The sequence below is a fragment of the Pantherophis guttatus genome, chromosome 5 (genome assembly GCF_059756535.1).
Source record: "Pantherophis guttatus breed Tessera chromosome 5, ASM5975653v1, whole genome shotgun sequence".
Classification (NCBI taxonomy): domain Eukaryota; kingdom Metazoa; phylum Chordata; class Lepidosauria; order Squamata; family Colubridae; genus Pantherophis; species Pantherophis guttatus.
In genome coordinates, this window is record NC_142067.1 from 357,089 (window position 1) to 423,404 (window position 66,316).

At 56.0% G+C, this 66,316-nt stretch overlaps 6 protein-coding genes across 9 annotated transcripts in view; 1 reads left to right on the forward strand and 5 right to left on the reverse strand.

Annotated features, from left to right (window-relative positions):
• Positions 1–2,544: 2,544 nt before the first annotated feature.
• Positions 2,545–12,243, reverse strand: CNGA4 (cyclic nucleotide gated channel subunit alpha 4). Its single transcript, XM_034426371.3, has 5 exons — positions 11,664–12,243; positions 9,061–9,174; positions 8,530–8,636; positions 5,137–6,132; positions 2,545–3,858 (listed from the first exon to the last, which is right to left on the reverse strand). Exons 2-5 carry the CDS (start codon positions 9,102–9,104, stop codon positions 3,458–3,460), a joined length of 1,548 nt encoding a protein of 515 aa, XP_034282262.1. The 5' UTR covers positions 9,105–9,174; positions 11,664–12,243; the 3' UTR covers positions 2,545–3,457.
• Positions 12,244–13,480: 1,237 nt separating this feature from the next.
• Positions 13,481–29,052, forward strand: FHIP1B (FHF complex subunit HOOK interacting protein 1B). 4 transcript variants are annotated; one of them, XM_087894557.1, is made up of 12 exons: positions 13,481–13,552; positions 22,164–22,445; positions 22,624–23,235; positions 24,418–24,576; positions 25,123–25,209; positions 25,444–25,611; positions 25,936–26,015; positions 26,357–26,526; positions 26,700–27,617; positions 28,007–28,185; positions 28,274–28,436; positions 28,675–29,052. In XM_087894557.1, the coding sequence occupies exons 3-12, from the start codon at positions 22,711–22,713 to the stop codon at positions 28,968–28,970; spliced, it is 2,745 nt and encodes a 914-aa protein (XP_087750683.1). In that variant the 5' UTR covers positions 13,481–13,552; positions 22,164–22,445; positions 22,624–22,710; the 3' UTR covers positions 28,971–29,052. The 4 variants fall into 4 exon arrangements, with proteins under 4 accessions (XP_087750683.1, XP_034282247.2, XP_087750684.1 ...); XM_034426356.3 differs by having other exon boundaries at positions 22,164–22,432; XM_087894558.1 differs by lacking the exon at positions 13,481–13,552 and adding an exon at positions 13,610–13,762.
• Positions 29,053–29,589: 537 nt separating this feature from the next.
• Positions 29,590–33,492, reverse strand: C5H11orf42 (chromosome 5 C11orf42 homolog). The gene is made up of 3 exons (XM_034426384.3): positions 33,231–33,492; positions 30,337–31,042; positions 29,590–29,776 (listed from the first exon to the last, which is right to left on the reverse strand). The coding sequence occupies exons 1-3, from the start codon at positions 33,300–33,302 to the stop codon at positions 29,643–29,645; spliced, it is 912 nt and encodes a 303-aa protein (XP_034282275.1). The 5' UTR covers positions 33,303–33,492; the 3' UTR covers positions 29,590–29,642.
• A 2,793-nt stretch (positions 33,493–36,285) lies between these two features.
• LOC117670858 (uncharacterized) lies at positions 36,286–43,597 on the reverse strand. The gene is given in 4 exon segments (XM_034426344.3): positions 36,286–40,462; positions 41,740–41,987; positions 43,099–43,194; positions 43,196–43,597. Coding segments are annotated over 4 exon segments (3,615 nt in total). The 5' UTR covers positions 43,480–43,597; the 3' UTR covers positions 36,286–37,475.
• Positions 43,598–45,649: 2,052 nt separating this feature from the next.
• On the reverse strand, positions 45,650–47,101 carry LOC117670875 (leukocyte cysteine proteinase inhibitor 1-like). Its single transcript, XM_034426386.2, has 3 exons — positions 46,901–47,101; positions 46,626–46,727; positions 45,650–45,887 (listed from the first exon to the last, which is right to left on the reverse strand). The coding sequence occupies exons 1-3, from the start codon at positions 46,964–46,966 to the stop codon at positions 45,753–45,755; spliced, it is 303 nt and encodes a 100-aa protein (XP_034282277.2). The 5' UTR covers positions 46,967–47,101; the 3' UTR covers positions 45,650–45,752.
• Positions 47,102–63,458: 16,357 nt separating this feature from the next.
• The window catches only part of LOC117670859 (olfactory receptor 52E4-like), a 5,689-nt gene continuing 2,831 nt past the window's right edge, over positions 63,459–66,316 (reverse strand). The window contains exon 1 of the mRNA XM_087894567.1: positions 63,459–66,316. This exon is cut by the window's right edge and continues 2,831 nt beyond it. Within this exon, the coding sequence (XP_087750693.1) occupies positions 65,012–65,977 (966 nt within the window). The 5' untranslated portion in view covers positions 65,978–66,316 and the 3' untranslated portion in view covers positions 63,459–65,011.

Sequence of the window (66,316 nt, forward strand, 5' to 3'; positions counted from 1 at the left end):
AGCCCACCAGAGGGGCCCACCAGAGGGGCCCAGGCGCTCCACCTCCAGGAAGGGTCTCTGGCTGCAAAACAAAAGGGGTCTCTCTGTGTGTGTGTGTGTGTGTGTGTGTGCTTGGAGTCCACCAGGATTGTGGGTGATGGGATGGGTGAGGGTCTTCTCAAAGGGACTGAAAGGGAGGCAGGCATTGGGTGTTCCTGCCATTTTTATTCTATAGGGAAATGAGCCTCTGGTCTCCCCTACGTCTGTCCACTCCCCCTCAGCACAATCCATGCTTGCCCAACCCTCATTCTGGTGTGGACACTCGGCCAAACCTGCAGGGGTCCTCTGGACGGCCGGGGCCCGTCTCCCTTTGGCCCCGTAGGTGGGCACCCCGAGGGCTCTCAACCAAAGAGACACAAACTCTCAGCTCCTCAAGGGAGACCAGGCTGAGTGAGCAAAGCCTAAAGCTGCTTTGGCTGCAGGAATTGAATTTTGGAAACTGGGTTATGTTGTTCCTCCCGCTGCCCCCCCTCTTTCAAATTCAGTGGATTAAAGGGGGGGCGGGCGGGGGCGGGCAGGTGTGTGTGTGTGTCCATCAGAGCCACTTCAGAATGTTGTCTGCTTGTTCCGGACATTAAGAAGTGTTTCCCCCTGGTTGCCTTGGCAATGGCGCTTGCATATCACCACCCAGGTCACGGTCTGACTCTCTAAACAGACAGACAATGGAGAGAGCGGCCGAGGGGCTTCATCTGGACGTCATCTGCCGAAGCCTCAACTCCCAGAAGCCGTCAGTCGAAGGAGTTTTAGCTTCACCATTCAATTGGACTGCAGGCGGCCAATGCTGTCCCTGGCCAACATCAGGATTGACATTTGTGTTCGTTTATACAATTTGCGGCCAGCCAGGCAACTTGCCAAAGGCCAAGCCAAAGCGAGGGGAGCAGCCCAGGAGAGCACACAGAAGGGGGTCATCGCTCCCCCCCCCGGTGGCTGGACTGAGAAAGGGGCTGATTTTGATGGCCAAATGTGGCTCCAGGTTCTTGCCTCGATTTATTGGATCCCAGTTAAAATACCAGGACTTGTGCAGAGAACAGGAACAAAAATGATTAGGGGGCTGGAGGCTAAAACATATGAAGAACAGTTGTGGGAATTGGGGATGTCTGGTTTAGTGAAAAGAAGGTCATGGGGAGGCAGGAAATCGGTGTGCCAAATATTTGAGGGGCTTCTACAAAAATGAGGGGTCAAACTATTTTCCAAAGCACCAGAAGGCAGGACAAGAAGCAACAGATGGAAACTAACCAAGGAGAGAAGCAACACAGAACTAAGGAGAAACTTCCTAACAGTGAGGACAATTAACCAGTGGAACAGAAGTTGCCTCCAGAAGTTGTGAATGCTCCACACTGGAGGCTTTTAAGCAGAGATTGGACAGCCAATTTTCTGGAAAGGTCTAGAGCCGTGATGGCTAACCTTTTTGCCATCCTGTGCCAAAAGTGGGGGGGAGCACAGGAGGGTCGTGCGTGTGCATGCCCACACCCATAATTCAATGTGCCCTGCCCCCCCACATATGTGCGTGCAAACTCCCCCCACACTCCCCACGCTTTTGGCACGCGATGGCATGGTGGGCCCGGTACGCCTGTTTTTTGCCCTCCCCAGGCTTCAGAGGCTTGTTGGAGCCTGGGGAGGGTGAAAACGGCCTTCCCAATCCCCCTGGAGGCCCTTTGGAGGCCAGAAATGGCCTCTTTCCTGACTTCCGGTGGGCCCGGAAGGCCCAAAAATCAGCTGGCTTGTGTGCACATGCACACTGAAGCTGAGCTAGGGCAACACTCGTGTGCCCAGATATGGCTCCGCGTGCCACCTGTGGCACGTGTGCCATAGGTTCGCCATCACGGTCTAGGGTCTTCTTCTCAAGCAGGGGGTTGGACTAGAAGACCTCCAAGGTCCCTTTGAACTCTATTATTTTATGTTCTATGACTGGAAGACCATGATTTGTTTGGAACCTTCCGAGAAAAAGAATTCCCTTTTATAAGAGACAGAACCTGGAATATAGATTGCATTTCTTTTTCATAGTTTGGGTAACAAAAAAACTTCAAGGTAAAAGTTGATTGGATTAGGAAGAGTCATCTATCAAGTTATATTATGAAAAATTAGACATCTAATAATATGAAAGGATTAAAACGGAAAAGAACATTGTATTCTGAATAAAAGTAAAAGAACCATTTGCAAAGGAAAAAACACTGGAATAGGTCATTGGTAAAGATACATTCAACCCTGGCTGCTCTTGAGAAGGCCAGATCCTGAAGATGAAACTCAAACCCTTTGGCCACCTAAGGAGAAGGACGGACTCGCTGGAGAAGAGCCGAATGCTGGGAACGATTGAGGGCAAAGGAAGAAGGGGACGGCAGAGAACGAGGTGGCTGGATGGAGTCACCGAAGCCGTCGGCGTGAGCTTCAATGGACTCCAGGGGATGGTAGAGGACAGGAAGGCCTGGAGGAACGTTGTCCATGGGGTCGCGATGGGTCGGACACGACTTCCCGACCAACAACACAAAAAAGATACATTCACAGTGCTTTGTTTGTTGAAGCTTGGAGACAGCAGAAAACAAAAGTATTTTATTTACTACGTATCAAACACTTTGGCCAAAGAAAAGGCTTTTTTACATTCTTCTTGAAAGTTAAGGCTTATGGCAAGTTGCTAGCAAAACATATGAAAGGGAAAGAGAAATAAGGCCAATTAAAATACCAGAAAGCCGCCTGAGGTGGCCGAGGGCTGCTGAGGTGCAGGGCCCGCAGATGGCTCTCTGGACTTCTGACCTCCATCTTCCTCTGTCCAGAGCCCCCACAGGGGGGAGCAGGGAAAGTGACCAGGGCCCAGAAGGGCTGGAGACCTGGTGTGTGTGTGTGTGTGTGTGTGTGTGTGTGTGTGTATTTGAGGGCTGTCCTAGAGCGAATGGGAGGAATTCTTTGCGGTTGGTCCAGAAGAAAGACAAACAATGGCAGCCGATCACAGTCAGGACGGTGGACGAGGGCGGCTCTGGGGCTGGTGGACTCCCCTTTGAAGAGAGGCTGTCTATCGGGAATGTCACCCTCTAGCTGACCTCCAAGGCCCCTTGTGAGCCTTACATTACATGAGTCTACCAAGGCCCTGAGGCTGCAGGCACCTTCATTGGCTGCCCCTCTCCAAGACCCCATACAGGAGCCCTGGGGCGACTCTGTCCCCACCCCACACTCAGAAAAACAGGGAGGGAGGGAGGGAGGAAAGCAGGAAGGATGTGGTTGTTGGGTCAGGATCCCACCCCCCACCAACACAGCCTGCACCCAGGGAACGTTGCTCTGGGTTCCTTTTCCAGCTAGCCTCCCTTCCTGCCCCCTGCATCTGAAGTGGAAGACTCCAGATCCAGGAAGGCTCTTCCCTAAAAACGGCTCATCCCCCAGCAGAAGCTGCAGCCCCAAGGCCAGCTGGTGAAAGGGCGCAGGGGGACACCTAAGCCTCGGTCCCCTCCTCTGCGCCATCCCCGTTCCCCTCCCCTTCCCCCCAAACCTGCACCTGCCACTCCAGGCGCTCCAGGCGCAGGGCGATCTTGAAGGCGCTGGACTCCAGCCCTGCCAGGACACGGGCCAGTTTTGTCTGCAGGGCGTCCAGCCCGTCCTCCAGGGCTGCCGTCCGTCGCTCCTCCTCCTCCTGCTTGGCAATCTCGGCTGCCTCGGCATTGATGTCCAGCTTGTTCATCTTGAGCAGGATCTCCCGGCCCTTGGCCTCCATCACCGCCTTGGCATTGGGGAACTCGGCCAGCACCTCCTTGAGGTCCTCCTTGGAGAGGCAGAAGAGGTCCGAGTAGCCGATGCTTTTGATGTTGGCCGTACGGCGGTTCCCGGATTGGTTCCCTGAGGGGCGGGGAAGCAGGAAGATTCGGGAGAGGCTCCTGCACGTGCTAAGACTGCAGCTGATTGTACTGCATATACCTGACCAACCTGTATATGCGGTACAATGAAGTGAGCCATATGAGATCTGTACATTGGGGAAACAAAACAAACACTTCATAAACGCATGGCACAACATAGGAGAACAAACCCATCAGAACAAGATTCAGCAGTCCATTTGCATTTAAAGGCCAGTCTTTTGAAGACATCAAAGTCCGCATTTTAGATAGAGAGATTTACAGAAGGGTCAAAGAGGCCATCTATGTCAAAATTGAATTGACAGAGGGGGAGGGATACAAAATCATCTATCTTGATACAGATAAACCTCCAGGTGGCCTCAACAACTCTCTGAAAGAATGCAAATGACCAGCTGTCTGCTAGGAGTATAAATCCTTCCATTCCCAACCATCCAGTCAGAGTTGAAGAAGCTTCTTGGATGAGAAGTGAAACATCTTCAAAGAAAAACAAGGAAGACTATTTGCCTCTTGAAAAAAACACCTTTGGGACAACCAGGACCTGGATGACTGAGAATCTCCACCGACATGGGAAGACTCTAGAACTAGAGTTCGAGAGAGGCAGTGATAATTGAATCTTGCAGGCCTCTCTGTGCTTTACCTCCCCTTCCTCTTATGCCTGTGATGGACCACAGTAATGCAGGATGGTTTCCAGGCAGGAGGGGTGCATTTCAGGGAGGGAGGGAGGGGAGGCAGGCAAGAGACAGCACAGTCTGGAGCTGGAGGTGTGAAGAGGAAGAGATTTAGGGCAGCCTAGGATCGCCCAAGATAAGAAGCCGTTGAGAGTAGTAAGGGTTGAGTCTGCCAAGATTCTGTCTACATGCAAATAATGGACTGAACTTTGGCTGGATTGTTTTGCATCATTCTTGGGTTAAGTCTGACAATCCCCAGTCAATCGGGGAGGAGTCTTTCTGAGCCACTTCCAAATGTTATCTTGTCTCCCAAGACTTAAGGAAAGTTTCAGCTCCCTTTGCTTATGCGATGGCTCTTACAAACTTCCCTCCAGGTCATCTCCCCAATTCTCAACTGTGATGTCCTCAGTAGGCGCCTCCCCTTCTGGTCAGTGAAAAGCAGCACTGAACTGCTGGAGAACCCGAACAAAGAGATGCAACAGGCATGTTCTTCAACCCCCAAAGGAGGGGACCCTCACAGTTCTCAACTGGGGGATCTGCTCCTCTGCAGCTCAGGTGGTACCCTGCGGGGATCCCTCCCCTTCCCCTCCCCTCACCTTTGATGCTGATGATGCTGATCTCTCCAAAGTACAGCCCCTCCCCCAGCACAGCATACTGGGTCACACCATCGTCCGCCACCACGGCCAGCTGCCCTTCGCGGATGAAGTACATCTCCCGGCCGATGTCCCCCTTCCGGCACACATACTCCCCGGGGCTGTAGACCTGTGGCTTCAGCTTGAGCACCAGCTCCTCCAACAGGCTCTGCTCGCAGTTCTGGAAGATCTGGACCTTGCGAAGGGTGGGCAGGTGGACGCTGATGGCCACCTCGGCTCGCAGGCGCTCGGGCAGGTGCTGGAGGATCTGCAGCTCGTTGGTCATCTTCTTATTCATCTGCAGGTGCTGCTGCCAGTCAACCACCCGGTGCTGCAGCTGCCGGCTGATCTGCTGGGAGTGCAGGTAGTCCTTCACTAGGTCGTAATTGGGGTAGAAGGACTTGTCAGCGTGGTTCATGTTGGAGATGACGGACGACATGCTCCCCATGATGGTGGCAAAGCCCATGACGGCCAGGAGGAAGTCGATGGCCATGAAGAGGAACTCCTCCTCCCGCTGGGGCATGGGGGTATCGCCCACCGTGGTCAGGATGAGGGTGGAGAAGTAGAAGCTGTAGAGGTACTGGCGAAGGAGCCGGTCGAAGCCGGGCAGGCTGCTGTTGGGGTAGACCCACTCGTCCGTGCCAAAGCCGATGAAGTCGGAGAGCGCAAAGTAGACACAGCTGTTCCAGTGGATGGTGACGAAGATGTAGAGCATCAGCTTGGAGATGCGGAAGGAGTTGGGGTGCGCTGTACGTGTCTCGATGCGATCAAAGGCCTCAAACAAGCGGGGGCTCCGCAGAAAGCGGTTGGCTCGGACCGCTGGCCTGTCCAGCCCCACGTACAGGTAGAGGAGGTCAGTGGGCAGCACAGAAAGGAAGTCCCACAGGAAGGACGAGGAACACAGGTACCTTCGGGAGATCTGGGCACGGTCTTGAATCAGGGACCCTTCTTCCAGGAAGCCTGGCAGAGAAAGGGGGGAGGCATCAGCATGGGGGGGATAGGAGAGGTGCTTGGCAAAGGGCTGGAGGAGCCATTCTGCTGCCCCACTTAAACAGCTCCCCTCCACAGTCATGGCTGCTGCCGGTGTCTGCTACCCATGAGCAAGTCCCTCAGAAGAAAGTCCCCGAGCAACCTGTTGTGCCAGCAACCTCTGGCAAGATTGCTTGGAGAAGCCAAGGAGATGCACAGGGAATCCCCCAACTGGCTTTTCTGGGCATCTGTGTGTGCCCAGATAGGAGAAATGACCAGCCCTCTGAGGAAGGGAGTCACTCAGAGGTGGGTTTCAGCAAGTTCTGACCAGTTCTGGAGAACCGGTAGCGGAAATTTTGAGTAGTTCAGAGAACTGGTAGTAAAAATTCTGACTGGCCCCGCCCCCATCTATTCTCTGCCTCCCAAGTCCCAGCTGATCGGGAGGAAATGGGGATTTTGCAGTATCCTTCCCCTGCCATGCCCACCAAACCACGCCCACAGAACTGGTAGTAAAAAATTTTGAAACCCACCACTGAAGTCACTGCCTGCCTTGATCCAGCTGGACTGGAGGATTCTTCCCAACCCAATCTAAGCCTTTGGAGGGGGGAGGATTCTGGAGAAAGCGGTGGGGCTTCAGCTAAAGGAAGAGCTGGAGCTCTTGTGTGAAGTCACGGGACAGGAGCTGCCTTGGTCCCTGGCTAACTGCTCCCCACCACATTGGGGGTGCATCACTCCTGGCCCCTTGTAGGAGGGCAGAACCACGTGATCAGGGCAGCATCCTGGTGGGCCACCAGCACAGGTGGGACGGCGTCCTGCTCCTTCCATAACGGGCAGTGCCAGTCTGGGTCCTCCGGGGTTCTCTTGGTCTCATTGGCTGTGATCGAAGCTCGGCCTTGGCTGGTAGGGCAGCTGCGGGCCTTTGGGGATCAGGATGCCCTGGCGAAGTGTTCTGAGGGCAGCGCCCAGCAACTACCACCGGCTCACCCTTCAGGCCTTGGTGGCTGGCTGGGGCAGGGAAGTTCAGCGGCAGCAGGACCATATGAGGTCTCCTCGGGTAACCAGCTGGGATCTGGGCCCAATTCAGCCTGGACCCTTTGAACTGTGTTCAAAGACCGAGGAAGTGCAGCACCTCCTCTGTTGTGGCTCCTGTCCTGGGAACATCACCCCACCAGAGAGCCCACTGGCTCTCCCACTGTGGAAGTCCTTGAAGACCTAGATGGGGTTATTTTCCATGTTTTCTGGACATGCAGCCTTCCTGCTTCCTTTTTTTTTGCTGGCTTTGTATTTCTGGCCTGTTAAAGGGCGCCCTCTGCTGGCTGATTATTTGCAAAGCAGCTGGAATTTAAGTAGCTTTTTTTGGAGTGGGGGGTGGGGGGGATGACCTGGATGTCTTTGTAAGTGTGTGTTTGGTATTCCTTTTGGATGCAAATCTCCCAGAATCCCGAGGACTGTCAGCCTGGGCAGCCAAAAGGGCTCAGCGCTCCTGTGCAGGAGAAAGAGGCTGTAATGCACTACTCTAGGCAAAAATTCTGAAGCTGCCCAGGTTTCCTTGCAGATGTTTTGTTACCCAAACTAGGTAATGAAATGTCTGCAAGGAACCTCCCCCCAGGTCAGAGAACACACACCAAGGACCCTTCATTTCAACCCTGAGCTGCAAATATTCTCCTGTATCGGTTTGCAGACTCTGCGCCCCACTCTTCCTCTTGGGGGTCAGGAAGTCTGGCATGCATTGCTTCTCTCCCACCCCAGAGAAAAGTGGGGTGGGGGAGAGTGCTCTTCCAGAGTCCCTTTGGGTTGGCTTACACCCATTAGTGAGCAAACCCATGGACCGCCCATTACCAGCCCCCCAGTGCAGACTCCGCCTCCCTCCAAAGCCAGGGTCTCCTCCCAGAGGGATCACGCTGGGTCACGCTCCTCGGCCTGGCATCCCAAGGGCTCAGGACTGAGTTGGGGGGGCATCTGCAAACACTTCAGGGGCAGGAATCATAACCCAGCACTTCAGATCTGTGATCCCGAAGTTCAGCCGGCCCAGGAGCCTCGGATTCCCCCCAGGCCTGGGCTGAGCTTTGGGGGTTGCACCCCCTGGCAACTCTATCCTGAGTGAGTTCAGAGTCGCCAAACTAGGTGCAAGGTTTTGGGGAGGGGGCGGAGGAGGCCCAGCCCACTTGGTGGGAAGATCAGCGACAAGAGGCAGCCCTCCATGGGGGGAGCAGGAAGGTCACCCCACCCCCTCCTCAGGCCCTCCACTTTGACTGTGGGGCAGCAGCATGTGATGGAGCCCTCCAAATTCTCCTCCCTCCAGATGGGCTCCCTGCCCCCCCCCGCTTCTTCAGGGCTCCCAATTGGGCAGCTCTGGCCTCCTGAGGGATGTCTTTCTACCCCACTAACCTGTATGGAAATGCACCACAATGTCCAACAGGTAGAGCAGGTCGCAGAGGTAGTCCAAGGCCAGCCAGAGCAGCAGGTACCTCTGCTGCAGTTCAGGGAAGCAGAACCTGGGAAGGACAGGAGACGCATGAAGGCCTCTACACCCCCCCACCACCACTCCAGCTCTGCCCCATGGCAGCGGCCATGCTCCCTCCCTCCCTCCCTGGCTGAGCCGCCCTCTCCATTCTGCAACACACACCCCCGAGCCCCCACAAAGGCCTGTCCCCTGCTCTGCCTTTTTGGGCTGCCCCACACAAGGGTCCCCCTGCTCTGGGCCGGTCACCCCTTCCTTCCTCCTCCGCTGGAAGGGCTTTTGCACCTCTAGTTTTTCTGACTGCTCCTGGCTTGGCCGATAAAAATGTCCACCTTTGATGGGGAGGAATTGAGTTGGGGTTTTCTTGGCCCTCTGCTGATTTTGGACGCAGTTCAGGAGCTCCTTTGCGCATGGCAGCTTGTGGCGGGTCAGACCCCCCGCCCCCTCTAGCGCCCTACCTGCAGATGAGGATGACCCAGTTGTAAAGGATGGGGGGCACCATCAGGATCAGCCAGTAGTAGTATTTGTCTCCAGAAGGGTCCAGGATGCGAGTCCCACTGCCTGAGGCCGTGCTGCAGGGGGGAGAAAGCCGGGAGCGAGAGACTCTTTGCGAGTGCCATTAGGGGGCTCGTGATCACCTTTAAAGCCCTTCATGGCATGGGGCCAGGTTACTCGAGGGACCATCTCACCCCACAAGGATTGGCCCGTCCCACTCATGCTGGTGGAGGAGGCATTACTGTGGGTCCCGTCAGCCCGATTATTCCAGCTGGTGGAGTCCAGGAGGAGGGGGGGCTTCTCTCTTGTTGCCCTCTGTAACATCTTGCCCCCCCCCCTTGGTGTGAGGTTGGCCACAACCCTCCTACCTTTTTGGTAGGGCCTCAAGAAGTGAGCCCAGAGTGGGGGAACCGTGCAATGGAGGTGGTGGATCCAGTAACAAAAGATCTCCCCTCCCCCCAATCTGCCGCCCCCCCCCGCCCTCCCTCCCTGTGTGTCTTTGGTTTTAATGCTTGATCTTAAAATTCTATGTTTTAACTTAGGTGTAACTGTAAGTAAGTAAGTAAATATAAAACTCTTAGGATCCACAATGGAAGAAGCAGGGCTGGCAAAGGACTCTGGTGGGAACCACTCCAGCAGGGGGCGTCCCAGACAGACACCCCCAAAGGGCAGTTGTGGCTCTCTCGCACCCCCACCCCTCGGGATGTGGCCTCCTTTCTTGCCTGCATCCTAGGCTCCTTTTTATGCCAGGCTCTTGTGAAGTTATGTTGCTGCCATCAGACCCCACATCAAACCAGAGTCCGCCTTAACAGTGCCTGATTTAAAGAAGCCTTCCTGCTTAGCAGTAGCTGTCCTGCTTCCCCAGGCCTTCTGCTGGTGGCCCACTCTGGTGGTCCTGAGGCCCTGGGACCATCCCAGGCATGCCGGGTTCCGTCTGAGGGCCCCTCTGCTTGTCACCAAGAGAGTCCTGCTCTTTTCAGATTGGCTCTCTCTCTCCACCCTTGGCAGGCTCCTGAGGGGCTTCCTCTGTGGGGCTGGAGCAGCCTGAACTGCAACAGAGCCCCCTGGAGAATCAGGGGGACGAGAGGGGTCCTACAGCTGCCTCTTCACGACTTCCTGCTTTGGCCCTGCCGGCTGCTGCTCCTCCCTTCCCTCTGAAGGCCCAACGGTTGCTGTGGGAAGGTGGGGGTCAGGTCCAGCCATCTCCACTCGGAGCCCCCGGCCTACTTGGGGATGCTTTCCTGAGAGCTGGGGGTTTGATAGAAGGGGAGGAAACAAGGCTGGGGAAGCCCCCATTCCTTGCCTTTAACACATGCCGTAAATTGGGTCAGCACCAGCTGCTCACTTGGCATTGGGGGTGAGGCCCCCCCGAAACTTCTGGGGGATGTCACATTTTAAGGGGGGACCCTGTGGCATTGCTCTGTGTGCCAGACTGCCCAGAGGTGTTGCAGGAGAAGGTCAGGCTTAGGCCACCTTCTCCTTGGCCTTGCCATCTTCCGCAGAGGAAAGGCCTTGAGAGGGCTGGCAGGGTCTGAACTCCTCTTCCTGGGGAGTAACAGATGCCAGTCTGCATGCCACCCGCACCCCAAAATGACCCAAGTTGCCCATTCCGCAGGTCAGGCAATCGGCACAAGCTACCTAAAAGTTAACCGCCAACCCGAAGAAAAAACAGCCGGGTGAAAACCGGGCACGGGGAGAAGGGAGAATGCTCGGTGCCACAGATGTTGTGGGAATGCACCGTTCGGGAAAGAGCCGGGCTCCCGCCGAGGACGGCAGAGATCGCCGGTGGTGGCCCGCTCTAGGCACGCAGGTCGGAGGGTCTCGTTGCGCGCCTTCCCTGGGGAAGCCCCCGGTCCCGCCAGAGACCCCGCGCTCCCCTCTGCGGAGGCTCCCGAGGGCTTTCTCCAGCTCGCCCTCAGCCCCCTCCGCGCCCTCCCTTCCCAGGCGCACGCCCAACACCGGCGGAATCCCCCGCGCCCCTCCCGCGCCCCCTTTACCGCGGGGCCTTGGGGTCGGCGGTCTCGGCCTTAGCCCCCTTCCGGGCTCCCTGAACCACCCCGTTCATGGCGCGATGCGGGCGGCTTCTGCGCCAGCGCCCCCCCCCCCAGTCCCTTGCGCGCCAGGCAGCCCGTGGCAACGCGGCTCCCCCGGGTCTCCGCCGGCAGGTGCGACTCTAAACGGCCCAATCAGGGACGTGGCGCGCCGGGATCCGGGGAGACCGGGAACGCGCAGGCCGGAGCACGAGACCAAAGGGGCAGCCTTCCGCGGAGAGCCCGGGGCCCGGCGCCCTGCAGTCCGAGCCGGGTTCCGCGCAGTGGAGCCCGCGCGCGATCCCTGCTCCGTCCCAAAGGCTGTTCCTCGAGTTAAATCGTGCTGTGGGTTTGCGCTTCGCACGTGCGGACGCACAATCGGACAGACAAAACCTGTTTTTGTGTTCTCAGCACGATCAGGGAACTTCGGCTACTACTCACATAGTGAGATGGGCGGATGAGTAAATACATCTATAAACGCATAAATACATGTATAATACATATATATTACACACACACACACATACAATACATACCTATATGGAAACACAGTCGGGCATCCTGTTTGCTGCCTCCCCTTTCAGTTGGGATCCAGTGAGGAGTCCTAGAATGAAGAGGTGGGTTCCTCAGTTCCTGCCCGCAGAGCATGTCCTGGAAGAGGCTCAAGGATGGCCTGGCAGAGAAACTGTGTTGTCTTCTTGGCAGCATGTAGTAAAAAAACTGCCCTCTCCAACCAACAACCACATTATGTGATGGGGGTTTTCTGCAACACTCTTCTCTACCAAAAGCCCCCCACCCCAGTATAAATTTAGCAGAAGAGAGAAGGGTGTGAATCCTCTTCTGGATCTGTTTTAAGAACAGAGGCACTGCCTCCCCACCCCTCCCGAAACCCCTCAGTGGTGCCTGCCAGGCCCCAGCCCCGCCTTGACCAGGAGAAAGATCAAGGGGCACTTCGGACCTTTGGCTGCTTCTTGGGAGTTCCTGCTCCGTTGATCAGGATCAGACTGAGCCCTTTCTCTTAGGCCAGCCCCCTCCCCCCTTTTGAAGACCCCCTGGGTCTTCCCTCAAGTCTTTCGCTGTGTCCAATCTGCCTCCAGTCTCCCAGGGAGCAGCCCCTCCCCCTTGCCTCCCCCTCCACAAGGGTCTTCAGACCCAGATGCTGATCCTTCCTGGTCACTCTTCAGACCACCCACCTTTTCTGAGTGATGGCTGGGAAGACCATGGCCATTGTTGGCCACATGGGTGGGGATCTCTGCCCTTAAATGTTTACCCTCCCCTCCATCAGAGCCCAGGGCGGTGGCATCCCACAGTGGGGGCTGTCCCATGGATTCTACCTCAGGGCCTGGAGGTTGGGGAGGGGGTTCCTTTTTTCTCTCTCTCTTCAGGAAGCCTGTAGATGCATCCCATGTGGCAGCTGGTTTTTTTGGGGGGGTGGGGGGTGTTTTCATGGGGCTATAACAAGAAATGAAAGCAAGGAAAACTCAAGGGTGCAAGGTAGCCCCCAAAACTCCCCGTTAAGCAAAGCTGGAAGTCAACAGGCCAAAAGAGCAGTGGAGGCTGCGTCTGTTATTTGGAGGAGGTGGGGGCTTCTTTTTGCCTGAGCAGAGCAGCTTTCCCAGATGTCAGTACAAGCCCCCCCCATTGACCATGGACATCTTGGCCCAGGTATGGGGGGGCGGCGCTTGCATCAAAGGCCTGAGGCTGCTGTCATTTGGGGAGGGTGGAGAAGTGGGTGTGATTCAGCCTTGAGGGCCGCTTCCTTAGACCACAGGATGTGATGCCATCTCCCGGTTGGGGCTGGGCACTATTTCCACAGCCTCAGGAGGGCCGTTCTGCAGAAAAGGGTTGCGCAATCAGGGCAGCTGCTCAAGGCAACACCTGGGTTGGCAAAGCACCAGGCAAACCGCTGTCTGTTGACCCCTGGGATAAGAACTACACCCACCCCGCGCGTGGAACCCCGTGAACACGCAGTTAAGAACGACCCCCGCCCCAGGCTGTGTAGATCCAGCCCCCTTGCCTTGCTCAAAAAGCTGGGTTCCCTCGAGGGTCGTGTCAGACGGGGCTCTGCCAATCTCCAGAGCAACGGACTGCAGTAATTGGTGGAGCCCCCCCGACTCCAAACGAGGCACACAATCCACGCGGCGCCCACAAAACCAGGCAACGGGGCTTTCCTGTTCGAAGGGGAGGCCGAGCGCCACCTTCGGGTCCCGTAAGGCCACCGCATGGGCGGCTGAGTCGCTCGGAGGGGCGCCCGGCACGGCTCCGGGGCGCGTGCAGAGAGCCTCCGGCGCTGAGGGGGCGGGGCCTGCAGGTGGGGGCGGACCGAGGCGGAGACTGCGGCGGGAGGGCTCCTCCCGGCGGGCGGGGCTTGGCCGGGCGGCGGCGCGGGGAAAATGGCGGCGGCGGCGGCGGCGGCGGCAGCCAGGTAAGGCCGCCCCCTGCGGCCGGGGAGGGGCTTGGGGACCCCCGGCCGCCCCCCTCCGCTCCCCCTCCGGGCCGGGCCTGCGAGCAGCGCACCCGGGCAGCCTCGGCGCGGGCGAGGTGGGTTGCAAGCGGGAGCCCAGCTGAGCAGCCTCCTCCTGCCCCCAGTTGCAGCGCGTGCGGGACAGGAGCTCCGCCGGCCGCCCCCCGATGGGTAAGCGGGCCCTGGGCCGGGGCGCTGCTGTTCCTGGGGGACCCCGCCGAGAGTCTGGCACGGCTTCGCCCCTCCCGTCGCCGCCGTGTGTAACCGGGCGCCCGCGGGCGGCGGCGGGCTCTCTTCCCCTGGGGCTCCGCGCTTGCCGCGGCGATGGCAGCTCCCTCCGCCCTGCCGTAAAGGGGCCGCCCGGTGCTTTTGGGGTTCGCCCGCGGCCTGCTCGCCGCCCGATCGTGGCGGGCCAGGGAGGCCGAGGGGTGGGGGGACACCGCGCAGGGGGCGCTGATCGGCGGCTGCGGGAGGGGCGGTGCGGGGCCGTCGGCGTTGGGGCCCGGAGCTGCGAGGCAGGCGGCTGCTGCGGGTCCCCGGGGGAGCTCCGGTTTGGGGTGTGGGGCTTCCGCGATGGGCCCTTCTGGGCGAGGGTCCCCTGTCCCCGCGGGTCCCTGCGGCTCTCGCTCCTCGGGGCGGCTGAGGCTGGCCTGGGGCGCTCGGCAGGACGGCATCTCTCTGCCGACGGGGCTCCCGAGGGACTGCGCTCCTCGGGCTGAGGTCAGGCGCCCGCTGCCAGGCAACCGCCGCTGCCCGGGTATCGCCCCTCTTGGGTGCGCCCATCTGGCCGCAGAGCCTTCCGCAGTCGGCCGGCCATCGTCTGGGCGGGCAGCCGGCCGTCCTCCTCCCTTCCGAGGGAGCTTTCCTCCTGGGGAGGCCTCTGGGGGGCTGCCCTGCTTCCGCAAGGGGGGGAGGAGGCTCCGGCCAGCGCCGGGGTTGCTGCGGCCAGCCTGCCTGGCCTCTCAGGTGAGAGGGGGAGACCTCCCCTCCCTCCCTCCCTGGGTAGCTGTGCTTGGGGAGGGGTCGAGAACAGGCTCCGGGGAGTTATGCCTTGCCCTCTTTTGGGAGGGGCTGAGGTCATGGGGGAAAACCCCCAAAGTGAAGGCCACCATCCCTGGACAGAAGGCTTCCTTTGGAGAAGGGCTCTCTTCCCCCCTTTTCCTGGGGGGGATTGTCTGCTCCTGCCCCCCCAGCCCCTCCAGCACTGCCGGTGCCTCTGTTCCCCTGGCTGTTGCTGCTTCCAAGGTCGGCGGCCCCTCCGGCAAGTGCCTTGCAAAAACAGCTAAATTTAGCCCAGAGGCTGTGAAAATGCAGCTCCTCCTTGGCTCAGCCGGTGGGTGGATCCAGGAGGGGAGCTGCTGTGCCCCCCTCCCCCCCACGGGAAGAGGCTGGAGGTCAAGTTGCTCTCCCTGCCCTCCTTGGAGGCCCCTCCAGGCTGTGCGGAGGGAGGGAGGGCCCAGGCAGGGCCCTGCCCCTCCCCCCAAGCCCTCCTTGGGATCTGTGGCTGTCTGCTCTGCTCTGCCCATCAGGTGCAAAGGAAGCCCAGGAGGGGAAGGGGGACCTGGAAGCCCCTGTCTGAGAGGAGCAGTGTGTGTGTGTGTGTGTGTGTGTGTGTGTGTGTGTGTGTGCACGCGCATGTGTGTGTGTGTGTGCGTACGCGTGCGCTTGTGGGGTTCCTCTTTCTTGGAGTCCTTGTATCACTAGGTGACCTGTGGGTCCCTTGCCCTCTGAGTGGAGCCTTGGCAGACTTTCCCCTCTGCTCTCCTCCCCACAAAGTCTATTTCTGGCTGAGGAGAAGGTTCTTGAGGGGGGAGGCTCCTCCTGCCCCCCTCACCAGCAGAATGGCTGCAGGCTCTGACTTTCCTCAGCCCCAACTTCACCAAGGGCTGTGGGGCAGGAGCTGCTCCACTCCTAGGGACGCCTACAAGTTTGGCACCACTTGTGGGGCTGCTGGTTTGCAGGGAGGAAGTGTGGGGGCAGATGGCCTCTAGGCTGTCCCCTCCCCCCTAAATATGGGGAAGTGGGGATCCCCTCTGCCTGTGCCTTCAGTTGGGAGCCTTCATGCTGCAGTGAGGGGTGGGCTTACCAGGGTGGGGGCTGGGCTGCTCCTGCAACCCACACACAGATAGGGGTCCTCTGAGCATCCTGACAAGGGCATTCTACTTGGAGGGAGGGCAGCGGTTGCTGGAGGGGCACCCCAGCTCCCTGCTGAATGATAAGGGTGGGGGGTGGTCTTGTAGAAAGCTCCTCCTCTTCCTACCCCACAATCCTCAATTTCTGCCTGGGGGAATCTAAGGTGACTTGCACCAAAGGGGGAACCCAACGATTTTGGGAGAAGAGCTGCATCTGGTAGGAAGTGCCCCACATGTGTGGCAGGGAGGGGGCTATCCTGGGGAGAGGGACATGGGACAGCCAGGCTGGATCTGGGGGGGAGGAGAGCCCATTTGGCCATGGGGGTGGGGGTCTGCACCCAGCGTTTGCCTGGAGGAGAGCTTGTTCCCCCCCCCGGGGAGTCTCTCTGACACCCCTCCCCATTCACCCAGCCTTACGCATCTTGGCCAAGGGAGACTCTGCTGCCCCTTCCAAAAATAAAAAGCCCCGGTCATGCCATCTTTTGTGTGCATGTATGTGTGTATGTGCCTGCGTGTTGCTGCAGCCTCCAGCTGGGTCTGCCAGTCAGTCAGTGGGCCCTGGTGGGCAGCACCTACTGGCAGAAGCCTGGGATCAGCCCCAGAGAGGGCCGGGGCTGCCCTGGGGAACAGCTGCCCACCAGTGAGGCCAAGCTGACCTGGGGGATAGGTGGGGAGGAGGCGGGGGGGGGTGCATCTTTTGTGCCCCAGAATTTGGCTGCTTCCAACAGAGGAATTAATCTGGGGAAGTAACAGGAAGCCCACAAACACAAACCTGGCATAGTTCTGCGTGGCACATCCTGATCGGTGCCAGCCTCATCCAGCAAAGTCCCGTTTGAGAGACAGGAGTCGCCTGATGGGGGGCACAATTCCGTCACCCAAGTCCCCAAGGAGGGATATTGGGGTGCTTTCAAGCACTCCTTCCTTTCCCTGCTTTGCTTTGCATGGGGAAGTTCTCTTGGCCTTGAAGGTATCTTGGAGATCATCTAGTCTGGCCCCCATCAAACAGCACCTCCAAATGATGCCCATCCAGGCTCGGTTCAGATGCTGACAGGGCAAGGCAGGCCATCTCCCTCGTGTGAAATGGGCCTGCTGGGGCCCTTGGTCATCCTTTGGCAGTCCTTTGGAAGAGCAGCTGGGCCTCCCCCTCTGCCCCCTCTGCCCCCAGCTGACCTCCCACCTCTTCCTGACTCCCTCCCTGAGGGGACCTCGGATGGCCAGGGTCGCTCCCCACATTCTAGGCGTGGTCTGAGCAGCAGAAGAGAGAAAGGAAGAAGGCTGCTCTTGGGGCGCTGTCGGATTGTGTTGGCTTTGTTTGCAGCTGCATCACGCGGTCGGCTTAGCTCAGCTGGTGAGTCACCAAAATGCCCAAGTCCTTTCCAGAGGAGCAGCTGCCAGTCCTGTATCCCTGCTTCCTGGAAACATAATTCACACCCCTGTTCCTTCCCACATAAACCCCGGGCTTCGTTGAGAATCGTCCAGATCCTTTATCAATACGTTGAGCAGCTCAGACACCGGAGGCGTCCTTCAAAGTCCAAGCGGTTGGCTGAGAGCTGGGCATTCTGGAAAAGCAGCCACCATTGATCGGCTCGTTTCAGATTTCCTTTTCCACTGGGGCAAGGCCCCTTGCGTAGCGTTTCCTCTTCCGGAGCCCCCCTACACAATAGCCCTGTGGAGTAGGCTGGGCAGAGGGAGAGTGATCGGATCAAGGTCACCCTGAAGCCCGACTGCCAGGAGCTGCTTCCGTAGCCAGGTCAAGGGATGGGCGCCTTGAGTGAATTCCAGCCCCCAAACTAGTTTAGCTTCCTTCCACCCTGTGAGGTATTTCTTTGGCACCCCCCCTCCCCCTTTGCTCTGATGCCTGGGATCAAGGAAGGTCTAGGGAGCCCCTGTGAATTTTGGTTTCTCCGGACATCATTATAAACCACCCCCATGGGAAGAACTGCAGCCCCCAGCCCCATCTGTGGCGCTGCAGACTCAGGTGTGGGTTTTCCTTGCCTTGTAGTGCTGGGGGTGGGGGTGGGGAAGAAGATGGCTGTGGGGGGGGGGTCTTTCTGCTGATTCTAGCTGGTCTCTGGAGCGGCTCCAAAGAAGGCAGGAGCTGTGGTGGCCTTTGGTCTTTTCTGCCACCCAGGACAGCTGGCCCAGGCGGGGACTTCCTGACCAGCAGGAATGTGGGAATCGCTTTGCATGGGGAGCAGGGGGGAAGCCTCATCTAAGGGGGCGGGGGCGGGAAGGTGCCCGCCAAGACAAGTGAGGCCTCCGTGGGCTCAGAGATGCCCGTCTTGGGATGGATGGCTTTTAGGTGCCAGGGAACCCGGCCTCTGCACCGTTTAACCTTCACCTCGTGTGCAGGTGAACATCACTAACCAGCCTTCCCAGAAGCCACAACCGAGGCAGGGGGTGATGGGGCTCAGCGAAAGGAAGTGGGCACCACCAGGTACATTTTCCCATCCATTGAAACAAGGCTTCGCTTGAAAGCCCCACGGTTGACTTGCCTTTCTGGCTGGGGGCCGATGCCGGGCAGAGTAGCCCTTCCCCCTCTCCACCTGGGTTGGGCCCCCCTGCCTGCCCTTGGCAAGAGCCCCCCCCCCCGGCTGGTTCGGACCAAGACTCGGCTGGAGGGCTTCGATGGCCGGTCTGGGAAGGCCCTGGGCTTGGCTTCTTTTGGGCTTTCCTTGGACCGGACACTGTGGCCAGCTCAGCTGCAGTTTGCTGGGGCATCTCTTCATGGCTGGAAAGCAGGTGCCCCCCCCCCTGCTTTCTGGGTCCTGGCTAGGGACTCTCTGCACCTTCATGTCCAGCCAGATGGGGGGGGGCCTTTGAGGAAGGCCATTCTCCTGCCCCGGCCTGCACCTGCCTCCTCAGGGCTCCTGGCAGTGCCCGCCTGGCTCCCGGAAGGGGCAAAGTCCAAAGAGACGGCCAAGCAGCTGCTTCCGCCTTCTTGTCCTGGCAGCGGGTGAGTGTGCGTAGGGGACGCCTGCCCCATGTTGGGGATGGGGAGGTGGTCTTAGTAGGGGTTCCAGTCAGCCCCTTCTACAAGCCCCTGCCGGGGTGGGAAAGCCGGTGACCCTGGAAGGAGGTGGGCAGGGGCAGGGCTGGCAGGAGGGCTGGGCATGTTGTGGCACCTTAAGGCAGAGCCCAGCTGTCGGGGGCTGGGGCGTCTCTCACGGGCTGGTGGCCCTGGGGTGCTGCTGCTGCCCCCACTCGGCACCCTTTGGTAGGACTTGGCCCAGCCCCTGTTTCTTGTGGCCTGGGAAATTCTGGGATGGCTTTGTCCCTCAGTGCCCCACAGAGTGGAGGAGTGCTTCTCCCTGGCTCTCCAGGTGGCCTTGGCCGAGTGGCTGCTGTGGGTGAGCTCTGGGCCTGGCATCGCAGCCCTTTCCTGGGCCACCCTGCCCTTGCCCAGCAGAGAAGGTGTCTGGCTCCCACTGGCTATTGGATGTCTTGCTGTGAGCAACCCCCCACCCCCACCCCCCTTCAGTCCTCTGATTGCAGTAGAAACTGACTTTGGTGTTAATGTTGGGAAGGCTTGTAAATCCAGAGGTCTCACCAGTCCTCCCTCCCTCCCGTTGTGGTGGGGTGTGGTTTGGATCTGGCTCCTTGGGATAATGGAGGGAGGTTTTCAAAACAAGGGAGGGTCTTTAAGGGAGGGGGTGGGGGGGGTCTTTGGTGTTCTCAGCTTGAGCTTAGTTGAACCTCATATTTGTGGCCGTTTTGGTGCCTGTGAGAAGCTTTCGTGATCCAGCGACCGAAGGCCAAGGACCGCTTTCAGCCTCCTTTGGGGGAGGGGGGGGATGTTCTGTGTGTGTGTGTGTGGGGGGGCTCTGCTTAAGGATTACCGTAGATGCTGGAACGTGACTCCCAGGAGCAGTGTTTGCATCCCTCCTCCATTTCAAACTTGTGTTTCTACAGGTGTCCTTGAATGTTGCACCCTGTGTAAAAATACATCTTTGTGGCTTTAAAATTTATAATATCTACTTAGACATTTCAGGAGTTATGTTTTGCAACAGGACCTTTTTTGAAAGTCACACTCCTGGGTCAGCTGAAATCATGCAGCTTTCTGGGTCTTACCCAGAGTTGAGAGGGGCAGCCGGTTGGTCTTGGCTCAAAGGGCATCTCCTTGCCGGCATCCTCATGCCAACTGCTCCCCTCGCCCAATTGCTGGAGCCGGGATCCTGAGCTGCTCCCTATGCCTGGGCAGGCCAAAGAATTGAGATGTAAACGGGATTGGGGCCTGCAAGTTGGGGGTCAGCTTCTCCCATAACTGGAACACTTGGACCGGGGATGGCTGGGTGCAACGGGAGGACCTTTCGACGGGGCCTTGCAAGAAGCCTATCCCTGGGGTGGGTGAGGGGAACTCAGGGAATCCCAAGCTGAATGGAAGGTCCCAGCCTAAACCCCCTGTTTTGAAGCCCCCTGCCTCTCCTCTTTTGGCATACTTGAAGGCAGCCCACATGCTGAGTGTCAGTTCTGCCTCAGCTTGAGCATCTAAGTAACATCATCGGCTGGAAAAAAAGCATGGTTTACTAGAAGCCAAGTGAAACACAGGAGTGCAAAGCCAGAACTGAAATTTGCGTGCCAAAACCCCAGTGAAAATGTTTCCCCACTTAGGCTCTTCCCATCGCTGTTCCCCCACCATCCAATCAATTTCAAAGAAGGTGCTTTGGAAACTGCTGCCCTAACTGTCAGCTGGCTTGCATCTGCATTCCTCTCATCCCGGATTGGCTTTGAAATGCCGTGTGGGGCAGGCAGCTCCGCTTTCTAAACATTCACTTTCCCCCCCCAAGTGCTCCCCCTCCCCCGAGGGTTCTTGGCAGACTGGTACCGAGACGATTGCAGAGTCAGGGGTGAGGTGGCAGTTCTGACGCAGATCTACAACCAGATGCTGCATTTTTGCCATCCTTCTTGGCCTGTTGAGTGTGCCCTTGCCCCGTGGCCTAGGCTGGCGGATGTGGGTCATGCCTCTTACGGTGCTCTCGTGGTGGCACCACTGAAGGCTGCTAGGAGGCTGGTCCTGGTTTTTGGTGGTGGCAGAGCCAGCCAGTTCCTCTTGCCGCACTCGCAGCTGGTGGTGCCTTTCTGTCCTAGGACGCACAGCCAGGCCTTCTCCCCATGCCCTCTGGCTGCCCACAACCTTGTGGGGAGAAGAGCTGAACTGGAGCCACGGCCATCCTGCTTGCTTCCCTGCTGCAGCAGCTCAGGGCCCATGGGGCTGAGCCCACATTGGTCCTCTGCTGGCGGTGGCTGCTGGAGCTTGCAAACGGGCCATGCTTGACTTCAAAGGAGCCGAGACCGTCTTCCTGGCAGGTCCAGCTGGCAGTAGATGAAGCAGCCGAGATCTCTGTCAGAGCAGCCACGGAGCTGCTGTTGGCTGGCAGACGAGGAGGTCCTCTCGGCTCAGGAAGCCCAGCTGCCCCTGAGCTTGGAGGCCTTCTGCCTCCTGGACATGGGGAGATTGGTCCCGGTACCTCTTTGTGTACAGGCTCCATTTCAGGTCTTGGGAGCAAATCACCCCTGCTTCTCTGGGTGGTTTTGTGGGCATTGAGGGCATCTGCCTTGTCGGGAGGGACCAGCTTGTGGTGCGCCCTGAGCGAGGGAAGGAGCCCTTCCAGCTGGGCTTAGAGGCCATTTCAAAGCTTGGTACTAACTGTCAGTAAACCCTGGCACTGCCCATTGGCAGAATGATGTTCAGGAAGTGGTTTCTGAGCCTCAGTTCATCTTGTGATAACGGAACATGCAGAAGCATTGAAGGGGCCCTTCTTGTGCTAGGGGCACCCAGATGGCAGCTGCCCATCATGCGGCTTTTGCCGCCTCCTCTCCTTGGAGCCAGTCCTCCCCCCTTTCCTTGGCACCTGAGGAGACCCCCAGCCTTCCCTGGGTTATGTGCCCCAGCAGTTCCTTGCTGGCAGTTGGCAAGGGAATTCCCTGGCACGGACCCGGCGTCTCCTCTTTGCTTGGTAGCTGCGGTTCCTGTTCCGGGGCTAGGATGCCGGATGCCCTGCTCCTTAAGAACAGGCAGCCTTGGGCAGGCCAAACGGCTTGGGGAGGGGGGGATGCTGCTTGTTGTATACATGATGTACAATGACAATAAAGGCTATATTATCCTCTTCTGCCTGAGAAGGAGGCAGGGAGGAGAGTCGTAGCCTAGGAAGGCTGGGCTGTGGCCGTCTGTCCCCTCCCCCCCCACCCCGCTCGGCGGCCTCTTCTATTCTCCTGAAGGGTTAGGGGCAGCAAAGACACTCTCGGGGTTGGAAGCAGCTGGTGCCCACTTGCAAAGGCGCCCAGATCATTTGCCTGCCAGCTGTGTCTGCCCCCTTCCTTGCCTGGTGGGTCTGCTTTCTGGAGTTCTCATTCTCCAGCCCTGGAAGGTCTTCTGCATGGGCAGTTGGGGGTCCCCCTCCGCCCCCTCACAGCCCACTTTCTGTCTCTCGTGTCTGCAGCTTGGCACCACGTTTGTAGCGACATGGATGCCTCAGCCGGGAGACTGGCGGCTTGCCCTCGCCTGCTCTGCCTCACGTGAGGCCACCTTTAACCTGCCTGCAGCCCCCCCCTTCTGTTGCCCCTCCCCATGGAGAAGATGAGCTGGCTGAGCAAACTGAACCCCCGAGCAGCAGCTGGGCCGAGGACGAGCCGGGGTGCCAGTCTGCAGGGCCCGGTGATGGCGGACCCCGAAACCTGCCTGATGGTCTTCAAGAACCACTGGGCTCAGGTGAGTGACTCAGGTGAGTGGCCCAGGTGAGCAGCTTTGGGCAGTCGGGCAGCGTGAAGGGGCAGCGGAGCACAGGAAACCACAGCCGGTGTGTGTGTGGAGCAGACTGGACGGGTGTGCAAGAGACCCTCCTCAAGTCAGGGGACCCAGCAGGGGAGGGACCCAGCCTGACACATTTCCTCTCCTGGTAGGTGCTGAGAATCCTGGAGAAGCGTGGGCCCCATGTGGCCCCGGGGGCTGCGGATGACCTGAGTGCCGTGCGCAACAACACCTACCAGATGGTGACCCTGCTGGCGGAGGAGCGCCCACGTGCTGAGCTGGCGATGGGGCCCATCCTGCAGTTTGCAGTCTCGGAGAACGTCCTGGAGCACCTGCTGGGCTGGCACCTGCAGCGGGAGGTGCCCGAGGAGCGCAAGGTGGAGCTGCTGAAGCTGTTCGAGATGCTGATCAGCCAGGCCCACCAGCCATTGCTGCACCAGAAGGGGGTGGTGGCCCCCCTGCTGCGGCTGCTGGCCCTGTGCGCCGAGCCGACCTCGCCCCTGCTGGAGACCAATCTGGTGCTACTGCTGAACCAGCTGTGCGTCTCTGTGGCCCGGGACCCCCCACTGCTGGAGCTCTTCTTCCACAGCCCCTCCGAGCAGGGACCCCCCCACCTGCTGCTCTTCTCCCTCCTCATCCCCTTCATCCACCACGAGGGGGTCGTCGGCCAGCAGGCGCGGGATGCGCTGCTCCTGCTCATGGCTGTGTCGTCCGGCAGCCGGACCGTTGCACGCTACATCACCGAACACTCCTACTTCTGCCCGGTAAGGCCGCAGGAATCACCTTCCGGGGATACTTTCCCTGCCAGCCCAGGGGAGGCGTCAGCACCCGTCGCTCTGCTGATCTGGTTGGCCCCCGGCTGCCTTTTGGAGCCTCTCTTGGCTCTTGCAAAGTAGCCTACAGCTCTCATTCCAACTTCCTCGTGGCGTTATGTTTTAATGATTATTTTTAACAGCTGTCCTAAAGTGGTTATGTTAATCCCGTTCTGCATTATTTTGAGCTGAGGTTTTGGTTATATTTGTTACCCTGTTGCTATAGAGTGGTGAACCAGTTTTAGAAGCGAATGTGGGCACCCAGAACTGCAGGCTGTGGAGGGAGGAGAAGAGACTTGAAATGTCAGGCCAGAAATAGCAAAGACGCTGCTGGTGGTCTCTGGGCTGCGCTTCCTCCATGGGCTCATTTGGCAGACCCTCGACTAGGCCAGGAGCGGCAGGTCGGCCAGCCAACTTGGCGTGCTGGCTCTGCACTTGCCGGGCTGTGCCTGCCTGTCAGATGCTGCTCAGACTGTGGAGGTGCTTCCCGCAAGGGGGCCCAGGGGCTCCAGCAGTCAGCCCACACGGGCGTTGGAGGGGGGGGCATTGACTGCCCGTTTGCCCACCCCCCACTGGGGAAGGCCGTCTGCCCCTCCCCCTCTTCCAGATGCGTGTGAAGGAGGAGGCTTGGCATGGTCTGCAGGGCCTTGGGCAGCTTCTTGTCCCTGGGCGGGCACCAGGACACTGGCACGCTTGAGCTGTGTGTGTGTGTGTGTGTGTGTGTGTGTGGGCGGGGGGGGCAGCTCCCACCAGCATCCTGGATGGAAGAAGAGAGACTCCCTTTGGCGCCTGGGGAGTTTTAGGAGCCGGAAGTCCAGGCATCTTCCTCAGGTGGCAGAGGGTGAGAAACGCCTCATGGCAGGGCAGGTGTCAGTGAAGCCAAAGCTGCTCCACAGAGCGATGGGGCAGCTGTCTGCACTGGGGGGGGGGGGTGTTCTGTCTCCCCACCGCCAGAGGGGCACAGCGGGCAGGCAGGCAGGCAGGCAGGCAGCTGGTCCCACTCTGTCCGTCATCACGCAGCCATGCGGACACTCTTTGCAGCGTTCTTCCCTGTCCTGGGAATGAAAGATCCGCTACCGTGTCAGAAGCCTTGCCCCCACCGCCATTCTGACAGCATCTTCAATCCCCACCCAGGTCCTGGCTACGGGACTGAGCGCCCTCTACTCCTCGCTGCCCCGCAAACTTGAAGTCCGTGGGGACGACTGGCACTTCCTGCGCCGGGAGGACTGGATCGGGGTCCCGTCGCTGGTCCTCTTCATGAACTCCCTGGAGTTTTGCAATGCGGTCATCCAGGTAAGGCTGCTGTCCAGCAGGGAGACCTGAGGTGGGTGGGGGGAGAGAAGGACATCCAGAAGCCGCCTCAAACCCTGAGCAGATCTCGCCTAGAAGGTCTCGCCTGGAGAGCTGAGCAGAGTCCTGGGGTTCAGCTCTTGCGGAATTTGGAGGAATGTGGGAGCAGTAACATCCCCCCCACAGAGCAGGTCAGAAGGGTGCGGGGTGGGGTCTCTTGCTGTCCATGTGCAAACAGGGCTAGGCAGCCCCTCTGTTGAGGTGGCCTTCACTCATATGCTGGTCTCTGTGGATCCTGCCCCTCCCACATTTTCCATAGGGACCCTGTCCAGCTTCCTTGCTTCTCCCCCCCACAGGTAGAACCTCAAGCCGTTCTTCTGATGAGTCCCCCTCCTTGGTGTATTTTGGGGGGGTGGGTGAGCTTGTGGAAGAGGCAGCTGCCCTTCCTGAGGTATTTTGTGGGTCTTCTCCAGCAGTTCTGACCTGCTTCTCCTCCTCTTGGTGGTCCTGGCTGGGCACCTTTCTGACTCCTGCCCCTTTTCCTTGCAGGTGGCCCACCCGCTGGTCCAGAAGCAGTTGGTGGATTATATCCACAATGGATTCCTGGTGCCAGTTATGGGCCCAGCTTTGCACAAGGTGAGGATGAGCCTCCTCTCCCTTTCGAAAGAGGGCTGGTGCCACCTGGACAAATTGCCTCGCACGGTCTTTGATTCCTGGCGGCAGGAGGGCAGGGCTGCCTTTGGCCGGGCACCTAAGGGGTGTGATGAGGCACCCAGAGATTCTGCCACAGACGAGCCATCGTAGGGTGGTGGTGCCAGCGCCCAAGCTCCAGGGGGGCGGTGCCTTTGCTGAGGTCCCTCTGTCTGCCAGACGTCCATAGAAGAGATGATTGCCAGCACAGCCTACCTGGACCTCTTCCTGCGCAGCATCAGTGAGACGGCCCTGCTGAAGACCTTCCTGTGCTTCCTGCTGCTCCACCACCATGACAGCAGCACCATCCTGGACACACTGGTGGCACGGATCGCCAGCAATTCCCGGGTGAGGTGACCAGCCTGGCATGGGCACCGGGGGGGGGGCACACGAGGGAGGCCGGGAGGAACACGGGAAGGCTGAAAACAGACATTCCTCACCCCCTAGTCAGTCTCCAGAAGAGAGAGACCCCCTTCACCTCCCCTACACCCCTCGAGGAGCAGCAGTTTGGCTTGCCAGGACGGCTTCCTAGCTCAGGGTTGCAGGAAGGCCCACCCTGACTGGGGTGGTAGTGGCTTGGGGCCTTTACCTAGTTCAGTGGGGGGGGGGGGAGGAACTCATGGGGGGGGGAGGCGCTTCCTCTAATTCTGCCCCTTCCTCTTGTTCCACCAGCTCTGCATGGTCTCCCTTAGCCTCTTCCGGACGCTGATCGGCCTGCACTGTGAGGATGTCCTGCTGCAGCTGGTGCTGAGGTACTGGGGATTCCTTGCAGGGGAGAATCCCCCTCCAGGGGACACCTCCCTCCCCCCCCCCCATGAAGGGCTTGCTTTGCCCAGGAGGCCAGACCTGTTGCCCAGCAAGGGTGGGCCAGAGAGGTCTTCTTTGGGTGGAAGGGGAAGTGAATGGCTCCCCAGCAGTGCTGAAGCCAGACGAGGAAGGTCTGCCGGAGGTGGGGGGGGGAATCACCCCCTTTAGAACAGCTGCCCAGGCACCCCTTCCTTTGCTTGGCATCTCTGGAAGAGGAGCTCCCCCTAGTGGGTCCCTAAGCACCCTGCAGATTCTTCACTCACCAGCCGCTGTCCCCCCTCCCCAGGTACCTGATCCCCTGCAGCCACGTCATGCTAAGCCAGAAGAGAGCGGTCAAGGAGCTGGACCTGTATGGCAAGGCTGCTGCCAAGTTCCTCTCGCTGATCCCTCGCTGCTGCTGCCCAGAGAGCCTGCCCACCCCTGAACAGGAGGAGGAACGGGCAGCCTGGTCCAAGGGTGAGGCTGGGGTGTGTCCCAGAGAAGGCTGCGGGTGGCAGGGACAGCCTACCTGAAAGGGCTTCCTTCTCCTGGGACTCTTCCTGTGCACGCAGAGCACCTCCTGTTGAGGACGGGGCACTGTCTGGAGCACCTCTGGGATCTTGGTTGACCCTCCTCCTCCATGTCCCCAGGCCAAGGCAGCCCCAGCGTGGACTCTTCCTCCGTGGTGACCGTCCCCAGGCCCTCCACGCCGTCTCGCATCTCCTTCTTCACTCGCCAGTCTAGCTTTAGCATGGAGGCCCCAAGTGCTACCCCTCACTCTCCAGGGACGCCCACGGGCAGCCCTGGTCACCGTCCCGGCAGGTGGGAGGAGGTCTCGGAGCTGGAAGGGAACTACCTGGAATACCTGCGGGATGCACGGCTCAACATTGACCTCTGCGTCCGTGCCTGTCGCGTCTGGTCAGCCCCCTACGATGGGGAGGAGCCCAATGCGGTCAGCTTAGCTCCTCCTCCAGGTGCCTCCTCGGCAGCCAACGCGTCCGTCCATCCCAGGGGGCCCCCGCCAGACCCTGCACCTGCCTCCCCTCGGACTAAAAAGCGGGGGGCGAGCCTAGAAGGGGCCCTTGCTGGTCTGCCACCCAGCACTGCCCCACCTGCGGACACCAAAGACAAGCACTCTCTGCTTAATGGGGCCCATGTGGACGCTGGCATCAAGAAGGTCCGCTGGTGCCCCCCGGAGGGCCTCTTGGAGAACGGGTCAGCCCCGTCACCCAACCTTTGGGAAGGTGCCTCCTGCCTGGACTTGCTTGCGGACGAGGGGCTGAGCCAGGCCCCTCTGGAGAACGGGGGGCCGGTGACGGTTGAGGACTTCCACCGGGAACTGTGTCAGCTGCAGGACGAGATGGCCAATGGGGGCCGAACTGAGGAAGACCCCGGCTCGGCCCCCCCACCCGGGCCTGAACCACTTTCCCGGGAGGAAGAGGAAGCTTACCACCGCTTTTCCTCCTGCCCCGAGGGCTTGGCCCCCACCCCACCCGCTGACCCCCTGTCCCAGATCATCAGCAGCCCCCCCCGGGCCTCGGGGCAGCCTCCTAGCCAGCCATTCACAGGTGAGTTTCTTACCCCAGGACCCCCGGGTGCGGTTTTCCCGCCTTGTACTGTCCGTTGGCATCCCAAGAAAGAATCTTGCAAATCTTTGGGAAGTTCATTTCTTAAATGGCCCTTGTAATGGAAGCTGCTGCCTGGTTATTTGGGCAGACAACGGGGGTTTTCTGGGTTGCCAGCAATGGGCAGCAGGATCACGGTGGTTCTAGGCCCGTGTGGGAGGGGGAAGGGGAGGGGTCCTTCCCATTTCAGGCTGGCTCTCGGGTCCAGTATAGGCCAGCCAAGAGGCAGGATGGGTCCCCTTCCTACCCCTGGGACAGCCTGCGCAGCAGCCCAGGGCCTGGGGTGGGCCCATGCCTCAGTCCACCCACCTGATGGCCACCCGTGTCCGCAGGCCCCTTCCTGGCCATCCTGCTGGCCAAGCTGGAGAATATGCTGCAGAACTCACTCTACGTGAACTTCCTGCTGACGGGGCTGCTGGCTCAGCTCGCCTGCTACCCGCAGCCCCTCCTGCGCTCCTTCCTGCTCAACACCAACATGGTCTTCCAGCCCAGCGTCAAGTCCCTCCTCCAGGTAGCCCTGTGGCCAGTGGGGAGGGGCGCCCCCCCGGCCCTCCCTGCAGAAGGTGGCTGAGGGCTGGCTTCTTCTCCCCCTCCGGCAGGTCCTGGGCTCCGTGAAGAACAAAATCGAGGGCTTTGCGGCCAGCCAGGAGGACTTCCCCTCGCTGCTCTTCAAGGCCAGGAAGTACCTGATTGCCCGGGCCAGGCCGGACGCCCCCGACGCCACCAACCCCCTGCCCCCATTGCGCCGCCCCGAGGCCCTCGGTGAGCAACGCTGGGCATGGTCGGGGATCTGCCCATGGGAGCTAGGCAAGGGGGAGAAAGGGCACCTGGGGATCGTTGGGTGTGGGTGGGAGGGGCTCCCCTGGGTTAGCTGTCGTTTGCTGTGTGTGTGTGTGTGTGTGTGTGTGTGTGTCGGGCCCGCGGGCCTTGGGGAAGCTCAGCCTTTGTCCACTGGCCATAAGGCTGCTGCCTGTCTTGACCCCTGCTCATTCTCCGCCAGTGAAAAGCCGGAAGCCCACCATCGGGGAGCTGATCATGCGCCACACCAACAGCCCCACGCGGGCCCGTCAGGCTGCCCAGCTGGCCCTGCAGCACGTGCGTGAAGGCCAGGTGATGCAGGCGCTCTCGGGCAGCTCCCTCTTCCGCAGCTCTGCCGAGAAGCAGAGCGAAGCGCTGCGGGTGAAGAACGCCGTCTACTGCGCAGTCATCTTCAGCGAGTTCCTCAAGGAGCTGGCGGCCATCGCCCAGGCCCACGCTGTCACCTCGCCCTTCCTGCTGGAGCCCCCCCCGGAGTGACACCCCCACCGACTCTCCTGCCCGGTTGGGGTGGGACATCCACAGGGAGGCCCCTCCCTTTTTAAAACTCCATACCAGGAAATGGACCTTTTTAATTTATTGGGAATGAATGTTTTTTCTGGAAAAAATTGTTTGTTGCAATATATATATATATATATATATATATGTATATACATGAAGCTGCCTCTGCCCTCTGCGGTGTGTCTGAGGAGGAGCTGCCCCTTGCCCATCCAGATGTGGGCCTTGGGCGAGGAGGTTTCCATGGCCAGCACTTTCTCCGGCCCTTCTCCCTCTCTCTGCTCCCTGACCTCTGGGAGGGGCAGCTTAAGCCAAGACAGGGACCCTCTTGCTCCTTTGGGGGGACTCTTCATTTCCTACTGGTGGGCACCTCAAGTTCCCAACAAGGCTTTGGGCAGCCGTGCTGTGGAAGCCCCCCCTCCCCCACTTCAGTGCCAGGTCGCCAAGGATCCATGACGGGGGCCCATCACAGGGCTGGGTTTCCTTGTCCTCTGGGGGCTGGAGGGGCCCTGGTGTCCGCCTTTGAAGAAAAAGCCCCTGCCTGTCTGGAAAACAGCCCCCCTTCTCCCCCACCCCACCCAGGTCAGGGTCTGGGCATTGCTACATGCGAAAAAAGGTGATTTATTACTGGGTGGGGAGGAGCTGCCATCCAGGTCACTCTTCCGTGTCGCTCTCGGCGGCCGCGATGCTCTGCAGAAGGGGCAGGGACATGCAGTGCCTCTCGGGGTCGGCCAGGCTGCCACAGGAGAACCCCAGCTTGGGCCGTCGCTGCTTGAAGGGCCATTTCCCTGTGGGGATGCAGAACAAGGAGGGGGGCGGGGTCATGGTAGGAGTTCCCCAGGGAAAAACTGCCCTGAGTTTCCCCCCTCCTGAGAATCCCAAATCCTCTGCCAATCTGAGTCTGGAGGTTATTCTCCCAAGCTTCCTCCTCCTCATTTCTCCTCTTTGTCCTCCCCTCTGCAAACCTCACACTGCCTTCTAGCACTGAAATGTTTGCAAGAAAACGAGATCACCTACAATCCACAATCCTCCTCCTCCTCTACTTCTACTGCTACATGCAGATGGGTGGGGATGGGCATCTCTCCAGGGAAGGCAGGGAGTGAGCCAGGAGGCCTTGCTCTCTGGTGGGGCTAGAAGAGGCCCTTTGGGCTCCAGAGAGACCCCCCCAGTGGGAGGGAAGGGGAGGTGCAGCCCTTTGCCTGGCACCCCAGAGGAGGAGAGCCTGCCGTGAAAGCTGGTTGAAGCCCTCCTTGGTTCTAGGGAAAAACAGGAGCGGGAGAGGGAAGCCCAGTGACTCCATCCCTGCTTTGGGGGAGAAGGCAACGTTTCCCCCCCCCCATTTCCTCACCTGTCATTGTCCGCAGAGGCCTGCCCAGGGCCCTCCATCGCTTGCGCAGGGCAATGCTCTCTCTGGGCAGGGGGGCCTCCAGAGCCCTGGCTGGGGGGGAGGCCTCCAGCATGGCCATCCTCACCCAGGCCGCCCTGGCAGGCAGGCTATGGCCCATGGGCTTCTGGGAGCCCAGCACGCCTTTGTGGCTGAGGGCGAACTTGAGGCAGGAGAAGGCCACGGGGAGGGGCTGCTCCTGGACGAAGTGCCGGTGCTCAGCCTCCTGGGTGACAGCCAGGGAGAGGCTGCCGGCGTAGAAGACCTCGTGCACCACGTAGAGGCTGCTCTGGGAGCGCAGCCAGGGCAGGTCGGGGCGCAGGGCCACCATCCCGGGACGCAGGGCCAAGAAGGCCACCTTCTTATGGACACCGACCATGCAGAGGCGGATGTGGCGCAGGGCCCCATCCACCAGCCGTGTCTCCTCATAGCGGGACTCGCCCCTCACCCGGGCACTGTACTCGCGGGTGCAGTGGGTCAGCTCCCTCGGGGCGGGCCCCCCAGGCAGCAGGCTTTCCAGGGGCCCAATGGGCACCAGGCAGCTCTGCCTGCGCAGGAGGGTCTGCCCCAGTTGTGCTTTCTTGATAAGCACCGTCAGGAGGTCATAGGAGGTGGCATCTTCCAGGAAGGGCACCGGCACCACGGTGGGCCCGAAGCGCTCCTCGATGACCTGTGGGGAGACAGAGGGGGAGGGCGTCACAGGGAGCGTGGCCCTCCCTGCCTTTGGGGAGGAGAAGCGTTGCTCCACCTCTTCCGTGTGCGCGCTGGAAGAGAAGGCCAAGGTACAGGCCCTGGACCCAGATGGGGAGGGAGGGGGCCACAGGTTAGGGGGTGTGAGGGGCAGTGGGAAAGATATCACCGCTCTGTCCATTTCAAGAGAATCTGAAACCTCTCGGGGAGCTGGTGGGCCCCCTCCCCTGTTTTTCAGCAGGAACAGGGATGCTGGGATTCTGCTTCTTCCTCTCTAGCTTGCTGGAGGCAGTTGTGGCCTGTCCTCTGCGGAGTTTTTGAACCTCACGGACTGGCCAAGTGGATTTTCCAACAGATGTTTGGGCTGTTGAGAGCTCCCATGATTTCCCGAGAGAAAGCTCTGTCATCTGCTCCAGCCGGGGCGGCACTTTCCAGATCTTCTCAACCACCTCTAGAAAGATCCCTCTGCATTTTCCTCTCTTGCATCCTTATCCCGGTGCCCTTGCCTGGACGCATGTGCCAGAGGCCGACATACATGCTAGCCTTTCTGTGCCCTTTAGAGAGAGTTTGGCATCCCTGGGACACGCAACTGGACTCTTCTCGTCCTGTATTTACATGCCTGTCTCTGGGAGCCTCCAGCCCTGCCCCACCTCTCAAAGCGCAGCCCCAGACTTGGTTTCCTGCTCTTCTCCAGGCACCCTTCTCCCTCTCTACAGGATTCAGCTCAGAGCCTTCCCGGTTCCCACCATGCCCAACCCTTCTTTGCCAGGTGCTGGGTCACATCCTTTGTAAACCCTCCCCCCCCCGTGTATTTCCAGTCCTCCCACCTTCTGCCAGCCCTTCATCGCCCCTCGCAGGGTCCCCAAGGCATGTTTCTTCCTGGGAGGATCAGCAGGAAAGGGTCTCCGTCTTCTTCAAAGGCCTCCAAGAAGGCTCACATCTCACCTGATAGACCAGTGTTTCTCACCCTTGGAGATGTGTGGACTTCAATTCCCAGAATTCTACAGCCAGCAGGAATTCTGGAAGTCAAAGTCCCCTCTTCTTAACAAACACCTTGATAGGCTGTCTGGGTGATGGGCTACCGGGAGGAGACTCCAGCCCCCCAGCCCCTCTCCTCCCTGCCTGCTTAGTGCCTGTGCAGAATCCTGGTTTTGTCTTCAGAATGGAAAAGAGCCCATCGGCTGCAGGAGCCAAGAGCCGTTCCCTCCCTCGGTCCCCACCTCCTCCTTGGCGGCAGCGGCAGCAGCAGCCATGGGTGCACTTCGGAGCCCTGCCAAGTCTCTCCGGTTTGCTCTTGCAGATCAATTGCTCATGCTACTTGTGGAGAGTCCCTTCTCCAGTAAGGGACCTGTGTGTGTGTGTGTGTGTGTGCACGTGTGTCAGCATCTCTTATCCAATCTGGCTTTAATGGTACAAACACATCTACCCAGTTTTCTTGGCAACAATTCCAGTCTGGAGGCAGCTTCCAATTGTCTTATTCCAGGCAGGATTTGGAATTTTCCCTCTTGGGTGGATCATCGTTCCTCACCTCTGCAGAATCCACCCAGGTTAAGGTTGAGCTATGGGCTACTTCCCGCTGGTCGGGCTTGAAAGTCATCCGCTGTTGATCCGGGCCCCCGACTGGTGATCAGGCAGGAGCAGCAGCCAGATCAGCTTGGCCTGGAGAAATGATCTTCCTGCGGGATCCAATCCGGGTCGGTCACCAGGACCAGAGGTTCAGTCTTCTGAGCTTTTGGACTCATGCTGGAGCCCCTCCTCAGGGAACTCGTCTCTAGCAGAGGCTGAGCTCTGGGCTGTTCCATGCACTTATGTGGTACCTAGTTGTGTGTGGCTTTTTAGATGTTGATTGAAAAGCCACACACAACAGGCACCATGTAAATACCACAGAGAATAGCCCAAAGCACACCCTCTGCTAGAGAGAAGTTCCCTGAGGAGGGGCTCCAGCATGAGCATTATCCTGGGTCACGTAGATTCAGTTTCATGAATGATCTCTTCCTCCCAGGCTGCCCTGGAACTGCCACCTGCAGCTGCTGAGCCCCTACCCATCCAGGCCAAGGGGATGCAGGGGTCCTGCTCTGCCCCAGCTGCTGCTGCTCCTGACTCACATCCAGGCCGGACCCAAAGCCCTCCAGGGCAATCCCTCCAGAGTGCCAGCTCTGCCCTCTCACCTTGTCCCGGATCAGTTCCCAGTTGGCATCGGCCTCGCTGATCTTGAGACTTGGGGTCCCTCCGCTGTCCATCTTGCCTGCTGCAGAGCTGGCCTGTAAGGGGTCTGGGGTGTTTGTGGGGGGTGGGCCATAAGGGAAGCCAGGAGAGACGGGGGGGGGGACCCAGTTGGGGGGCTCCGGAGGAGAGTTTTCCCCCAGGGTCCTGGAGGCAGCAGGGCCAGGGCACCAGCACAGAAGCCCACCTGGCCTGTGAAGTCACAAAGGCTGCTCTGCTTGCATCATCTAGGCGGGAGGGGGAGGGGGAGGAAGCAGCACCCTTCCTCTGCCACGTGGGTGGGTGTGTCTGCGGCCACAAAGTCTGGGAAATGATGCAGAGGGAGAGCCAGCCCTGCAAGGTAGGACGAATGAGAAAACCGACTCCCCAAGACCAGGTGAAACTCTATTGATTGACATCGGCTTCAGTAACAGAATCTCGAATGCCTGACTGCATCAGCCCTTCCCTGCCTCTTGGGGGGAGGGGGGGAAGGTTTCCTTGCAGGGCTGCCACGCTGCGGCAAGCTCACTTGACCTCAAACAAGCATTATTTGACAATCCCCAGGAGGTAGCCGGCCAGTTCATCTCAGCTGGGAGTTCTGATCCCCTTCCTAAATCCCAGCAAATTCAGGGAAGCTCCCCCAGGCTCTCCGGCTCCCTTTCCCCTCCCCTGTCCTGTCCTGTCTGCATGTGTGTGTCTGAAAGAGAGAGAGAGGGGGGGGGAAGGCTGCAATCTGCTCAGCAAGCCTCCAAGATGCGTGTGGATGGTTCTCTTTAGGATGAGGGATCCCCTCTTCCGAATGGCTAGGAAGAAACTTTTGGGAGCAGCCCCTTCTATAGGTATGGAGGTGCCAACCACGAGGCTTTAAATGTGACATCAAGAGCCAACAGAGCATCATTGCTCTGGTGGAGCAGTGGACTAAACTACTGTTAAAATAATATTTAGCTGCCAGCTGCCTGCAATTACTGCGAGTTCAAATCTCACCAGACTCAAGGTTGACTCAGCCTTCCATCTTTCTGAGGTAGGTAAAATGAGGACCGGATTGTGGGGGCAATAAACTGACTTTGTATAAAAAAGAACACTGCTTAGGGGGGCCCAAAAGCCCTACTAAGCAGATATATACAAAAGTATGAAGGCTATTGCTTAAAAGCATTGTAAGCCACCCTGAGTCTCCGGAGAAGGGCGGCATATATAAATCAAACTAATAAATAATAAATAAATTGCCAGTGGCACCTCTGGAAAGTGAGCTGCTACCATCTGGACCAGCTGCCCCTCCAGAATGGTCTTCAAGGGCAGCCCCACCTAGAGTGCTAGTCTAGGCCGGAGAGGAGTAAGGCACTGGTGTGTTTGACCTGGTCAGATTGACCAGCTGAATTGCGCCCATGCATGCCCAGCTGAGCTGCCTATCCTCTCCTCAGGCAGAGGCACTCCCCTGGTCCTTCCTCCCTGGCACACCAGGGGCCGCTCTGTGGTTCTGGCATTCAGCCGTGCCGGGATTAACTGGCGCAGCCGCTGTAGGGCTTGTGGGAGGCCAGCCTGCCCCACTGCTGCAGAAGAGGAGCAGTTGGGCACAGCTGCATTGAGAGCTGGCTGCCTTCCAGCAGGCTGCGTGGGTGGCATAAGGGACGCTGCTGCCACTCTTCTCTGGTTGCACCCACTGGCAGCCTTCAAAGCGCCTGTTGGCAGCCTCAGAGCCCCTCTGCTGACAGGGCTGGCTCTGGAAACGGCTCCCTTGCTTGCCCCCAGATGGCCTGGGCTCCCCCCCCCCCCGACCCTCAGTAACCGTAGCCTGGGAGGCTTTGGCTGAAGGAAGGGCTCCCCACCCTCCTGCCCAAGGCCCAGAAGGAGGGAGGGACCTGGACGCCACCCTGGCAAGGCTGTTCCTTACTCGGCCCTTGAGGATGGCCTGTGTGCTGGCTTTGCCCACCCCTGCGGTGCACGGTTATCCCTGGGCGCCTGTGGAGATTCTCCATCGTGTATGGTTGGCCCGAAGGTGCTTTTCCCAGAGGTGATTTCCTTGGTTTTTCCTGGAAGACGTTTCGCTTCTCATCCACGTTCAGTTCTTCTGAAGCAGCTTCTTGGACGAGAGGTGAAAACAAAGAAAATTGCCTCTGGAAAAAGCACCTCTGGGATCTCCCCGTTTGGTTGCTGAGAGTCGGCAAGGACCGAGGCAGGCTAAGAACTGGCCACATTCAGCCTGCAATCACCAAAATCGCCCCCCGTCCACTGAAGCACGCATCCTGGGGGGCTGAAGCAGTTTAGGGGGTCCCAGGCAAAAGGCAAATGTGGGGTGGGGGAAAGGGGTTCCCCTGGGCGGACTCAGTCCCACTGTGTAAACAGCAGCCGAGCTTCTAGACCCCACAAAGTTGTTTGCTCAACTGTTGTGTAACAAAACAGCGCAAAGCATGGCTTACTCTTCCCTTGCGGCCAAACTTCTCCCTGATAGAATTACAGCACAGGACACCAGGAAGCTTTCAAAGGCAGCACTCGATGTTCTGGCAGGGCATGGACAATTCGGTGGGAGACGGGCCTGCCAGGAAACAGAATTCTACAATCCTAGAGCTGGAAGGGATCTTGGAGATCATCTGGCCTAACCCCATGTGTCAAGTGCTTGATCCATCGTGGCCTTTCCGGCAGAGGACCGTTCGGCCTCAGTCCAGTGGCCTTTGGCAAGGAAGCAGCCAGGCAAAGCTTTCATGGAGCTGCTGGTTGCATTGTCTGACCAGGTTGGCCTGCCTGACCCCTAGCCTGGAGCAGCTTCTTTGCACCTTTCAGCCCCTGGCTGGACCCTGGCCTGGCCCGGGACAGGGCACCTGCTCCCCAGGCTCCCTTAACTGAGCCCCTGGAATGCACTGGCCTTTGCAGCACCTTCCGAAGGCTCCTGGGTGCTCGGTGGGTCTTTGCGTTGGGCGGATGCTGTGTGTGCGCAGAGGGGGCGTGTCTGCCCACCTTCCCCACCCCATTCGGGTTCTCCTTTCCCCCAAGGACCCCCCCCCACAGACAACATGACAGGAACACCAGTCGGCTGAAACCTTTATTGAGGTCTGCTCCTCCACATCTCTGAGTAGTAAAATGGCCCCCTTCCCCGCTGCTCCCCCCCCCACAGCCAGGTCAGCAGGCGGGGTGATCGAGAGCACCCAAGGGCAGGGTCCTCCCTGGCAGTGCTGGTGCCAGGCTCTTCCGAAGACATTCAGGCGCTGTTCTCCCAAAAGGCAAAGTGCGAATAGCACCCAGCCCAAGGAGGGGGCAGGCGGGCCTCCCCCAGAGCAGCAGCTGCCGTGGGGACGTCCTGGTTGTCTTATGAGCCGCCAAGCACGAAGGCTCTGCTGCTGCCACAGAACCAGGCATGGGCATGGACATAGGCAGGTTTAGGCACCCAGCATTTTCTTCCCCTTGGGGCACCCCATAATTTCCACCCAGCAGCGCTCCAAGTGGTCGCCTGGGCTGTGATGGGAGCTGCTTCCCCACATCTGGAGATTGCTTGGGCAGAAAGCATCAGCAGGAGGAGCTTCACCCCCCCCATCCCTTTCAGAACTCCCCCCCCCGGAGGTAGTCAAGTTTAAGGGCCTCGTGGTCAGAGACCCCAGGGACACAGCAGGTCTCTGGCTGGCTGGCTTTCCACCCGCTGGAGAAGGAAAGCATCAGGGGCCTTCCTCACTCCCTCCCTCCCTCTCCTTCCTTCCTTCCTTCCCAGCAGATGTTCAAAGACACTCCGGGCCAGAGTCAGCAGCTGAATTCACACGAGGCCACAGATCAGTGTAAAAGGCCTGGGTGATGTGTGATCCAGCACACTGTGCGAACAACGGCATCATCTTAACCCGTAATGGTGGTTCTTTTGTGCATAGAGGTTGTGTGCACGTAGGCACTGTGTGGTGTGCCAGCTTTATGGTTAGCCTATGTGCAGAAAGCCAGCCAGGGCCAGCTGGGGGTCACTGGCCCCTTTTCCCAGGGGGAGGCTCTCAGCTGCCCAGAGGAAAATGACCCCCACATGGCCATGGAGCAGGGGATGCCTCTGACACCACTGCGGCACTTCTGCCCCCCCTTCTTGGATGGGGCCCCCCTTTCCAAAGCTGGAGCAGGTCTTGGGGTGGGCACCGGAGGTCCTAAAGTGGACCCCCCGCAGCATTCCGAGCCTTGTACGTCAAAGCCCTCCGCACCGAGGACTGCACCTCTTGCCGACCAGCCCCACCGGCCTTGCCTCCCTCTCCAGATCAAAGGGGAGTTTCCTGCTTGTAGTGATAGCCGCAAGTGGGGCCCTCGAACTGCAGCTTGATGGCTGCCTTCCGGTGCAGGTGGGGAGACAGCGTGTCAGTGGAGATCAGACCCCCCCTGGGTTCCTTGCTAGGCTTGTCCTGAGCTGGATATGGCAGAAGGGCTAAGGGGCCTGGCTGGGGCCGATAGGGTGGGGAGTACTGGGGCATCTGTTGTGCCCCAGAGAGTGAGTCCAATGGAACTATTTGGGGGGTGGCAGCAAGGGAGTGAAAAATGGACATTGTGGCTGAAGAGCCACGGGAGGCCTGTGCATCATCGGTGGAGCCCAGCCAGGCCGCAGGAGATTTGCCTCCCCTGCCTTGGGGGACAAGGCTGCTGGCCGAGCTGCTGGGAGAGCCCAGCTGGGGAGAAGCCGGCCCCGGCCAGGCCCCGTAACCTTCCATCAGCCTCAGCACAACCTGCTGGCCCCGCTTGGCTGCCAGCCATCTCGGGGAGCGGCCTGCCTTGTCCCGGACATCAGGGCTGGCCCCGTGCTCCAGCAAAACCCTCACCACATCAGCCCAGCCTTCCTGTGCAGCCACGCCCAGAGCAGTGGCCCCTTGGCTGCAACTGTGGTTGGGCCGTGCCCCCCTCTCCAGCAACAGGTGCGCGATGCTCCCGTGGCCCTGCCAGGCAGCCAGGTGCAAGGCCGAGCGGCATTCCTTGTCGAGGGCATCCACGTCTGCTCCGTAGCTCAGCAGCAGCTGGGTGGCCTCAACCTGCCCCTGCCAGCAGGTGACGTGCAATGCAGTGCGGCCTTGGGCATCCCGCCCCTCCAGCCTAGCCCCATGCTCCAGTAACAATTCGGCCATCTCCACACAGCCCTCCAGCATCAGCAGGTACAGCATGGGCCGACCCTCAGAGTCAGACAAGTTCACCTCTGCCCCCTTGCGCAGAAGCAGTTCAGCGGTGCTGTGGTGTCCGGCCAGCATAGCCAGAGACAAGGCCGAGAGCCCATCGTAACCCTGGTGGTCGATGGGGGAGCGGTGCTCGAGCAGGAGCTGCACAGCATCCATGTGTCCTTCCTGTGCTGCCAGCATTAGTGGGACGTGGCCGTCCCGGTTCGGCTCACCTACACAGGCTCCAGCCTCCAAAAGAGCTGCACATGTCCTGTGGTGGCCCTGCCAAGCTGCCAAGTGCAGTGGGGCCCAGCCCAGCCCATCTGGGTGGTTTTCATCCAAGCCCCGCTTGAGCAGAGCCTGGACAACGGCTTCGCTGCCTTGTCCAGCTGCAACACCCAGAGCAGTCCGGCCTTCACTGTCTAGGATGTCAATGGCTGCCCCCCAAAGCATCAAAGTCTCTACCGCCGCCCGATGGCCCATGGAGGAAGCAGCCAAGAGTGGGGTGCAGCCTCTGGAATCAGCCTGGTCCACTTCTGCCCCTGCTTCCAGCAAGAGCTCCACGACATCCACGTGGCCTTCGTAGGCAGCTACCAGCAAGGGAGTCACATTGTCCCGGTCGGCATGTCCTGGAGAAGCACCGTGATCTAAGAGAAGCTCTACGACTTTGGCACAGCCATGGCTCACTGGAATGCACAAAGCGGCCACAGAAAGGGCCGTCCGCCCATCCATATCAGCGTGGTCGACATGAGCCCCATGGCTCAGCAACAGAGCCACAATCCCTCTGTGCCCCATGTAGGCAGCAGCAATCAGTGGCGTGCGCCCCTCAGAGTCAGCCTGGTTGACATCTGCTCCATGCGCCAACAGAGTGGCCACAATGTCCTCATGGCCACTCCAGGCAGCGGCCCTCAGTGCTGTTCTCCCCTCTGTATCGGCGCAATCAACACTGGCGCCAGCTTGCAGCAGAATGCCAATGGCCTCGCTGTGACCACCCCAGGCAGCCGCACGCAGCGCTGTCCAACCTTTGTGATCCGCACAATCGACCTTGGCGCCGTGGGCCAGCAGGCAAAGCAGGGCCTTTGTGTGTCCTTGGCGAGCAGCCAAGGTCATGGGGGTCTGTCCGTGGTGATCAGGGGCTTCTAGCTGCGCACCGTGAGTCAAGAGCAGCCCCACTACTTCATGGTTGCCACTGTGGGAGGCACTAGCCAGCCACGTGCGCCCGTCCACATCCCGCTGGTTAACGCTGGTGCCGTTTTCTAGTAGCAGCCGCACAGAATCCTCCCGCTCCAAGGCATGGTGTAGGGAGGGGGCTGGCCCTTGCTCCCCCAGGCGAGCGCCTGCCAGCACCAGCAGCTCGAGCACTGCTGGCTCCAAGGGCACCAGCAGTTCTGGCCCTAAGCAGCACTCCACAGGCACCCGGCACCACACCAGCCACAGTGCCAGCTGCCAGGCCTCAAGGTCGAGCTCGGAAGCCAGCAAGTGCCGGGCCAGATCAATCACCTCCTCTGGGCTTAGTTCTGGTGCCCGGCAGAAGGCACTCATGGCAAGCAGGAAGTGCCCTCGGGCTGGGCAACAGTGGTACTTCCATGTACAATGCTTGATGTCACAAAGCCACTCGGCAAAGCTGACGTGGAAGAACATGCAGGTACCCCCTGGGCCCTTCTGAAGGAACCCTGCCAAGGTTGCCAGGTGGTCCTGAAAGCTCTCCTGAACCACCGGATGGCATGTCCAGATGGCAGCATGAAGCTCACGAGGCGTCAGTGGGCGAGGGGCTGCCAGAAGGGCCTCTAGCAGAGGGCGGATCAGGGCAAACTGGTTGTGTGGGAAGAGGTGCTGGCAGAGCCACAGGTACAGTCCAGACAGCGTCCCTGGGATGTGACGGACCTCTTGCGGGGGGACCAACTCTTCCATCACCCTGTCTAATATCTGTTCCAGGTAGAGCAGGCAGCCGTTGCTCTTTAGGTGAAGCTGGGTCAGGGCTCCTGTCATGTCCTGGGTGAAGCGCCGCTGGAGAGCCTCCTCCCGGTCCAGCCGGGCGAGAATGTAATGTTGCACATCACAGATGACAGGTTCCCTCTGGAGGTCATCGAGGCATAGTTGTCGGAATCCTGCAGTGGAAGAAGCTGGATAAGACAATGGCCTGCCCCACACTGGCTCCCTCTCATGTGGGCAGAGGGCCATAGGCCCTAGCAAGCAAACAGTGCCCAGCATCAACATGCCAACCAGTGGTGGGATTCAGCCAGTTCGCATCACTTTGGGAGAACCGGTTGTTAACTTTCTGAGCAGTTTGGTGAACTGGTTGTTGGAAGAAATCATTAGGGCAGAGAACCAGTTGTTAAATTATTTGAATCCCACCATTGATGCCACCCAACTCTTCCCACCCATCTGGCACCTGTTCTCAAGGGAGCGGTTGCCCCCATGTCACAGATAGCTGGTTTGCAAGACGTCCACCTGGCCGAAGCAGCCCTGCCGCTGTTCACTTTTGTTTTGTGGCGGAAGAAGGAAGAAAGTGAACGGTGGTGGCACAGTGGTGCTTTGGGAGGGCAGATGGACCGCGGATGTCCCGGGGCTGCTGCACATGCAGACATGCACATGCTGCAATGCTGCCGTTTGCTTACTTCCTTCTCCCGCCACGAAAGGAAAGCGAACAGTGGCGGGGTTGCTTCAGGAGGTGGCTTTGGCCAGGCGGACGACTGCAGCCAGGTGGGCAGCTTCTGCCTCTCTTGCCCCACTTCTTTGCCAGCGGGAAGCGGCGCCATGGCTGAGCCTCCTTCCCCCGGAGTGCTGGACTCTGCGGGCCGAGTTCTCGGAGTGGCGCTGACGTCAAAGAGAGAAGGTAGGTGGCTGGGTGGGAATCCATTGGACTGCTTCCGAGCCCCAAGCCCCGTGGAGCCGGTACGGGAGGCACGCGGGCCCTGGTGGAAGACGGCCTTTTCTGCAGCATCCCCCTCCCCACTTTGGATCGCCCTGGGGAGAGGGGCTCTACCTTTGCAGAAACGGGGTGGGCGGTTTGTATTGAGGATTGGCAGGGGGGATGTGCGGCCCTCCGGGATGGAGAGCGGGGCAAGAGGTTCTGAGGTTCACTTGGGCAGTCAAGCCAGATGGTGGAGGGAAACTCAAAGCGTTGGGGGCTTCAGAAGGGCAGAATGTGCAACTCCTGGCTCTAACAGTGAGTGATGTCAAGTTGGTCATGCCTACCCAGTCACATGACCACAAGATACACCCACCAAAGGCCACGCCCACAGAACCGGTAGTGAAAATTTGTAGATTTCACCACTGTTTCTATGGAAAGCTGGAAGCTGGTGCCCGGAAGGTGGCCCAGGACAGCTGCAGCAGCTCTGTGGCAAGAGCCTCTCCCCTCCCCCACCCCAAGGGCCCTGCTCACCAGGAAAGAGGCGCAGCACTCCCTGGCTGTGAGAGCGGGCGCTGCAGACCAGGAGCAGCCAGGGGGGCAGCAGCCGCAGGTGGCTTCCCAGAAGTTGGGCAATGGACTTGCTGGGCCCCGGGGTGGGGTCCCTTTCCTCCTCCTCCTCCTCCTCCTGGCGGTCTCTCTTGGCTGCATCCAAGGCATCCACCACGATCAGCAGAGGCTTTGTGGGGGGTGGCAGGTCCAGCAGGGGCAGCAGCACCGCTCTGGGAGAGAAGGGAAACCATTGACAAGGGGGGAAGGGGAGCCCCCAGAGTTCTGCAACTGGGGCAGAACTCTGGGGGCCTAGGCGAGGCACTCCTCACAGCTGCAGGTTAGATTATATTTTGTCCATAAATTTAAAGCTATCTTTGATGAAAGGAAACAGCATTTGGACAGAGTCAACAAAGACAGGAAGCTTAAAAGCAACACGTGAATCAAAAGGCAATTTAAAGCAAAGAGCGACTGGATAAAAGTTAAAGCATCCATCATTTATTGTGAGCACCGACTGCCATGCCTCAATCTGCCTTCTGACAAAGCCCTCCTGCCAGCAGACCCCCTGTAGAACTGGGGGTCCGGAGCGGGGCCCCTGCATCAGGCCCCACAGGGGAGGCTAGTTCTGCAGCCCCTGGCAGCTTCCTTAAAGGGGCGGGCCGCCTTCACTGCTACGGCCACAAAGACCCAGCCTGCCTCTTCCAGCATCCAGGGCCCTGCTTTGGCCACTGGCCCAGGGGCCCCTTTCACCACACCTGGGCAGAGTGCAGGGCAGAGGCCGACCTAAGCAGACAGGAAATGCGCATCCGGCCCAGGAATGGAGTGGAAACGGCCGCAGGAAGTGGGCCTGCAATCGTCTCCACTCCTCCAGGAAACCCAGCACCCGCATGGATCAGGCTGGGGTCTTTCAACACTGGCAGCACAACAACACCCCGCCCCCAGCCAAGGTTTTCAGCCAAGCTATGCCACGCTGGGTCAGGAGGGGTCAGGATGAACCTCATTGCCTGAAACTGCCCCCCCCCCAGCCATCCCCACAATTCCCAGACTGCAAGGAGGGCAACCGAGGAAGAGTCTGGAATCCCAGGCAGCCAAACTCTCTGCAGGGCCGCAGATGCTCTACAAGGCACCCCATCAGATCGGAGGGAGCGGGGGGGGGGGAGATGGGACACCCGGCCTCCGCCCCAATGTCCCCGAGAAGGCCGGCCAGGACCCGGCGGGGAGCGGGCTGCAACCGGACCTCGCTTCCTCGGGCATCTCATCTCTCGGGGAAGGGCAGCGCAGGGGCTGCGGGGCTGTCGAAGGCGGCAAGCCCGTGCTGGGGCAGGGGAGCCGGGGGCCGCTTACCTGCGGAAGACCTCGTCCGGATCTTTGCAGGCGGCCGCCTCCAGCGTCTGGGGGGCGCCGGCCCGACGGAGGCGCTGGCGGTAGCCGGGCAGCAGCGACCTGCCGTACCAACCGCAGCAGGAAGCCGCGCGGGGTGCAGGTGGCGTCGGCGTCGTGCGCCTGGCAGAAGTGCCACGCCAGGGCGGAGTCGGCCAGCCCCACCCGGAGGCCCGGCGCGGAGGTGGGCCACAGCGCCTCGGTGCACAGCGCCGTCTTGCCGCTGCCGGGGCCGCCGGTGACAAGCACCCCGCCGCCCCCCTCCAGGCTCAGCGCCAGCCGGCCCAGCGCCCACTCGCGCCCATAGAAGGGCTTGCCCCGCAGGAGGCTCCCGGCGGGCTCCATGCGGCTGCAGCGGGCGGGGCTCCGCGCGACCCCCGGGGAAGCAGCTCCGACCCCGACCCGGCGCGGCTCAGGGAGGCGGCCAGGTGGGGCCGCAGCGGGCGCGCCGAGCGAGCGGCAGCGGATGCTGATTCATCCGCCCAGCCCCCGAGCGGACCGGCCTCCCGGCGGGCCAGGAACCCCCTCCTGCCCGGAGGCCGCGCGGGAGTCTTGGGGAGGGCGGCCTTCCCTCCCCCGGCAGCGACCGGGAGCCCGGCGCCCCGCCCCGCCCCACGCCGGCAGCCGGACGGGCAGGGCGCGTCTCCCCCGGCTGGCACCACGTGGCGGCGCTCGGGAAGCCGGCGGGTGGGAGAAGCCGCTCAGCCCGGGCATCTGCGGGAAGGCGGCGGAGGAGCCCAGGGCTGCCCCATCGCCAGGAGGCCGGAGCTCGGTGCTGGGGGGGCGGAGGGGGCGACGCCCCGTGCCCAGCCCGGCTCAACTGCGCGGCGGCGGCCGGACTGAGGTCCCTGAGGCCGGAGATTTGTAGCGCACGAGTCCCGCCTCGGCTTCCTCGCGTGGCGGCGCTCCGGACCGCGGGCCGCCGAAGGAGAGGCGGCCGCTTCTTGGGAGTCAGGCCGGAGGGTCTGCAAAGGGGAGCAAGGCGGCCGGCGAGGACTGACCGCGGCAGGACTTCAGGAAGCCCCCCGTGCTTCTGGGCCTTTGCTGGGAAAGAAGCCAAGCGGGTTCCTGGGTTGTGATTGTGGCCATGCGTCGCCCCTCGGCTCCCCCCATGATCAGGGGGTCATTGTGGATCAGTAGAGCCCCCCTAAAGAGGCGGATCCCCTCTGTTGAATCTCTCCCATGTGGGACAAAGCCACCGGCCCCCAACCGCCTTTTCAGGCTGACCGCGCTGCAGCCCCCCGCCCACTCCTCCTAGGCTCATGTCTGCAGCCTGCCCAGCGCAGTCCTTGCCCCCCCCCCCCCCCGGGAAGGCCAGTAGGGATGGCCGTCTCAGAAAGTCTCGGCTGGTGGTGCTTAGTAGCCCAAAGACCCCCCCCCCCACCGCACCAGAGTGAACGCAGCGGTCATTCTGTGTAGAGGAGGAGGGGGCTCTGTCTCCCAAAGCTTCCCTCGGACCCTCCTTTATAGGAACCGGGCGGAGGGTTGAGTGCCATTGCCCAGTTAGAACCTGATGAAAGGGCGGAGAACTCTGGCTGCTTTTTGACCTGTGGGCAGCATGGCTGGCTTAGGAATTCTGGGAGTTGAAGTCCATGGGTCATAAAAGGGCCATAGTTCCCCACCCCTGTTATAAAGGGTTATTTTAGCCCCTCTTCGCAATTTTTAGTTCTTAATCAGCAGCTGGTCGCTTTCAAAGATGCATTCATAGTTCCTGAAAGTAACTTGTAAGCCACAATTTCCCCCTTCCCACTATCTAACTTTCATTTTCTGTCTGCCTTGTCCCAACAGGATGAGGTTAGATGTTCCGCAAGCCTAAAGACAGCTTTTAAAATCTGGATGTAGCAGGCGGAAGTCTTTGGGGTGGCTCGTCTCGGCCCTGAGGCTCCCTTCCTTCCTCCTGCAGAGGCTCTGCACCCACCCGAGAGGCTGGTGCCCCTCTTGGGTCTCTGGAGCTTCTGCTTCAGGGAAAGGCCAGGGGGAGGGTCTCGGGGTTGCTGACCTGCTCATACCCAGTCCCCCCGCCTCCCCCCCGGTTTTTCAGGGCGTGGAGAATCTGTGCTGAATCAGCAGAAGAGAGTTTCTAACTACAGATAGTCTTCGACTTATGACCACAATTGAGCCCAACACTTCTATTGTTGAGACCGTTGTTAAGTAAATTTTGCCCCATTTTATGACTTTTCCTGCCACCATCGTTAAGTGAATCACTGCAGCTGTTAAGTTAGTAACACGGTTATTAAGTGAATCTGGCTTCCCCATTGACTTTGTTTGATAGGGGGTGGCAAAAGGGGATCATGTGACTCAAGGACACTGCAACCGTCATAAATATGAGTCAGTTGCCAAGCATCTGGATTTTGGTCATATGACCGTGGGGATCCTGCAACAGTTGTAAGTGTGAAAAAATGCTCCTAAGTCCCTTTTTTCAGTGCCGTTGTAACTTTGAATGGTCGCTAATGAACTGTCATAAGCTGAGAACGCTTAATTCCAGCCAGCTCAGTCTGTACCAAAAGTCCATGAGCATTTTTGGACAAATGTGTTTATTCCGTTCAGAAGCTCCCATGGCTCAGTGCACGCCTCGCTTCTTCCACGGCTTCCCTCCAAGCGGAGATGGACGGCTGTGCCTAGAAGTAGGTGATGGGGTCATCCTTGGTCTTGTCCAGCTGGAAGCTGGAGAGTTCAACCAGTCCGCCTTGAACTGGCAGCGCCTGGAAGATCCTCAGATGGACGTAATCCTTCTCTTTGTCACCACATCGCATCTGTGGGGGGGGGGGAAGCAGCAGGACATGGACATCAGGCGCATGGCCCCTTCATCAGGACAAGGGCCAAGGACCCAACAGCCACGTCCCCAAAGGCAGGGTGACGGGGTGACTACAGCTACTTCTTGGGAGGGTTCCAGGAACGAATTCTGGGTCAGACTAAGCAGCCACAGATCAGGCCATCTTCTCCAGCCTGATGCCTCCAAAGAGTGAAGACCCCTCAAATCCTTTCCAGTGCTGGCTGAAGACCCCACTGGCTCCCGAGGTTCAGACAGGTCTTTCCTAGCCCAGCTGGTAGAGTTGGGTCAGGGACCTAGTAGCCGATTTGGCTAAAACCCAAAGCAGAAGACCTTCCTCTTCTAATATTAAAGAGCCCTTCCAAGCCAGAAGCTTTTGTGAAGAGTGGCTGCGGGGGACGGAGGGGGGGGGGAGAGAATGGTTTGGAGGAAGGTCATTGGCTCCAGCAGGTCCAGGAGGCCCTCAAGGGAAGATCTGAGTTGGCACTGAACCCCCCAGTGACTCAGTGGGGTGGGTTGGCAGAAGAGGTTAAAGAAAACAAGCAGGCATTGAAGTTAAGCAAGGTGGGCAGATGCAGGTGCCACAGCAACAACTGGGGGAGGGGTCTTTGGAGGGCAGCCTCTGTGAAGCGGAGAGAAGAACCTCACAGATGGCCGGTAAGGGGCTGATTCCCCCCTCCCCCACTTGGGATTGGGTGCATCCTGTGGTTCAGCCACTGACCTTGATAAAGTAATTCATGCCAGCGACCACCTGGGCACAGTACAAAATGGCCTTGTAGGTGGCAAACCTCTTGTTCGCCGCCGCCTCCAGCTTGTTCTTCACCTGGTGACAGAAGGGACCTGGTCAAGGCAATCAGGCCGCAAGAGGGAGAGATGCCAGGACACAGCTCCTTGCTGGCCTGGCCAGACGATGGGGACTTCTGGGGCATCTCTTGGCAAAGCAGGGAAGGGAACTTGACAAAGTCCTTGGGATGGGTTATTGGCTGGATGACCTACCTGCTGAGCAATGCCTTGGATTTCAGGGGTGGCTGGTTCTGGAGGAGAAAGTCCCCCAATGTTCATGGTGCTCAAGTTCTTGGGGAAGCAGCTGGCAGCCTGGGTGGGTATCCGACTGAGGAGCCTCTGGGGGCAGCCCAGATCTTGGTCTTTTATGGCTAGTCCAGGGAGCTGCCTGCTGTGATCATGTGTCCTGCTGCTGCCGTCACGTGAGGCCATCCATGCATCTGGCCAGAGCAGTTCCATGGCCCTGCCCTCCTGGCTGACAGAAGGAGGAGAACCAGCCCAAGCCTGTCGGGGCCCTTTCGCAACAGGGATGGGTGGGGCTGGGCGCCAGAGAGTGAGTCAGTGCCCGCTAGAGCAGAGGTTGACAGGAAAGCAGCTGATCTCTGGTGGGGTTGGGCTCCTGGAACCTCACCTGGCGCCTCTTCCATCTGCCACGGCCAAACCCTCCCTCCCTCCTGGTTCATCCTCAACTGGAGCAAATGCTAGGCTTCTCCCGCATCTCTTTCGGCTCCAGGCCACACACATATCCCGTGGCAGCTGATAGAAGCCTTTGGTGGCATCTTACACCTCTCTGAGCTTAGATGTTTTCTTGCAGACATTTCATGACCCAACTAGGGAACACCATCAATGCTAGAAGGGAGGAGGCTTGCAGAGTGAAGGAGAAGGAAGAGGACTGTGGGGTCCTTGGTTGTTTCTGAGTTTGATTGTTTCCTTGCAGATGTTTTATAACCCAACTAGGTAACTTCATCAGTGCTAGAAGGGAGGGATTTGCTCTCATTTTATAAACAAGTGTGGGTGGGAATGGTCTTGGAGGTTCCTTGAGTAAACTGTTGTTTACTGTTAGCTTGTTTGTCTGAGTTAGTAGTTCCTTGATTGGTGTGTTGTTTGCTTATTGATTGTTGGTCTAGTACTAATCTTGGTATTAAAAAGACGGTGGTCTTTTTGCTTCCTTTTTTTTGGCTTTTTTGATTGTCTCTTTTGAATGACATGTAGATGTTGTATATCTCTATGTGCCTGTTGATGGCTGATGTGTCTAAATGCCAAGCTTCGAGGAATTCTCTAGTGTTTCTGGACTTGGCTTAGTCTAGGATGCTCAGTTTCCCAGTTGAAGCTATGTTCAGTCTGTCCATATGACCAAAACTCCTCCTTACCAGCAATCAACACTATTGGCCTTAAGCACGGGATTAATGTCCAAACGGCTGGCAGGTCAGGGCCTGGAGGAGGAAAGAGGTTGGGTCTGTGCTGGGCCATTGAGTTTTTCCATGGAAGACTGAGGACACAGCAGAGGGGCGAGGCTGTGATCAGCCACGCAAGAAGGGGAAGTGGTGGAAAGCACCTCGGTGGTAGCACGTACGTAGCTTGCTCTAAACGGTTCCAGATCCTCCTGGATGTTCCAGTGGCAGAAACTGAGATGAGGAGGGAGAGAAGAAGCTGAATAAAGCCCAAGCTGAAAATGAGGGAAAGAGAGTTGAGAGGGACAAAATTAAGGAACTTCTTTCTTTTGTGTTTCTGTTTTTCGGTTTTGTAATATTTTGTAAATATTACTTACGCTTGTATATGTCATTAGATCACTTTGCTTTATTGGCAAAAGCACATAAATCTGCAGAATAAGCTCCCTCGTGTATGGAAGTGCTGGCAGTGGGTATGTCTGGGTCTGCCTCTCCTGCCCCACACCTGTGTTCAGAGAGCAGGGTGTGTGTGTCCTCCTGAGGGCCCCTAGTTCTGAGCTGGCTGGGCGGGTCATTCAAGGCAGCTTCTGCAGTGACAGTTGTCTGAGTCTTCATGGCTCATGCAAACCTTATTGCCTTCTTTGATGAAGTGACTAAATTAGTGGAATTCTGTGGACATAGCAAACGTAGACTTCAGTGAAGCCTTTGACAAAGTAGACCACGACTTCTTACTTTTTGGTAAGCTAGGAAAATGTGGGAAGACACCACCACCATCACCAGATGGGTTCATAACTGACTTATGAACAGAGTGGAGTCCTCAATGGAGCAACATCTACATGGAGGGAAGTCAGTAATGGGGCACTTCAAGGGTCTGTTTTGGGCCCAGTGCTCTTCAAATCTTCATAAATGATTTAGATGAGGGAATGGGAGGGGAATTTATCAAATTTGCAGATGACACCAAGCCGGTAGGAATAGCCAAAATTCCAGAAGACAGGCTCAAAATGCAGAAGGATCTTGACAGACTTGAACACTGGGCTTTATCCAACAAAGTATAATTCAGTGGTGAAAATAGTAAAGTTTTACACCTAGGCAAGAAAAATCAAATGCAAAGATATAGAGTAGGTGGTACCTGGCTCAATAGTTTCCTGACTTCCAGTGGGCCTGGAAGGCCCATTTTTTGCCCTCCCCAGGCTCCAGAGGCTTTCTTGGAGCCTGGGGAGGGCAAAAATGCCCTCCCAGAGCCTCTGAGCGAGCCCTGTACTTACCTGCCATCCAAAATGGACCGCATGGAGACTCCTGGGAGGGGAGGGGCAGCTGAAAATGAGCTGGCCAGCACACGCATGCGTGCTGGAGCTGAGCTAGCTGCAGATATGGCTCAGTGTGCCACCTGTGGCATGTGTGCCATAGGTTTGCCATCATGGGTATAGGCACTTATGTATTGCTCCATAGTAGAGCACTCTTTGAGTGGTTTACAAATGCAGCCTGCTGCCTCCAACAACCTAGGCCCTCATTTTACCCAGTTTGGAAAGATGGAAGGTTGAGTTAACCTTGAGCTGTTCAGGATCAAACTTCTGGCAATGGGCAGAGCCTGCAATATTGCATTTTAACCACTGCGCCACCATGCAACCATAGCTCCATAACTTCTGGAGGCAAACCATTTGGCTTGCCTCTACAGGAGACGTTGTGGAGGTTTTCAAGAAAAGACTGGACAGCCATTTGTCCAGAATGATATAGGCTCTCCTGCTTGAGGAGAGGGTTGAACTAGAAGACCTCCAAGGTCCCTTCCAAATCTCTTATTCTGTTACGGCTGGGGTCCTGCAACTTCTCTGCAGTGAGGGGTTTCTCTTCATTTAGTCTTTTATTTCTGGGAAGAGGGGGGGGATGCACCATTTTACCTCCTCCCTTGCTGTGTTACATGGGCTGCTGCCTGCCTTTCTCTAGCAGTGCTGCTACTAAGAGGCTGGGGGCCTCTTTCTGCCGACGGCTCCTCCAGCTTTGCTGGGTGTCCCTTTCCCTCCTTCAGCCTGACTGGCAACCTTGGGCAGCAGGAGGATGGGGCAAACTCAGAAAAGAGTTCTCCTGCGCACCTGTCACAGCAGGCCCAGTCTGCCAGTTGTAATACCCACCGACACCAGCCTAGCCCAGCCCCAGCCTGCCCCACCCATGTGGGAACTGGGGCAAAGGGGGAGGATGGCCCAGCATGGCCCAGCCCTTGAGCCAAGGAAGCGACTGAAGGAAGAAGTAGGAGGAGGGCAGGTGGAGACAGCCAGCATGCTGCAACCAAGAGGTGGCTCCCCACTCGAGAGTTTTTCCATGGGCCTCAAGACAAGGGGAGAGTTAGACCTTCTAATTCAGGAGTGTGAACACAATGCAGGTGGCATCCCTGAAACTTGGGGTGCTCAGACCATCCCAGACACATGTCAAAACTTGCTTTGAAAAACTGCAGTGATGGAGCCTCGTTACTCCAGGAGGCAGGAGGTCCCACTCACAGGATGTCCTTCCTTACTCCAAATTTGGATTCTTCTTCATAAGATGTTCAACCATTCTTCCTATCCAAGCCTTGGGAGCCCTACAGAGTAAATTTTCTTTCCTTCAGCATTGCTGGCTGGGGAATTCTGGAAGTTGAAGTCCACAAGTCTTAAAGTTGCCAAGGTTGGACATCCCTGCTTTCGGTTCATCACCCCCAATTCTTTTAACCATTCCTTCTGGGACTGAGTCTCCAAGCCCTCTGCCATCTTTGTCACGTCTTCCTGTACTGCATACTCAGCACCCATTTTCTACCCTGGTGAGCAGAATTGGACACGGTAGTCCAGATGTGGCCTGAGCCAGTGCAGTATAGAGTGGAGCTATCATTCCCTGTGAGCTTGGTACCACATTGATGCAGCCCAGTCTATGGTCTATCAAGACACCCAGATCCTTCGTGCCAGTACTACTTTTTAAAAATAGTAATTAAAAAAATGGGACTTCCGGTCTGGAGCCGCGGCGCCACAGTCGGGGAATTAGCGGGCTCTAACGAGCCTGTGAAAACCCAGACTGACAAACCGCTGCCCGACCGGTCTTCGGACTGATCCCCATCTTGTAGGGATGGGGTGTGTGTGAAGAGGAGCGCCTCGGAGGGCCAAGAGGAACAGGCAAGTTCCTCGGAGGCCAGAGGGAATCCTCAAAGTCGGCGGCGGGGGTAGGCAGCCATGGCGGCTGCCACAAAGCCGCGGCAGACCGGGACACAAGATCGTGCAGGAGGAAGAAGAAAGAACGAGCATTTCAAAGCTGGGTGAGTGACACCAACCCAGGCAAATAAAGGGATTACTTGGAATATTTTTTTTAAAATAAGACCCCAACCTTTAAACAGCGGCTACTGATCCGTGGGGCTTGAAGACTTAAAAGAAAGGGGGGAAAAGAATGGAGACCCAAGACAAACTTTGCATTAATTAATTTGGCTTAGAAGAATTTGTTTCTAATAATTTGGAAAATTGGACTTTTTTTTCCTGTTCTCTTTGGAGTGGATTGAAGAAGTATTTTTTGGGGAATTTAAACCTGTGAAAGTTAACGAAGTTAATGAAGATTGACAGACAGATGGCTACAAAATTGCCATGAAGTTTGCGGTGACTAAGCAGGAAAGTGGATTGAAGAGATTTTACTTTCTGGTTGGAAAAGAAATATCCTAAATGGCTTTCTACTTTGGATTATTATGATTACTTTGGAATTAACATTAGACTAATAGACTTTGGAAATTTCTATCCTGTTCTGTGTGATTTTAAGAAGAAAGATCTTGGACCTTTTCTATAATGGAAACTTACAGACTTAACAAAAAGAAGGTGTGGCGCACGAACAAAGACAGGAAGTGGAGACATCATGCTTGGAGCAGATATTTATAAGAGCATCAAAGTGATATATAGAACTTTTAATTTGAATAGATGAACTTTGAAGTGGAATATGTGGACAGACAGGAAAAAGAAGAAACAAAATAGATTTAAATCTAAACTAAATGTAGTTTAGTTTAAATCTAACTAAATGTAACTAAATTGTAATGTAATGCTTAAAAGCCTAAAGGAATAAAAGGTTTTTTTTTTTCTTTTGGATTAAACAGGAAGGTTTTTGGAATAATAAAGAAAAAATAATAAATGGCAATTAAAATAGGGATTTATATATTAAGTGGTTAAAAATTACTATGAGAAGTGTATACTAATGTGAGATAATTTTAAGAAAACTTATTATTTGATGTAATATGTCTTAACTATATTCTGCAAACAAAGTTAGACTGTTGACTATGATTGATTAATATATTACTGAATGAAACTATGAAATACACAGATGATAGAGATAAACTGTGATCTAATTTAACAAGTATGGGAAATGATTATTATGAAACATAATGAGAATTAATTTTGATGAATAGAGATATAGAGATTAAATAGATAATTATGATGTAAGGGAAAACTAAAATAATGAGGTGAAGGATACTAACTAGATAAGAGTTAGAGACTCAGAGGAAGTAAGTGGGAAAATAAATAAAATGCTGGAAATCAGCCAAACAATGGCAGGAGAGTTGGAGGAGACTATGCTGGAAATCAGCCAAACAGAATATGCTGGAAATCAGCCAAACAATGGAAGGAGCTCTGGAGGAGATTATGCTAGAAACTAGCCAAATAAAATATGCTGGAAGTCAGCCAATAATGTTGGGAGATTGGGAGGAAATAATATTGGGAATAATCTCAAAAGAGTTGATAATTTGGAGAAGAATAAGCAATATGTTCTTGTGATAAAACTGTGTAATATGTGGGATATTAAATTGGAAAGTTCAAGATATTTTGATTTGATAAGGGTCAAATAAGATGTTGATAAAATTGTGTTTTATAAATTTCAACAAAATGGAGTTGTATTGAAATTGAAATAGATAATTTTGGTGATAAAATTGTAAGGTATATAATTAAAATAAGAGACTAGAATATTGTTAATAACTATTTGGACATTGATGAGATATAGATACAGAGATAATGAGCTAAAATTTAATTCGAAGTTAAAATTGTATTGATATATTAGATTTGTCTAGATGAAAGTGTTAGAATTATATGTTTAAATTTGTTTTTTGTTTTTTTTCGCTGTTTTAAATTTTTTAAAGATGTAATGGAAAAGTGGAATAGAGCGTGTTAAAAGAATGTAAGCATGTTAACCATCTATGACCGGATTGAAACTCTGTTCTTGAAAGTTATATTTTATGTTTATGTTTGGGAAAAAATAAGAAAAATATTTACAAAAAAAAATAGTAATTAAAAAAAGTAGTGCTGGCAAGAAGGATCTGGGTCTCCTTTGAGACTTCTTGGGACACAGAAATTGACTCCAGGATCATCCAGACCAGCTAAGTGCAGGGGCAGCTGTGTATTAGACTGCTCCAACACAACATCTGCACTTCCACAAATCTGAAAGTCTGCAGAGCTTTTTTCTCTCCTAGTCCTGGATTCTGCACTGAAGGTGTGTTAAAACGCCTGGAGAAATCTCACAGGAACACGCTCTGCTCCATCCTCGGCATCTTTTGGCAAGACCGTGCCAACAGTCTGGAGGTCTTGGATCACGCGGAGTGTACTGTCATTGAGTGTCTGGTTATCAGAGGGCAGATAAGATGATGGGAGAGGTTATCAGAATGGACAATTCCGCCTTGCCAGTTGCTCCATAGTCTGGGAGTCTGGGAAGAGCTGAAGGTTGGCCACGTAAGCGGACAAGGACGTTGGGAAAGAAACCCCACCGCTGTGACCTTCAGCCAAGTGAGGCAGAAGATGTGGCTGCTGACAGAAGCTGCTGGTGAGCCCTATGGATCCCCCCACCCCCCAGTGTTGGCCGAGGGGACCCATTGCGGATCCTGCCAGCTAAGGGATTTCAGCTGGCAGGATCCAGGAGATGAGCCTTGTCTGTCGTGACTCCCCGCCCCCCTCCTGACGTTTCCTAAGAGCTGCCTCTGCCAGATGCCTTGGGGACCTAATGGGGGAGGTTTACCTAGAGATGGTTTACCTAATCCCCACCCCCACCCTCCTCCTGCATGTCCAGCTCCTTCCTTTGCCATCTTGTGTTAACACTTTTATTACTCTATGATTTTATCTGTTGTGTTCAATGATAGCTTTCATGTTTTTTGAAATGTTTTTATGTTTTTATGCTGTAAACTGCCCAGAATAGTTGGATAAGAGATCAGTGGAAAATAAATTTCATGAATGAATGAATGAATGAATGAATGAATGAATGAATGAATGAATGAATAAGCAAGCAAGCCTCCATGGCTTTGAGGACAGTCTCCTCCAAAAACAAAGAAAACTGTGAATGGTGTCATGCAGCAAGACCCCGGGTTACAGCAACAGTGAGCTTCCGGTACTCCTACCGAGGCAGACTCGGTGCTCTGGGCAAAGCCGCTTCCGTGTCCATTGATGGACTGCCCAACAGCCTCTCTTCTTTGGAGCCAGCTACTTATTATTTATTTATTTATTTATTTATTTATTTATTTATTTATTTATTTATTTATTTATTTAGTTAGTTAGTTAGTTAGTTAGTTAGTTTGTTTGTTTGTTTGTCAAGCAGTTAGTATGAGAAAGCAAGTATAAGTGTGAACAGGTATAAGTATATACATATTAAATGAGTACGAATAAATGGGAACAGTAGGACAGGGATGGTAGGCACGCTGGTGCACTTATGCACGCCCCCTTTATGGTCCTCTTAGGAATGGAGTGAGGTCCATGGTGGACAGTTTAAGGTTAAAGTTTTGGGGGTTTGAGGATGTAACGAGTCAAGTAGTGAGTTCCAGACATTGACCACTTTGTTGCTATAAATTGTATTTTCTGCAATCGAGTTTGGAGCAGTTAACTTTGAGTTTGTATCTATTGTTTGTCCGTTGAGGTTGAAGTTGAAGTAGTCATTGGCAGGTAGGATGTTGTAGCAAAAAATTTGGTGTACTAAGTTTAGGTCAGACCATAGGCGGCATAGTTCTAGGTTGTCCAGGTCCAAAATTTCAAGCCTGGTGGCATAAGGTATTCTATTGCGAGCAGAGGAGTGGAATACTTTTCTCGTAAATACCTCTGGACTCACTCAATTGTATTAATGTCTGTTATATAGTGTGGATTCCAGGCAGATGAGCTGCATTCAAGAATTGGTCTGGTAAAGTTTTTGTATGCTGTGGTTTGCAGTACAATGTTACCGGAGAAGAAGCTTTGCAAAATTAGATTAACAACTCTTAATGCCTTTTTGGCAATGCGGTTGTTTGGCGGTTATTATTAAAGAAGGTCTTGGTCCGAGGGAGACCACTGTGCCTCAGACTACCGGATGTGAGTCCCTCTTCGTGAGATGGGGTCATGGGGTTCAGATGGGCTTGCTGCTTGCGTACCTGGCTCCCGCCGCGTGGCAGCAGCCCTGCCTGAGCTACTCGACATGATAGCCACGGTGGCAGTTGATACACCCAGGCTTATGGTCATGGGTGATTTCAACTTGCCATCCGTTGGTGAAACGTCTGGGATGGCTCGGGAGTTCATGGCTTCCATGACGGCCATGGACCTGACCCAGTTAGTTCATGGCCCCACTCACGGGGGGGGACACACTCTAGACTTGATTTTTGTCTCTGGCCAGTGGTTGAGTGATCTTGTTATAGGGGATATAGACATGGAACCCTTGTCATGGTCAGATCACTCACTCCTTCGTCTGGACCTTCGTACCGCTACACCCCGCCGCAGGGAGGCGGTCCCAATTAGATGGGTCCGCCCCAGGCGCCTGATGGATCCTGATAGGTTCCAGACGGAGCTTGGGCCAATTCCTGATGATCTGGCACACAACTCGGCCGAGGACCTGGTAGCTGCCTGGGATCGGGCGGCTGGTGGGGCCTTGGATCGAGTCGTGCCTTTGCGGCCTCTGACCCTCTGTCGATCCCTCGCGGCTCCTTGGTTCACCGAGGAGCTGAGGGAGATGAAATGCCGGAAAAGACGCCTAGAGAGCGGTTGGAGGGCCAGTCGCGCTGAATCTGACCGAACACTGGTAAGGTCGCATATTAAGACCTACCTAGTGGCGATGAAGATGGCAAAGTGTAATTACTTTTCCGCCTCTATTGCGTCATCAGGGAATCGTCCGGCAGCCCTGTTCAGGGTAACCCGCTCCCTGCTCCATCTGGGAGCGCGGGAGGATCCCTTGGAAGGCAGGGCGGAGGATTTCGGACAATACCTGTATGACAAAATCGCTCAGATCCGGGGGGACTTGGACTCTGACTGGGTAGATCAGGGCAGGGTGACGAGGAATAGTCTTGAGAATGTTATCTGGGAGGAGTTTGATGCTGTGACTCCCGATGATGTGGACAGGATTTTGGGGAGACTTAGTGCGGCCACATGTTTACTGGACCCGTGTCCCTCCTGGTTGGTACTGGCCTCTCGGGAGGTTACACGAGGCTGGCTCCAGGGTGTTATCAACGCTTCATTGAGTGAGGGTTACTTCCCCGCGGCCTTGAAAGAGGCGGTGGTGAGGCCTCTCCTCAAGAAGCCGTCCCTGGATCTGGCAATATTGGCCAACTATCGTCCTGTCTCCAACCTTCGCTTTCTGGCAAAGGTTGTTGAGAGTGTGGTCGCGCGACAGTTTCCGCAATTCCTGGAGGAAACATCCTATCTGGATCCGTTCCAGTCTGGTTTCAGGCCTGGGCACAGCACGGAAACGGCATTGGTCGCGTTGGTTGATGATCTCTGGAGGGCTCGGGACAGGGGTTGCTCCTCTGTTCTGGTCCTGTTAGACCTCTCAGCGGCTTTTGATACCATCGACCATGGTATCATGCTGCACCGGTTGGAAGAGTTGGGGATGGGGGGCACCGTGTTACGGTGGTTCTCCTCCTTTCTCTCCGACCGGTCGCAGTTCGTGTTGACAGGGGGGCAGAGGTCGACCTCGAGGCCTCTTATATGTGGAGTGCCTCAGGGGTCGGTCCTCTCGCCCCTCCTGTTCAACATTTATGTGAAGCCGCTGGGCGAGATCATCCGTGGCTTTGGGGTGAGATACCATCAGTACGCTGATGATACTCAGCTGTACATCTCCACCCCAGGCCACCCCAATGATGCCCTTGAAGTGATGTCCCAGTGCCTGGAGGCTGTACGGATCTGGATGGGGAGGAACAGGCTCAAGCTCAACCCTTCCAAGACTGAGTGGCTGTGGTTCCCGGCATCCCGATATAGTCAGTTGACTCCATCACTGACTATTGGGGGCGAGTCTTTGGCCCCCACAGAGAGGGCTCGCAATCTGGGAGTCCTCCTGGATACACAGCTGTCCTTGGAGGAACATCTGACGGCTGTAACCAGGGGGACCTTTTATCAGGTTCGCCTGATCCGCCAGTTGCGGCCCTTTCTTGATCGGGATTCCCTGTGCACAGTCACCTCTCGCCTTGATTACTGTAACGCTCTCTACATGGGGCTCCCCTTGAAGAGCACCCGGAGGCTCCAACTGGTCCAGAATGCAGCAGCGCGGGTAGTGACGGGAGCAGCATGGCGCTCCCATGTAACACCGCTCCTGCGCGAGCTGCACTGGCTCCCAGTGGTCTTCCGGGTGCGCTTCAAGGTGTTGGTTATCACCTTTAAAGCGCTCCATGGCATAGGGCCTAGCTATCTCCGAGACCGCCTGCTGCCACCGACGACCTCCCATCGACCCGTGCGCTCCCACAGAGAGGGCCTCCTCGGGGTGCCATCAGCCAAACAATGCAGGCTGGTGACCCCCAGGGGGAGGGCCTTCTCTGTGGGGGCTCCCACCCTCTGGAATCAGTTGCCCCCTGAGATAAGGAGAATCCATGACCTCAGTGCCTTCCGCCGTGCCCTTAAAACCTTCCTTTTCCAACAAGCCGGGCTGGCCTAATTCTTTTTACATGTTTTTTAATTGTTTGGTTTATTGTTTTAATTAATGGGGCCAAATTTATATATATTTTTTAACTGTATTTTAATATTTGTATTTGATGTTTTTTATTTGGCTGTTCACCGCCCTGAGTCCTCAGGGAGAAGGGCGGTATACAAATTCAAAAATAAATAAATAAATAAATAAATGCTGTTACAGTGAGCTCTGGGGCTTAGATTTTTTGAAATGAGTACTCCTAGGTCCTTGACAGAGTGAGGGTCATCTACGAGGTCGTATCCGCCCAGTTTGCATTAAGTATTCTGATTTTTGTTGCCAATGTGTAAGATGGAGCATTTGTTGGTTGAGATTTGAAGTTGCCAATCGTTTGACCCATAGTCAGAATGTCATACTTGCCTTTTCCTAGATCTCCTCCTAGCTCTGCTGTCCTTGGCATGAGATCTGCCATGAACTGTGGGGAGGGGGATGGATGAAGGGGTGAATGCTTTGGGAAATGAAGGTGCTGAACCTGGAGATGCTGCCTCAAGAAGGAGGGGGCCGCACACCAAACGACGCTTGGACTGACATTTAGGGAAACATCCTGCCCGAACCTGACTGGTTACACCAAGGGGAGCAATGAGAGACAATTAAGGGATAGGAAAGTATAACTTGGGTTTTTTGGTGCACGATTCTTAGTTGTCACCTTCACTTAGGAGTGAAGCTTGTATATATCATTAGAGCACGTTGCTTCATTGGCAAAAGTATCTTAGTTTCCAGAATAAGGACCCCCATTTGTGCTGACTGTATGTGTGTGTCAGGATGAGCCCCACTCCGAGGGATGGGGAGGACCTCCTGTCTATGGAGCTTCTCAATCCTCCAGGTCCTGGTTGTCCCAACGGAGCCTTTTCAAAAGGCAACGGGACTTTCTTTGTTTTCTCCTTGAAAATGTTTCAGTTCTTATCCAAGAAGCTTCTTCAGAACCGATGAAGCTTCTTGGATGAGGAGTGAAACTTTTTCAAGAGAAAAAAACAGGAAAGCCCAGTTGCCTTTTGAAAAAGCACTTTTGGGAAGGCCTCCTCCTTTCCCCCTTGACCATCTCCTGGGGTGCTGCTTAGCAGAGACAGAAGGGACTTGACCCAGGATCTTGGGGTTTCCTGCAAAGCAGTGGTGAAATCTAAAATTTGTTACTACCGGTTCTGTGGGCATGGCTTGGTGGGGGGTCTAATGTGACTGGGTGGGCGTGGCCAATTTTTTTTAAAAAAACACGTTTAAAACCATTTTTTCTATAACCTCTTCTGTGAAGAGGTTGTAAAAAAATGCTTTCAAAAGGCTCTGACGATCCCAGCTGAGTTGCCTGATCGGCAGAGGCTTTTTAAAAAACTCAGCTGGGATCGTCAGAGGCATTTTTTTTCTTTTAAATGCCTCTGACGACCCAAGCTGAGCTGCACGATCATCAGAGGCTTTTTAAAAAACTTTTAAAAACATTTTTTCAGCCAAAGAGGTTGTAGAAAAAAGTTACTTTTAAAAGTAAGAAAAAAACCTCTGATGATTGTGCGGCTTAGATGGGCATGGGGGGGGGCAGGGATTTTTGCTACCGGTTCTCTGAACCACCCGCCTCCATCGCTACCGGATCGGGTGATCCAGTCTGAACTGGGAGCATTTCACCCCTGCTGCAAAGCAAGAGTCCCTTCATCATTTTGCTGCAAAATTTGGGCTGGCCAGAAGTGTGAGTTAGAAACAAGGCCCACCCAGAAGTCCCAGATCAGAGCCGGCCCTCCGGATCATTTGCTGGCCATGGAGTTCCATCCAGCAACCTTTCTTTGGCCAAGGGCCCTCATCCTGCTGGGGTTGCGATTGGTGCTCTGGGAGGCTGAGGAAAGACCCCCCCGTGCTGTCTTATGGGGCTTTCAGAAGAAGAATTGGGGGTCCAGACGGCTGTGAGGAAAGGAGCATTGTTCCTTCCCCAAAGCAAAGAGGCTTCCGTGTGGGGGCAGCTAGAGAGAGAGCGATGTGCTAAAGGGCTGTGTGTGATGGGTGTCTGTGTGTCCTTGGTGTGGGTCTTGAGGGATATAGATACGGGTGCACGCTGGTTCTTGGGTGACGCTTGAGGGGTGTGGGGCTGTGTACGTGTTGATCTGGAGAAGAGATTGATTAAATCAAATGATGTGGATTGGATCTCTGTTTGAACTGTGAGCGTTATAATTATGTTTACATTGCGTTAACTGAGCTTTGTTTGCTTGTGTGGGTACACAATTTGAAGTAAGTGTTTAATTCTTATGTTTGCTGTAAATTTAAAGGATTTCAGAGGCTGTTAATCAGTAATTTTGGGGGGGACATGGGCTAGTCAACCTGATTTCCTATACAATATTTCTAACAGTTATATACATGTGTAAGTTCTTCCCATGGGGGAGGGCAACATGTTGGAGCTGTCCAGGCTTGGGCATGCAGGAGCTTCCCCTGCCAACATTGGGCCTTTTGGAGCCAGAGAGAATCCTTTGGTGTCACCTGCGGCTGGCACAGGAGCCTCTGGGACCCCCCAAGAGGCTGGATGGGGCAGGGAAGTGAAGCAAAGAAATCCTCCTTTCAGACAGCTTTTGGTAGAAAAAGATAAAACCTCTGGCCGAGGATTGGGTTCAGGTTTTTGGCTTCTTTTCTGTGTTTATTTCCCGCCACTGGTTTTGGATTAGCAGCTGTGTGTCTAAGAGAGAGAGATTCATCTTCTGGCCTCTGTCAACAGGAACTCTCCATTCATGGTGAAACAGCGCCATCTGCTGCTCTGTCTGCAGACCTTCATTTTCTCTACTTTTCTCCCCCCACCTCCCTTTTTAAATTCAGCTGGAGCCCAGGATGTGGGCCCTATTTTCAACACTGAATGTTGGGATTCTCATATTTAAAATGGGAAAAAATGTTTTTGTTCCTTTTTTAAAATAATGCTCAGGGCTTTTTTTGAATCACGTGTCAGTGAGATGGCTAGTGAATAAATGTAGTACAGGTAGTCTTTGACTTACAACAACAGTTCATTTAGTGACAATTCAAAGTTACAAAGGCCCTGAAAAAAGGGACTTATGACCATTTTTCAGATTTATGACCGTTGCAGCATCCCCATGGTCACATGATGAAAATTCAGATGCTTGGCAGCTGATTCATATTTATGACGATCGCACTGTGTCAGAACCATGTAATCCCCTTTTGTGACTTTGGAACAAGCAGAGTCAATGGGAAAGCCAGATTGACTTAATACCTGTGTTGTTAACTTAACAGCTGCAGTAGTTCACTTAACAATTGTGGCAAGAAAGGTCATAAAATGAGGCAAAACTCACTTAACAAACGTCTCACTTAAGAACAGAAATGTTGGGCTCAATTGTGGTTGTAAGTCAAGGACTGCCTGTAATAGCAATAGCACTTAGATTTATATACCACCTCATAGTGCTTTATATCACTCTCTGAGAGGTTTACAATATTTGCCTTTTGCCCCCAACAATCTGGGTCTTCATTCAACCGACCTTGGAAGGACGGAAGACTGAGTCAACCTGCAGCCGGTTAGGATCAAACTGCTAGCAGTCGGCAGAGCTTATAGGGTAAAGAAATTACTGTAAAAAGGGAGGATGGAGAACAACTTGTGACCTTGTGGCGTTAAACGTGCTATAACTTTTGGTTAATGCTCCATAAAACCCACCTGTGGACATTATGGGGGAGGGGATCACACAGACTTTGAGAGGGAGCTCTCTGTATCCTTCCTTCTGCAGAACAAAGCTTGTTTTGCAATCACCTTAGTGTGTTCAGTTTATTTATTTATTTATTATTCGTATTTCTATGCGGCCCAAGTCTCTGAGGACTCTGGGTGGCTTACAACAAAGACAATATGAACAATATACAATAAGAGACGTTAAAAAACGCATACACACCGCTCATGGCCGGATCTTGCAAGATCGCAGTGGCGAGATCAAAGGCCCCAAGCCTGCCGGAAAAGCCACATTTTCACCATTTTCTGGAAGGCCAGTAGGGTGGGAGCGGTCCGGGCCTCAGGAGGTAGCTGATTCCAGAGATCCGGGGTAGCCGCAGAGAAGGCCCTCCCCCGCAGACCTGCCATCCGACATTGTTTAGCTGACGGGACCCGGAGGAGGCCAACTCTGTGGGATCTTACCGGTCGCTGGGAGCTATGCGGTAGAAGACTGTCTCGAAGATAGCCTGGCCCTGAGCCATATAGGGCTTTAAAGGTAATAACCAACACCTTGAATTGTGACCAGAGACCAATAGGAAGCCAGTGCAGCTCACGGAGGATTGGTATAATGTGGGAGTACCTAGGTGCACCCACGATCGCTTGAGCGGCTGCATTCTGGACCAGCTGTAGTCTCCAAACACTTTTCGGGGTAGCCCCATGTAAAGCGCATTGCAATAATCTAATCGTGAGGTGACAAGGGCATGAGTGATTCTGAGAAGAGCCTCCCGATCCAGGTAGGGTCGCAATTGGTGTACAAGGTGAACCTGTGCAAAGGTCCCCCTAGCCACAGCTGCCAGATGTTGCTCTAATCTTAGCTGTGAGTCTAGGAGGACACCCAAATTGCGAGCCCGTTCTGAGGGGGGCAATTTCTCCCCCCCCCCAGAACCAAGGATGGACAGTCGACATAGTCTTTAGGAGGCAATACTCACAGCCACTCGGTCTTGTCTGGGTTAAGTCTGAGCCTGTTGACTCCCATCCAGTCTCTCACAGCCTCCAGGCACCGGCACATCACATCCACTGCATCACTGAAATGATGTGGGGTAGAGATATACAGCTGGGTATCATCGGCATACTGCTGATATCTCACCCCGTATCGTTGGATGATCTCCCCCAGTGGTTTGAATAGAAGGGGAGAGAGGACCGAGCCCTGAGGCACCCCAAAACGAGGGCCTAGGGGTCAACTTCTGTCCTCCTATCAACACCGACTGAGACCGATTGGAGAGAAAAGAGGAGAACCACCGTAACACGGTGCCTCCCACTCCCAACTCCCTTAGTCGGCCTAGTAGGATACCATGGTCGATGGTGTCAAAAGCTGCTGAGAGGTCAAGTAGCACCACGATAGAGGAATGACCCCCATCACAGGCTCGCCAGAGATCGTCCATCAGTGCGACCAAAGCAGTTTCCGTGCTGTAGCCAGATCTGAAGCCAGATTGAAGAGGGTCCAGATAATCCGTTTCATCCAATGTCCGTAGGAGCTGAAGTGCCACCACTTTCTCTACAACCTTCCCCACAAAAGGTAAGTTGGAGACTGGACAAAAGTTCTTTAATTCTGCTGGGTCCAAGTTTGGGTAAAGGGCACGGACCCTGTGTTGAGCTGGGACAAGAGTCCATAAGTCCTTCATCCTGAAGATTGATTTGGGTCTATTATATTATTTCTCCTCTCTCTCTCCCCCCTCCCTCTCCCTCTGTCTCTCTGTTTCTCTCCCCCTTTGTCCCCTTCCCTTCTACAGCAATACTGATAGAAGAGAATATTTGTAGCTCAATGTTGAACTGAGAGGTCCTTGATGCTCTCTGAGCTTGGTGGTTTTCTTGCAGATGTTTCTTGACCCAACTAGGTAACGTCATCAGTGCTAGAAAGTTTGCTCTCTTTTACGTACTAGTGGCTTCCCCTGCTAGTGTTGGTGGGAATGTTCTTGGTACTTCCTGGTTTAGGCTGTTGCTTGCTGTTCGCTTATTTGTCTGAATTGGTAGTTTTGGCTAAATGCTAGAGAATCCTGGCACTCAAACAAATCAACCAGATCAAATCAGGCTCATAGAGATAACAAAATCTACAAACCATTAAAAAACAGCAATGAAAAAAGCCCAAAAGGAAGCAAAAAGACTAAAACACCTCATCAGCAATCAGTACCCAGGTGAGCAGAGGGTAACACCAAGACTAACATTACACCAACAGACAAAAAGTAAACAATACTCGAATCAAGGAACTACCAATTCAGACAAATAATCAAACAGTAAACATCAGCCTCTTCAAGGAACCCTCAAGAAAAACCCCAGCAACACTGACAGGGCAAGTCACTAGTATATAAGAGAGGGCAACCCCCACTCCCTTTTGGCCCTGATGATGTTACTTACTTGGGTCATGAAATATCTGCAAGAAAACCACCCAGCTCAGAGAGCGCCAAGTATCTACACCAGTATCCCACTGTTGATAAACTAAGTGTTTGATGAGACAGATACCACGTTGAGCAACACAGCAACAATCAGTCATGGCCACAAAACCAACACAAGCAGACCTTGGTCAGATTCCTGGTTAGAGTCCCTTTTTGCAAGAGATTTAGCGGCTTGCTAACTGGAGGATAATGCCTGTGATACAGTTCTTGCACAATCATTGAACTGAATCCTTACTAATAGGGAGAAGTCAAGAATGGGAGGGGGCTCCTTGCAGCTGGAAGGAACCCTTCGGCCCCCATTGCAAAGTCTGTGTCTGGAACTTGCATGAGGAGGACCTGTTCTTGCTTTAGGTGAGCTCCACTCTTGCCTTTCAACGGGACCTCCCTCGTTCCCAGCTCTAAAACTGTAGGCTTCCCCTTAGGGCAGGAGCTGTGGAGCCCATCCCAAGAACTACATAAAACAATCCAGCCAAAGTTAAATTCTTTATTTGCTTACGCCCAATCGACGGAATCTTGCCAGACTAAACCCGTGCTAATCTCAAATCACTGGATATATCCTAGGAGATTCTAGGTAGTGGCTATTCTGACTCTCTTCCTATGTCTCCAATCCAGCTCTAGGCTGTTCTGCCTCTTGTTTTCCCCCCCCACCCTCCCCCCTCCTTGGCATTTGCTTCCTTGGAAACTGCTGCTTCACTGTAGTCCATCACACCAGCTCCCCCTTCGCAGGCATCATTCACCACAGTTACTTTTCCTACATATTTACTGCAAATATTTTCCGTTTTGAATTGGCTTGAGTTCTGCTACCCAACAAGCTACTATTTCGCCCTTGTAGACTCCTTGGGCAGCTGAGTTTCCTTAAGCAGCCAGGGTCAAAGTCTTACATCCCTGTGTTCAATTCCCTCAGTTAATGTCTGTGACAAAGCCATAACAGATCAGTGGGTGTCACTTCCTCTGGAGGGGACCACGGGAAGCTTCTGCCTCATCTCCCTTCCACTAGTCGATGGAGAAGTCATTTCACGGAGTGTCTCCCAACGGGACGCCCTTGAGAAAGAATTCGGAGCACCCGTGTCCGTATCTCTCTGGTCCTCACTCCGTAGATGACCGGGTTGAGCATTGGGGGTAGAATGACGTAGAGGTTGGCAATGAGGATGTGGGCAAAATGGGGAATGTTGTGTCCAAAGCGGTGGGTGAGGAAGGAGAATAAAGCTGGTGTGTAGAAGACAAAAATCACAGCAATGTGGGAGCTGCAGGTGCTCAAGGATTTGAGCCGGGCCTCCTTGGAGGAAAGCCGGAAAACAGCCTGCAGGATCTTCGCGTAGGAAGCGGCGATCAGGATCAACTCCAGCACAAGAAAGGAAGCAACCCAAAGGCCATAGAAAACATTGACACGGATGTCTGTGCAGGCCAGCTTGGCGATACCCATGTGCTCGCAGTAGGTATGGGGCATGTTGATGTGGGCACTGCAGAAAGGCAGGCATTTCGACATTACAGTCATCGGAAATATCAGACAGGCTGGCTTTAGAGTTATGCCCAGGCATATCCAAATCACAGTGGCTTGTGTGAGGATAGTGGAGTATCTCAGTGGGTCACAAATGGCCACGTACCTGTCGAAGGCCATGGCCAGGAGCACCATGGATTCCATCCCCGTGAAGGTGTGGATGAAGAACATCTGGGCCAGGCAGGCGTCAAACGTGATCTCCCCCAGGCCAAACCAGAAGATGGCCAGCATCTTGGGCAGGGTGGAGATGGAGAGGCCCAAGTCGACGAAGGAGAGCAGGCAGAGGAAGTAGAACATGGGCTGGTGGAGGCTGGCCTCGGTCTTCACAACGGAGAGGATGGTGAAGTTCCCCAGAAGAGCAATGAGGAACCCAGCACAAAAAGGGATGGAGAGCCAGCCATGTGCCTCCTCCAGCCCTGGGACACCCAGCAGGACAAAGACGGGAGAGTAGAAGTGGGTGCTGTTGGAGGGCCACATCCTTTCATTGGGGGGGGGGTGTTAGGTGTGGTTCCCTCCTACCGGCCACACAGTCTCTGCCTCCAATAGCTGCACAGTCGCCAGTCAATCAGCAAAGAGTCCTGGCAGCTGTGAGAACTGCTGGCCAGGAAAGTCTTGAGTGGTCAAGGAGTCCAGATCTTCACTGGGAACTGCTGCAGAGATGCAGGCAGAATGGCTAGGGAGGGGCGTGCAGGAAGAGAAGCAAGAGGCGACTAGGAGGCTGAGCGTCTTCCTTCGAGAATGGGTGGCATTTATGGCCCCTCCTGAAAGAGCCCAGAAGTCCCATCCTGGCCAGGGTCTCAAGGGCCCGTAGACTAA

What these genes read in the sequence shown, in the direction of transcription:
- CNGA4 (XM_034426371.3), bottom strand. Translation starts at nt 9,104, where the DNA reads ATGGTGCCCCCCATCCTTTACAACTGGGTCATCCTCATCTGCAG. An exon ending in TGTGGTGCATTTCCATACAG is followed by an intron (nt 6,133 to 8,529) that starts GTTAGTGGGGTA and finishes TTTCTCTGCCAG; the next exon opens with GCTTCCTGGAAGAAGGGTCC. An exon ending in CAGCATCATCAGCATCAAAG is followed by an intron (nt 3,859 to 5,136) that starts GTGAGGGGAGGG and finishes CCCGCCCCTCAG; the next exon opens with GGAACCAATCCGGGAACCGC.
- FHIP1B (XM_034426356.3), top strand. Translation starts at nt 22,292, where the DNA reads ATGGAGAAGATGAGCTGGCTGAGCAAACTGAACCCCCGAGCAGCAGCT. An exon ending in GCGTCAAGTCCCTCCTCCAG is followed by an intron (nt 28,186 to 28,273) that starts GTAGCCCTGTGG and finishes CCCCTCCGGCAG; the next exon opens with GTCCTGGGCTCCGTGAAGAA. An exon ending in GCGCCGCCCCGAGGCCCTCG is followed by an intron (nt 28,437 to 28,674) that starts GTGAGCAACGCT and finishes ATTCTCCGCCAG; the next exon opens with TGAAAAGCCGGAAGCCCACC.
- C5H11orf42 (XM_034426384.3), bottom strand. Translation starts at nt 33,302, where the DNA reads ATGGACAGCGGAGGGACCCCAAGTCTCAAGATCAGCGAGGCCGATGCC. An exon ending in GGGAACTGATCCGGGACAAG is followed by an intron (nt 31,043 to 33,230) that starts GTGAGAGGGCAG and finishes GTCTCCCCACAG; the next exon opens with GTCATCGAGGAGCGCTTCGG. An exon ending in GCCTCTGCGGACAATGACAG is followed by an intron (nt 29,777 to 30,336) that starts GTGAGGAAATGG and finishes GCATCCCCACAG; the next exon opens with GGAAATGGCCCTTCAAGCAG.
- LOC117670875 (XM_034426386.2), bottom strand. Translation starts at nt 46,966, where the DNA reads ATGAACATTGGGGGACTTTCTCCTCCAGAACCAGCCACCCCTGAAATC. An exon ending in TCCAAGGCATTGCTCAGCAG is followed by an intron (nt 46,728 to 46,900) that starts GTAGGTCATCCA and finishes TTCTGTCACCAG; the next exon opens with GTGAAGAACAAGCTGGAGGC. An exon ending in GCATGAATTACTTTATCAAG is followed by an intron (nt 45,888 to 46,625) that starts GTCAGTGGCTGA and finishes CCCCCCCCACAG; the next exon opens with ATGCGATGTGGTGACAAAGA.